The sequence below is a fragment of the Drosophila guanche genome, unplaced genomic scaffold, assembly GCF_900245975.1.
Source record: "Drosophila guanche unplaced genomic scaffold, DGUA_6, whole genome shotgun sequence".
NCBI lineage: Eukaryota > Metazoa > Arthropoda > Insecta > Diptera > Drosophilidae > Drosophila > Drosophila guanche.
The window spans coordinates 2,889,748-2,957,990 of record NW_022995755.1 but is presented as its reverse complement, the minus strand read 5'-3'; the positions used below and the strand labels follow the sequence as shown (position 1 = coordinate 2,957,990).

Here is a 68,243-nt window from a genome sequence, read left to right as displayed (position 1 = left end):
AAATCGATTGAAGTTGTCCTCGTTGCGACCCCGGCCAAGGCGCAGGGGAGCGCCTGGATTTGTGCCCCAGACTCTGGGATGCCTACGCAAAGGCGCTTCGCCGTGCTGGCCCCCACCCAGGTAGCCGAAGACACCGTCCTCGAAGACAGTCTCCAGGTTGTCGCCAATGGCAGTGCCCATGTAGCGATCACCCACTCCGCAGTCGAAGGCGCGCCAGTAGGGATTTTGCTGGATGGGATAGAGTGGTGGAGGAGGCAATTTGTCCTTCTTGCTCGTTTGTGTGCCGTGGTTAAAGGTGCGCTTTTGCGTCCTGGACTGCCTGTGGGTGCCAGCGGGTGGTGTGACATCAAAATCGAACTCCATTTCGCTGTCGCTGGTGTCCGTGAGGATCAGCCGATCGGAACAGGGCTCTATGACGCGGCGGCGGCACTCCTTGTCAATGGCTCGCTCGAGCAGGCGCTTCTCGCGCGGACTTCGACAGGTGCACAGCATCAGTGTCTGGTGGCAGGTGCACTTCTCGAAGCCCTTCGATTTGAGGTGCCGCTTGAGCTCGCTGAGAGCCCGGGCCAGCTCGCTCTTGACGATCCTGAAGGTGATGGGATGCTGCTCCACTCCCAGTGTGCTGAGCGGGCGCAGGGTCACGAAGATCTCGTGGTTCCGCTTGCACACGCTCAGCACTGACTGACTTTGGAGCTCCATCTGCTTGTTCTTCTCTTCCAGCTCCCGGCACACGCTGAACCCACTCCGGTGCGCCTCTTGGTCCATGAAGAACTTCATCACTCTGCTGGTGGATCTAGCAATGACACCGGGACGCCAGCCATGCTTTCGTGCCTCATCGGTGTTCATCCAGCCCCAGCCGTGGCGCCGTGGCACGACTCTATCGCCGGACAGACACTTTTTGTGGCCCGACTTGTGGCGCTCCTTCAAGGCACCCACGGAGACACCTTTGTGCATCGCGGTGGCCGCCTGTTCCTCCACAAACTTTCTCTTGCTGGGCCTGGGCATTGTGGGCATGGACTGAGTGCAGCGCGCCTGCAGCTCCTGGGCCTTCCGAGCATCGTTGATCTGATAGAGATTGATGAGCTCGGAGAAGACTCGTGTGAGATACGGACGACAGTTCTCCGGGGGATCAGTGACTACGGCAAAGTCTTGACCCGTCTGCTGCTTGGGGCACTCCTTTTCGGGTTTTTCCTGTGGCTGGAATAAATCCTCGCAGAGCTTTCGTATGCGACAGCGGACACACTTTTTGACGCTCGTGCAGGTGCAACAACTGGCCCTGCAACCGTCCCCGTGCTGCTCTTTCTTGTCGCAGGGATCGAGGCAGAAATCCTCGTTCCCTGAGTTGCCTTTTCCCTTGCGCAGCTGCTCCTCTATGATCTCGTCCGCTGTCAGCTCCACCGTGTGACGCTGCCCCAGCACTGGCATTGGCTTCGTGCCGCAGCTGTGGCACGCGGCGTACTTGGGCAGCCACGACATGGCATGCAGACACACGGGGCAGAAGCGGATTGGCTTGATGTCCAGCTCCTCCGTGTCACCCAGTGGCACAGGGATCGTGCGTTCCTCTTGGGCATGAACGGACATCCTGCGAGATGGCGAATCCTCTTCGAGTCGCCGCACCATACAGGGTGATGGCTTAAGGTCTTTGACCCTCTCAACCACCGACTGAATGATGCCCCCATACTGTTCTGTCAGCTGGCGCAGGCATCCGAAGTAGGACTTCTCCTGCGGCTCGGGCTCATCGTAGTCGACCCTCGAGTTCACTTTAGAGCTTCTGTAACGCGAAAGATCCAATTGAAGCCGCTTATCCCCTGGCTCAGGCTCCAGCTGGTCGTCGCATGGATCTGAAGGAATTTCACACCTTTCGGGGGAACCAATCATGAACATAATGTCCTGTTGATTGATGGACGGTCCTAAATTGACACAGGTCGCACGCCTCTTGCTGCCTGTGTCGGGTCTAAGGGATGGCTGTGAATAAAATCTCCCTGCAAACCTTTCTCCCCAGAGTACTCACTCTACGGCTGGATCTTCGCACTTGATGGTGAGTCGCAGCATGACTTCCACGGTGCCGACCACCCCTTCACGGCTTCGCAGTTCGCAGGAGCCGCCAAACATCACGTCGCCCATTTGCTCACTGATGCGATCTGTAAAGTCCTGCGGGAGCTCAACCTTGCCACTGCCCAGGGTGCTGGCAGCCAGTCGCACAGTGATGGGCAGCCCATTGGCCTCCAGGGTTTCCCTCAACGCTTTGGCACTATCCTTGAACTCGGTCTGACTGGTGGGCGTGAACTCCCGCACGTTGATGCAGCTGGCGGTGAGGCTCAGGGGCACCTTGCCAATCCGCATGGCCACCTGCAGATGCTTCGGCTCGCTGATCTCCGTATGCGGCAGCTCCAAGTGGCAAACGACAATGTCGCACAGGAAGTTGACGGCCATTGCTGCAGTCGGAATTTAAATTAAAGAATGTGGAAAGCTTTTTTCCCTGCAATTTGAATGCAATTCCCGAAATGTGCTCAAGTGTCAAAATGTAAAAAGAAAATTGTAAAAGAATATCGTAAAATTTATTTAATGAATGTTTGACTTTTGTATCGAAGCTGAAAATCAAACTGGAATCAAGCAGCTCCAAATTGAATGCTGAACTTCGATGACCTCTCAGCCAGCCGCTGGCCCCCACAGCGAACCCAAGCGAATGTCGAGGGTGTCTGGCTCTTGGCCAAAGGCAGCAAAAAAATGTTATTCTAATTACTTGAAGCAAACCCCTCACGGACACTCTTTAGCCTGTTGCACCGGCGAGGGAATTACCCCAAGTTCTGCCTCAGTTTTTCACCCTTACGCTGAACCTACAGAAATTTATTACCTCCGCTTGTCACTGCACTGCAAGAAAATGTACTCCTTACAGTCCGACAGTAGCCCACCTTCGTGCGGAGGGTTTGTTTCCCTCAGTGTTTTGGTTTTTGTAAGCGGCTTAGCACGCAAGGCATGCCACGCCCACTAAAGTGTGCCACAATTTATCATATCAGGCCGCGAAGCTCACAAGCTTATCTAAATTAAGTTCAATTTTAATTAAATTTCGCGCATTAAGTCTAACGCCTATCGGTGCCCTGGCAGCCGCTGCACCTCTGCACACTTTCCGCCCCAACGTCCCACGACCTCTTATCGAACTATCCAAAATTTTCAAAATTGTCCAAAAATGCTGAACCGCAAAACGAAAACGATTTTCCGAGGACGGAGAATAGAGTAGAACAGAATAGACTCCACTCCTCCCTGACTAACTAAGCCGATTTAATTGGATACAAATTAGTGCAGCCAAGTGGGTGGGTATCCAGACGGGGGTTGTCCGTTAGGGGGTGGCTCGTGGGGTAGCTTCTGGCCATACAATATCAAATTGGTTCCATGGGCGCGCAGTTCGTTTCTATGTATATGTTTGGTTTGTCGAGTGTTTGGCCGGGCTCTGCTGGCCAAGTGGAAGCCACTCGTGCATAAATTATCCACAACAAGTTGGGACCAAACGATACTCTAACCAAAGGATGAGAGCACATCGATGGATACACCACAAACCCCAAAGTTGAGTTTTCTGCTAGGAATATTAGGCTGCTGAAGTTCTGCGAGAGTTTTGCCCAAAGTTCGTTTGAATATCCGTCTCTTAAATCATTTTGTATGACTATCAGTTCGATTTGCCCTGCAATCGATTATTGAGTGTGTTACTAGTCCCTGTGTGGGAGTCTAACACAGAAAACCACAGGAGAGTATTTCCAATCAAGTCTGAACACATTTGCCCAATATAAATGCAACATTTCCGCACACTTGTTAGGGTATACACTCCTCTAGTTTGCCAGAAAGTGTCACTGCTTTGGTTGCAACAACATTTCAGCCCGAATTTGCATCAATGTGTTCGCTTCGCCCACAAAACGTGTGAAAATGGCGTCGAGAGCGAGTGCTGGACAACATTTTCCTGTGGCAGGCACAATTGGCTTTGCTCTGGTCCGAAATGTTGCATTAATGGCTTCTTAATTAGTTGGCCATTTTGTCATGTAAAGCAATTGCAAAACAATTTTCGACATTGTCAGAGTTTCGATCGAGTATCAATCGAGTGGTGAATAGAGAACTAACTCCACATGAAAATTTGTCTCTGGTCAGACTGTCAAGTACGAATCTCCATCAAGTGTGGTGTACCAAATTGCTGAAGTGTGCAAAGTCCAGCATTAGATTGCATAACTTATTTGCTTTTCGAGTGAGTTTTCCAATGCACTTGTCCAGCCATCTATTTCCATATTTGCATACTCGTATTTATGCCACAGATTCCACATCTTCGTTTTGGGGCAGCAATTTAATTGCTTTGCCAAATTAATGTCTCGACTCAAAACAAATGCCAAGCACTTTGCTAAGCCAAAAAACCAACCAATTAGAATTTCTTACAGGGACACTCACAAAGCTCTCTCTAACTCTCCATCTAAGTCTCTGTCGTTGTCGCTGTCTCTGACTTTTTGTGTGTGTATGGAACATTGTGATATGGCCAGAGGCATGTTGGTCATAAGTAGAGCTTAATAAATCCTTTTGGATAAACAATAAAACAAAAGATATTGCCACAGCAGCAAGCTGGCAAAACTTATTCGCATTCTCTGTCGGCAATGGCCCTGACAGTGGCAGTGGCAATGGCAGGGGGTCTTACAGCCACATTCCATTGCCACAAGTACTTGTAATTGGTAAGAGGGAGAGTGCGAGAGTGCTAGTGCAAGTGTGTGCTTTTTTTTGGTTCTTTTGTTCGGTTTTCGAACGTTACGTATGCGCCGCAAGTACAAGGCACAATCCACATGGCACATGGCACCTCTTCGCCGTCTCGCTTCTGCTCTTTTGGGTGCCTGTGTGCTTGTGGCTGCATCTAACCCACTGATTCTGGGCTAAGAGCATTGCTGATGTGGCTGGCGGTGCTGCCGCTGCTGCTTTTGCTGCTGGTAGACAAATGAGCACTGCCATTAAATGCGTCTGAAATATGCTAGAAAATCCCTCACAGTTGCAGCTGGAGTTGGTACTTGGAGCTTGGAATTTTTCTATTTAATAAATCACCGAATGCTGATGCTGGAAGGGAGCTGATTCAGGTCTTTAAAAGAGTGAGAACTTACTCTTTCCATCCAAAATGTTACATCATGGCGGATGGTAGGCTTTCTGGTTGCCACCAAAGGCCAAAGTGTTGCCTTCGGGATTATAGGGCTTTCTCCGCCTTCTTTTTCTCCGCGTTCTTTTTCTCCGCTGCAGCTTTTCCAGCATCCGAAACTTTAAGCTGCAGTTCAACCCATATTGATTTTTCTCTTGATGTTTTTCTGAGCGTGTATCCTTGTAGGACCTCCTTTGACTAATACTCGTACCTGTCAAGTTTCGCTTTGCCCGATTAGAATTTGACTTCAATTTTGGCATTTTTCTGCCTTTTGGAGATAAGCAAGAGGTTGGGATTTTTATGAGAATTTTTGCTCATTTTAATGTCCTGGATTGAGGGTCCTCCATCGCTTTACTGGCTCGACTGCCTCGAGGATATTTGTCTGCCCCACACACATATACAGTGCCCCCACCCATGCACGTATATATTTATGTGTAAGAGGAACGGCAAGTGAGTTCATCTATTTTTTATTTGCTCTTTGCCAGATGCTTCAATATCCTACAATGTACCTACACATTTGAGGATGTATCTGCATTATGTTCAAGCAAATTTCAATGTTGACTCGACTGTCTGTTTGGTGTCCCTTTTGCTTTGTGCCAAACTCTCTTTTACGCGCTAAAAGTAGAAAAGAAACTCGAATGAATAATTTAATATTTATTTGATTTTTGAACTTCATTTTGCTTAGTCCTCGGCTTTGAGGAGGCTGCCATTGTTAAGGGGCAACAAAATAATTTTCAATTACATCCGCTGCCTGACATAACATGGCATACAAAAGGGTGTAGATAATAACAGCAGCGAAATATGAAATAAACTCTCACAAGGTACATTTTTCAGCGTCGCATACTCTTTGACTCTTTCATTTGGGAGTTTTTTTCAATAGATATTTGAACACATTTAATCATAATGTTTTTTTTCATTGCTAAAAGAACCCAATTGAATAAAAGTACATGGATCACACCCCAACGTTTGCATTGAAAGTTGCATTACACTTTGGATCTGTTGGATGCTCAAAGTATCACAATGCCATTTGTTGCCACGACTGCTATTAGCTGTCGGTGAAAAACTTTTCATTTGACAACAGCTTAACGAAGAGAGAAACGATATTTACTGGATACTATCGATGGCATGTGACTTTGTGCAGACGACCGCCAAAGCGGAAATTAAAACTTCAGGCCCGACAAGGCGAGAATGAACGTGCTTGTGTCTGTGTTTGTGCCCGTCTGTTTGCTCGCCTGTGCATCCTTAGACACAGTCAGACAGTGGGAGAGCATGGCACAACCCCAAACCAAACAAATAATATTCGTTTGTGGTTCGTTTCTCTGCGAGTTTGTGCCATTGAATTCCGGAAAATTCTTTTTTAATGAACTCGAAATTCCTTGCACATGCTGCGCCAGGAATCCCATCACTATTCTCTGCCACACACCGCCAGAAACATGGACACTGACATTTCGATATCTATGCGCTAGGGAGGGGCTGCGGGGGAATTTAATTTTGGAAAAATACTCTAACACTTACCTGGCGCCTAGAGCAGAGACTCTGCTGCGATAATTGAATCAAATTGCAATTTTCCAAAAAAAAAAGCTAGAGGCCATCGATGATGATGGGGGAGGAGGCTGGAAATGCAATTAACTAAAAGCCATATTCATGCTTATCAATATTTTTCAGTATTTATTTAAGTATATTTCTCACTTTGCTAGGTATTTTCTTGGGGAGGGATAAACCTAAATCAGAGCTTAGTAATTTATACAGAACAGGTGATAGCACACAAGGTGTGTCAGGTGCAGGGTCACAAGAGAGGTCACATATGAACTTAGCTAGGTGGATAAACAGAGAAATATAGAGACAGTTCTACTTACAGATTATACACAGACACATTTACGCTAATTCTTTGGAATTATTTGTTTTTGTTTAACCTCTTTAACCCCTTTTAGTTGCGGGGGCTACGTAACGCACACAAATTGAAATACATTTACTGACTTACTGATTTACTGCATTTATTTATAGTTTAATTCATGTACACACATATGTTTCTATTGTATGTATCTTTAGACAGCAACAATGAACTACTATTTTTGACTACAGTTTTGCTTTTCTGATTTACGGCTATGTGTGTGTGTGTGTGTGTGTTTGTGTGTGTGGGCTGAGATTCAATAATTTACAAGTTAATTTGTGTCTATTCGGATTACCAGTATTGCGTGTTATTTTGTTCTTGTTTAAACTATTAAATGCTTTCAGCATAATTGTAGCTTAACTCTTAGATTGTAACACCCACAGAGTAGGAGTGGGAGTAGCAGCAGGAGCAGTATGGAAAGTAGGGTATCTGCTCCCAAAGGGGTTCGTTTAATTTGCTATAAATTCCCATTTATTTATCATAAATATATGTATATTTTTATGTGTAGCTATTTAGTTTGGGTTTAAGTTTACTTAGAGCTAGACAAACGTTCAAGTTTCACTTAGCGCTTTCAAGGGTTCCTCAGTAAATTCGAAAGTGGGAGAGCAAGAGGTACAAAAGAGTGGCCTTACATACATTACATACTCGTACATACTTCTACATTTAGTTTCGTCCTTCGATACAAGACTTTGCCATTTAACTAATATCTATAACATGTTTTTGTGTAGTTTTTGTTTCCGTTTCCGCTTTAATTTGCTTACATTTAAGCTTTGTTTTTGGATAGTTCTTTGGTTGATATTCTTGCAGGTGAGTACACACAATCGCTGCTTGTTATTTACATAATTTAGGTTAAAGTCTATGTCTATGGGAGGGAAGGGAAAGTACAGTATACACAACGCAGTCTGTACAGTAAGGTACAACAGAGTTATAAGAGTATTAAAGTATAGGTACAGAATTCCCATGGCTGAGTATCTTTCAGTTTCAGTTTGTGTTTTCAGTGTTTCAGTGTGCGTGATATGTGTGGGACTGCTCTTTGGGTAAATTGCCTCTGACATTTGATAATTAATAATTCAAAACATAGCTGATATGTTCCACAGAGACTAGACTGTACACTGACAAATGTGGGATATTTGCTAGCTTTCCTATTGGCATTTTCCACTAATGGCAGACACTGATGCTCCCATGTGGGGCACGGCACTGCTACCCCCACATCCCGCTTGACATATAATGCGGAAATGCAGCAGTGAACCCCGTGGGGGATATCCTCTAATGCCACAACGGCATTCCAGCTCAGCTTCGGTTCATTTCAGTTCAGTTCGCTTTAGATGTGGGAATGTGTCAGCTTTTGTGTCAATTGTGTGGCCATTAAACTATTGCACATCGACAGAACGTTGCCACCAACAGATACAGCCGTAGAGGACGTATACAATTCGTTTCCGCTCCGACTGCTCTCATATTGGAGCGTGTCAGCCATTCTTTGACATGTTATCTTGCCGTTGCCAGAGCCAAAGTTTTATTGTTGCCTAAAAAATATTGCCACAAGACCAGCACCCAGAGACAGGAGGAGTAGGAGGAGGAGCAGCAGAAAACTTACACAAAACTTGACAGTTTTTAGCGCTTAATGCAGCAAAGCCAGCTGTCAGCTGCATTGCCAGAGGAACAGAGGACTAAGTGTCTTCCATTCACTTTGCTGAGCAGAAAATAGGAGCAAGAGATAGAGAGAGGCAGGGAGGAAGCTGTGTGGCTGCACAAGGTCCATTAGATAATTTGATGATTGCCAGTCCACTCATCCAGAGTACAAAGGCGGCTCTTGATGAAAATGGAGAGAAAATTCTTAAATATTTCCATATTTAACACACCGAACATTTATAGCACAGCAGCATGGATTTTCACAGTTTTTGCAATCCAATTTGGCCTGTACAAATATGCATTTGTTTTCCACCTATCTCCCAAAAAGAAAAAAAGAAACACTGCTTTTGTTTTCACAGGCAGAATGAACAAAAATGCTGAAGCAAAATATTTTCACCAGCAAATGCATTCGATATATTTTTCTTTGACATCTTGTTTCTACTTACTGAAAGAGCTTAATTGAAACAGATAATTCCATGATTGTCAGCTGAAATAGATGTATCGGAGCAACTCTTGAAGCAATTAAATCTTATTGGACACAATTTAGAGTGCCGTTTGAAGGCCCATCTATGGGGGCCATAAATAAAACGATATTTGATGCACTTCCGGAATTTGCACCATCATGATTCATAGTTTATTCATGTGAATCTTTAAGCCGAACAGTGAAAACAAATTGTGCAGCCATTTGCTGTTGGCCTCTTTGCGCTGTATTTTATTTTTTATATTTTACAGAAAAACATATTTCCCCAGAATTTATTTATGCGTGCAAACAAAAGTGTTGAAAATGGCCCCGAGTCAGGGCGTGGCAGAAGCTATATGTGGATCCATGGATGCAATGGATGGATGGATGGTTGGATGGATCCAACAGGATGAATGAATGGCTGGCATGGAGTATGCTGATGGGGGGCGTGTCAGGGCTGGAATCGCAGCCTGTTTCACGGCAATCACTCAGTGCATTGTTTGCACTGCTTCGCTTTTATTTTCGCTGCAACAACAGAAACTGTACACCAAAGAAAAAAAAGGGGAAACCAAACAAAATGCCCGGCCCAAAAAGGAAAAGGGTGGAGGTAAATATTAAGTAAACAAAAGGGAAATCTGAGGAGCAGCGAATGGGAGTGCTAAACATTCCACCATTTCACTTTTCATTGCGTGCCATCGTTAAATGAAGAGTAGTGCGAAATATTTGAGCGGAATCTATGTCAGCAGTTCCTCCATTTTGCAGCTCCTCAATGCTGACGCTGCTCGTAAAAAGTGTGGAAGCCTCGTATTTTTTATGAGAGCAGCAGTTCGAGTAGAAGGCGAAGGAAAGTGCACAACTGGCTGTCGAAGTGAAGTGGCCCCCGTTCAGCTTCATTTCAGTTGGGAAAGGAAGCCCTTGGCTGCACTCTGGCCGCATTTTCCATTTCGCTGTTGCACCGAAACTGATCTAATTAGGCAGTGGGTGGCTGCACTCAGAACTGCTTGAAAAAACTTCAAAGAAAACTTTTCAATAATGATTATTGGACGCTGCCGGACACACAACAAAGTGGGGAGCAATCACAACGATTTCCCCAAGTTTTTCACAACGAAATAATGCATTGTGGGAAATGCTTCAATAATTCATTTGACGGCGCACAAAACTTCTTCAGAAAATGGCAAATTATTAACTATTTGACAATTGGATTGGCCCTTGGAGATGGCCACAAATGAAGTCTGACAAATGCATGGAACAAGCATCCAGCCATCAAGTAAACCTTCCCCAAGGACCACAACTCCGCTTGATTAATGTGGCATCCTTAAGGAAAGGAAAGCCGAGCAACCATCATGATTGATATCAGTGTCTTGGCAGAGTGAGGGTCCACTCCGCTGACCAGCAGCGGGAGGCATTCCTACACCCCCCCAGAGTCACAGACTAAGCAATTTGTGTGGGTCAAAAGTCACCAGGACTAAGCCCTGGCTAATGAAAATGTGAAGCAGCAGTAAACGTTTTAAAAATTCCACCAGCTTAATAGCCAATTAGCGCTACAAAAGGCACAGAGCAGGAGAGGCCTAGATTTCAATAAAGTGTCTTTTCCGCCAGACAGAGGAGTCCGAGACGCAGTCTCTGTCCCTCCACTAATGGAAAAGAATGGACCTCCTGCTGTTGTGTCTCCTGCTGCTACTTCTGTAGCGCATAAATTACAATTAAGTGTAATTAATCATTGCTGAGTGGCCCGGCGGCATTTCGACATCGACGTCCACATCGCCATCGCCATAGCCATCGGTTGCCCAGCCAAACCAAGATGCCACACACAGCCGTAGGCGGACCAGCCGCCATTTGTTTGGCTGTTGTCTTATCCCTGGACAGGATGAACAGGCTGATGGTACACTCGAGTGGTTAGCCGCACAGCCACTTAGCCGGAACAAGGAACTGGAGAAGCATCAGCTGCAACATCAACGAAGATTTCCCCATGCAGGTGCGTTAGTTTTAACACCCGAGGAATTTCTGAGAAATAGTTATCAAAGGAATGATGCCCTAAGCGATGACAACATCGTCAAACTTGCTGCCACTTTGGCAACTTTTTAGCTTTTCCATCCACTCATTAATCAGGAAACTGTAACCTAATATAATACCAGCCATATCGAGCTCAAGGATTATGCGAAACAAAACAAATTATGCAAAAATATGTGCTCCTGCCACAGTATAACCTTCCTAAGAAAATATAGTAATTACCATAAGTTACCATGATAGGGGCAGGAAGTTTCCCCCTCCCGCTCCATCTCCCCCTCTCCACAAGAACCAAACTTTAGTAAGTATTTAATAAGCAATGTAAATACTTAACATAAGATGGGGCTGGGCATGAGGTTTAAGCTAAAAAAAAGGCAGAGAAAAGGGAAATTTTGCCACAAACTATTTTTATCCTGGGGTCAGTCAATGGCACTTGGCCGCCGGTGGGTTAATGGCGGGTGGAGTGAAGTGGGCCAAAAAGGGGGAAATTGTGAAAATGGCTCATGTCTGCTGGTCGCTGGTCAGGTCGCGCGTTCTGCACTAGTTGTCCAAGGCAAAAGGCAAATCAATGAATGGAATGAAAGAGGATGAAATACACAGGAGAAGCCTCACACAGAGAGCGAGAGAAAGAAATTGAAATGGAGAAAGAGAGGTGGCTAGAGGAAGCACAACGAGAGAGAGAGACGAAGGCAGAGAGAGGTAGAGAGAGAGAGAGAGAGAGCAAAGCGAGTGTGCTCCATCAGCGGCTCGTTCAGTTGGAAAAGTTATTGCGCCAGAAGTAATTCTATAAAGAAAGCTGTCAGCCACTGCTCTGCTCTTTCCATCTCTCTCTTTCTACATATACCGTTCTCTTTCTGTTGATTCTCTCTCTGTCTTTATCGTTCTCTGTGTGGAATTTGCCTATTCAATGGGGAAGTACGAGTATTCCAGCTTTCTAAACGGCTAAACGGAACATTCACGCTATTTTAGGTCTTCAAAAAATCTCTTGAATGGGGTTATGTACGGTATATGGTCTATATATATACCTGAACATATCGGGAATCGATTTTCGGGGGTATGTGTGAAGCAGTTAACAGCTATTTGTGGACTCGGCCAGCGAGTTGAAGAGCTGTTAACGTTGGCAAAAATATTCGATTACCAGCATCGAAAAGGGTTTGAGTTGCTCCCAAAGGAGTTTGGTTTTTTGGGCTGAATGAAACGCTCTTTTATAAATAAACTTAATTTGATTAGTAGGGTTCACTCGGTCACACACACACACAACAACACACACATACACATACAGAAAGATGGAGAACAAGAGACCAGGAGAGAGCGACAGAAAGAGAGAGAGAGAGAGAGAGAGAGAGACAAAGGACAATTCTCAGCCAAAACAGAGCAGAGAGAAATTCCGAAAATTGATTTTACTTCAACAGTTTTATTTGCCAACATAATTTAATAATAAACTTTGGCACTTTTAGCCATGGCCCAGACCCCAGAACAATGTCGGGCGGGATTGCGGATTGAGTGGGGATTGAGGAGGGATTGGAGTGGAATCGAGTGATGTGGAGTGGAGTGGTGTGGAGTGGAGGGGCCCTGCCAGCAGGGCTCATGGCATGATGGGTTGGCAGGGACGTTCACTGAAGCTTGAAATTTATGTTCACGCCTGCATTGTTGCCCCGCAGCTCTGGCAGGACACTTTCCATCAGCATCCCCCAACCGCCTGCAGGAGGCAGAGCCAGCTGTCAGGAGCACACGGAGCAAAGGGCAACCACTGGACAGAGGTTTTAGTTTCGGCTGCAGATACCCGTGCGAGCTCGACTTTAATTGGAAAATCATGGTGCAGCACCAGCAACAGGAGAAAAACAATATTTTAACAAATAAATTATGTTTGAAGTTTGAGTTTGGTTTGGTTTGGGGTCCCTCTTTATTATCGTTCCATTCTGGTTTCCGCCCCAAAAATATATACCAATTAATTAAATGGAAAATATGTGCCGCATGCCAAAGCTAAAGCAAACCAAAAAATCCTCAAAAATCAATTGCCACATTTCGCAACAACGATTTGTTAATTGCTTTATTCTGATCATAATATTAAAATCAAATATTTTTCATGTTTGATTGGGTTTATTCTGTTTAATGCGAGTACAGTTTAATTCGATTTTTGCACACATATTTTGCTGTTTGCTATTTTTGCTGAATTAATATTTTATTGCGTGGAACAATCTGAAAGCCGTTTGTGTTTTGGCAGCTGCTGTGCTTCCCAGTAATATTCATCAAAGCGAAAATAATAGAATCTGACACATATCAGCTCTGGCATAACAATTTGTAGCAGTATTCCCGCACAGCCCTCCGCTTAGCAGCCACTTCCTTGCCTAATCCCTTGCTACACTCCAGTGGAAAATTCTTGGAATACTTAGCATCAATTAACACTCGAGGCTCGACACTACCTTAAGAGGCGACGTTCTTAAAGCCTCATCAGATATGCGGGTTGTCAGGCTTGCCTTTGGGGAACCGCCACCAACGACGACGACGATGGAGTAATTCAATTTGGGTTTAAAATTGCAAACTGCAGGATCTGCAGCCCAAGGCGGGGGCGAGGCCTTGACAAAGATGTGGGTGTGCATGGGCAACAGCCTGCCTCAGGGTCACATTGTGGGCAGTGAGTAGGGTGTGCGGCTGCATGGCTGCCCGGCTCAGGGGTTTCTTTCCTCTTAATTAAAATGCTTTACATGTGAGAGCCGGGCGTATAAAATCGATTGAGTGCAGTTTAAGTTGAGAGCAGGCCGCTTGCCGCTTGCCGCTTGTCAGCCGGGATCGAAGTCAGAAAGTACAAGAAAAACGCGAAAGAGGTGGGTATTAATTAATGATTGTTATATCGAGTGCAGAACGGAATGCAAATGGATGGACTCCGCAGTGGATCGCTTCAGGGACCGCCATCAGCCATCGTTTGTGGAGAAAGTTTCACAGAGAAATTGAATTTGTTTCCCAATTAAATTGCCGCAATTGAAAGAGTCGGCATTAAGCCCAAGTCGAGTGCCTTATGGATCTGCAGCTGGGGCAACTCTTTCGGCGCAACAAAGAGCTGAGTGCGAGTGTGGCACATAATTTTAATTGCAGACTGCCGCGGCAGGTGGGCTGGCTGGAAGGGTGGCAGGGAAATCTATCTAAACTTTTGCTGGCATTTGTTATTGTTGCAGCGGCTGCAGAAAAAGTTTTCGCAACGCACAACTTTTCCCAACGTCAAAAAGGGGAAACTTTCTGCGGGGTGGCTGCAACCAACGCAGAGCAGATGAATACCAAATGCAAGTTGCTGGCCAAAGTCTTAGTGGGCGGCTTTAAGCACTTAAAGTTGCCAAAATGTCAAAGATTGCGTTAAATGTCAAGTTCATTGCATCCACATACACATCGGAAACCATATTCACATCATCCCGCCACATTCGCATCCGTTCTGGGCTTGGAATGCTGCCAAAATAGCACACATTCAAGGTGTAGGTCAAGTCCTCTGCTCTTTGACCTCCAAACATAAAGCAAACACTCGCCGCTATGCGAGAGAGAGAGGTGCCAAATGCTTTGCATCTTGCCAAATGTTTGCTGGTAATTTACCTATGGATGGCAGCCAAAGCCTGAGCAAAATCCACGCGCGTAAGCGAAAAAACAAATTGTGATTAAAATTGTGTTTTTATGATACATTGAGGCGTGACTGGGGCTGAGAGCGGCATTAAATTACGGCCCCGAGTTTGGCCTCGACACTGAACCCCGAACGTATAAATTAGCACGCCAAGCGTTGGTGGCAATAAAACGATTTTCGGGGGCATACATTGCGTATACGCAATGCTGGCCAAGCACAACGGCAGCTAAGACCAAAGAAAGTAGGCTACAAAATGGCACGCGCCAAAAGAGGGAAAGATACTGACAGCACAGACAGTGGAGGGAATTTGCAGAAAGTCGTAAAGAAAAAATAAACACAAGAAGGCGCCAAAGTTATAAAAATGCCAAAATATATATTTAACGAAGAGCCAGTAGATTGGAAGGACAGTGGAAAGGTGGGTGGACACACAACTGTTGATAGTTCTTGGTCCGTGGGAGCCAAGAAGCAGCGTCAATCTCTGCTGAGCACTGACTAAAACCGACCCAGCGGAATTCAATTCGAACAAAGGGCTGAAACCATGCCATACATCCAACCATCCATCAATCAATCAATCAATCAATCACTCTAAGCCAGTCAATGTCAGTGCCAAATGTGTCAAATGGAAAGCGACCGATTTGCGCACTGGCTGGCATTCAACATGCAATTTATGCGAATTGTTGACATTCATCGCCTGACTTTTTTCGACTTAAATATTTACTCAAAAGTTCGGCACCAACTGCAAAGCCAAATAAATTGTGTGCAAACAGATTTTAAAGAGGGCTCAAAGGATTTCCAATTGAATATAAATGTCATATGTACATACATAATGCATACACGTGGGATTAGTCAACAGGCTGGAGAAGTTGAGTTTTGAAAATGCGATGGATATGCGATGGATTGGATATGCTGACGGGATTCTTCTTCGATTATAATATTCATTTTAGCTAGCTTAAAAGTCTTAATCATCCTTTGCCATTCAACATGTTAATCAAAAGTGAAACAATTTCCATTTAATGTGCGAAATAATAGGCATAGGAAATGTTGAAAAACGTCTCGAAGAACGAGTATTCATGCTATATTCCCTTGCCATTAAATTACGATAAGCCAAGTCTAAAAGAAGGGAATAAATTTGCCCTCAATGGAAGATAAAAGAAGGGAAATAATGTAAATATACCTTTAAGCATTGAGTTTCAATTTGATGCAACGACCTCTTTAATGGACAGGGAAGGAATGTGTTTATTTTACATTTAAAATTGAAATTAAATCTACAAATACTCGTATCTAAATATGCTTTAAAATAAAGAAACCTTTAACACATAAATGTTTATATTTGCTAATATGCCAAAACTCCTTTCCATTAAATATGTAAACCTAAGACAAAAGGCAAACAATTCCTTGTCATTAAAACTTTTCGTACAATATTTGATTGGGGTCAAATATTTGTTTAATGCTCATTTGTGTTATTTTTAAATTCGAACAAATTCTGCTTCAAGTTAACTTTTTTTCTGCATTTCCAATTTGTTTGCACAAAAAATCGTAACTGTTTGTTGTTGCTGTTGGCATTGATGGATGTTGTTTGTTTGTTTAAGTGAATTTTCCTACTTTTTTTCGGATTGTTGGTTTTTTGTGTGTGAAGCAAATAATTGCATTTCGAAAGCAATTACCAGAAATCTGTTGATTTAAGCAACAAATAAGCAGCCCAGGCAGCCAGTCGAGCAATTGGTTTAGACAGCAGGGGGGTTCTCGCTTTCGATATATACATCCTACTCTCTATATCTGTGGAGTAGTCTGTGTGTTTTTTTTTGTGCAGCGATTATGGTAATGAAAGGGCAAATTCAGCTTGGCTTCGTTGGCTTTCTTCCTCTTGAAGAAATAAGACAGTTTGGTATGCTTGTCACGTAGACATCCAACATGAATCTGGCTAATACAATTAGAAATAGAAAACACAGGGAAAGCATAGGGAGAGACACAGATGGAACACGACTGCCCTACAATTGGGTTTCAGTCCTACAAATGTTTCAATTAAAATCCGCTCGAAAATCAAATGCTCGAAAAAAGCGCGTGTAACCTTTGAAAGTTCGTTCTCGGCCCAGTCAATGCCAGCAAAAGGGGTTGTCACGATGATGATTGCAGGACAAATGGAACTCGGCAAAGCCGGAAAAGCACCGACAGTCGCAGTGGCAATCATCGCAATGGCATGGCCTCTAGCAAATCGAAGATGGGACAAAAAAGAACAAAAAAAAAGTAAAGCAAAAAAAAAATCAGGAATCCAGAAACAAAAGCAAAAACGAAAGTCTGAGATGCATTGAGGGTATCTTAATTATGCCCCCAAAGCCGAAACTAAATCAGTAACCCATCAGTGCCTAAAAGTTCGGAGAAAGATATTGATTTAAGGAAAATTAGTGAGTTAAAGTTTTTAGAAATATAATCACTAAAGGAGCAGCAACAGTATTATTTTTCAATGCTCTGCTATTGGGGGACAGTGTATTTCCTGATTTAGTTCAATCAATATTGAATCTGCATCATTTCAGGCCCCATGGGTTAAGGCTTAGTGTTGCGTATTTATCATGTAATTCCCCAAATTTTTTGCCCATTCAGGGTTTAGCGTGCCACAAATGCCAAAGTCAAAGTCAATGGCTGTGCTGTGCGCCGCCAAAAAAAAATACGCAAATGGAAAGTGGGGCAGCTGCCACAGACGTGGCATATCGATGGTGCCACTCGTGTGGGGTGCGATACATTTCAAGCCTTTTCCCGGCTAGGTGCTGCGGCATGCGGCATGCCCCTGGAAGACTGTGCGACACGTGCGCGTGGCAGGGCGCCAAAGTCGAATTGATTGCGTGCCAGTTGCGTGGCAGTGGCGCAATTTGGAGGCGGCTCGCGAGGCGGATCAAGGGCGTGCCAGTCGATAACAAATGCCATTTGGCGTATTGTAATTAAAATGACGAAAGCAGGCAGCTTTTAATAAACTGCCAAAATAAATACGAAAATGCGAAAAGGAGCGAGCGAATCAAATAAACAAAGGATGAAAAGTTGTAAGAGGATTACCAGCGTGACTGAGCGAAGAGCTGTATAAGAGGCAAAATAAGTACTTTGTATAATAACAGCAGGCAGGGGCAAGGCAGATATAATGGAAAAGCTCTGTGGCATCCTCAAATAAGTGGTATTGAAACTCGAGTGGCACGAAAGGGAACACAGAAACAGAACCCCCCCAAGCAGATCCCAAAGCCCGAAGCAGAACTCAGACAGCATAATTTTTCATTATGCCGCGAAGAGCAAACTGTTTACATTTGTTTGTACTTCAGCAAAGGCAGAAAACCAGACAAGATACGGCGACTGCCACAGCCTCGGGGCAAGGCAACGAGGCAAGAAGCTCATTCACGGCTGTATCTGTTGCCTGTTTGCAGGTGCGGCTCATTAAATCATTCGGTAATCAGAGCTGAAGCTCCCAAATGCTTCACGGTTAACCTTTCGACTGAGATTGCCACGAGTAATGTACACTACCCGGCGAGGGTCTTGCGATTGATCAGAATAAACAGCCGCTTGGCGGTTCACCCTATACCTGTAAGGGTAGCTGGAGAGCAGCTACCTTTTGTTCCTCCTTTGCGAGTGTCAATCACAGTTGGCTTAATTAATATTGTTGAGCAGAGCGGAGCCATACAGATTCTTACCCGCATAAATTCAAATGAGTCTGGAAACTTTTCAGTGGGGGTGTCCGATAAAAAAGTTGAGGCCAACTAAACATTGCATACTCACGCGGGGATGTATATTTTTACAACAAAGCAACGCAGGAATAGCGATGGGGTTGGAGTGGTAATGCCATTTGGTTTAGCCATAACAATAATCATTTTGGATGATTTACGACTGCAGTTGGCAGCTACGCCCGTTCAATGGCCATAAATTCTCATCAATAAATCAAATGTAAAGCTTTTGCCGCCTCGTCCAACATGAGGGCGCCGCGATGTGTGCAGCGTTCTTTTCTCTTGCTCCTACAGGACACTGTTGTGACAGCCAATGTAAATGTGTATTTGTGTGTTGGTGTGAGTGTTGGTGTGAGTGTGGTAAGTGACATGTGTCACTCTATAATAATCGCATTTGCATGGATCCCAAACGATTGCAAAAACTGCCATGAATAACCAAACAGGAACTTGGACAGAAAGCTCTTTGGAGTGAGGAGTGCGGGGTAAGATCTTAGACCTAATCACGTCTTGGGCGTCGTTTGTGGTTGTATAGGACTCTAATAGGGATGGGGCCTTAATGCTAGATACGATTAAGTATACGCATAGTTTATTGCTTTGTCTCTGCGACGCGCTGATAATACTTACAGGTTTCCATTTTGCTTTCGATTTTTTTAGGGTTGTTGTGGGGTCTGTTACTAATGTTGGTAGGAAGGAGGGACTCGGGATTGCTTTGGTTTCGTGTAAGAGATCCAGTTGGTGGCGAGTAGGAACCCAGTGTTTTGTGGCTTTAGAGCAACTCCGTTTCCATTTGGGCGGCCTCGACGGTCTCCACAATGGTGGCCGTTGGCGCCGTGACCGAATCTCATGGAACATAGCGCGAGGTGAGTGCTCCGTCGTCGTCATCGTCTACCCGGAGGCCGCCACAGCCGCAGCCGTAGCAGCACGGCAGCCAGTTGGCTCCGGTGTAGCCGCCTTTTGGTCAAATCGCAGAGACCTGCTCGAGCTCGGCACTGGAGCGGCCCGAGTTCATCACGACCACATTCTTGGCAGCATAGTCGGTGATGAAGCGGTCGCTGTTCCGCGGATGAATGTTGCCCACGTCCTGGGCACAGCACCAGGGATTGCGCATGGTCAGGATGCGCTTGAAGGCGTCCCGGAATTCCTTGTTGAAGATCGAGTAGATGATTGGATTGAACGCAGAATTCGAGTAGCCCAGCCATGTGAGGATCTTGAAGGTCTGTCCGCCGATGCAGGTCTTGCAGAATGCCGCCGTAATATTCACACAGAAGAAGGGCACCCAGCAGATGAGGAACACGCCCATAATCACGCCCACAGTCACCGCCGCCTTGTGGTCCGAGACGTGGTACGGCGAGCTGTGGTGCAGATTGCGCACCTTGAACTTCTTGGGCGTCATCTTGGGGCGACGAATGCTCTTGTAGCGCTGCTTCTCGGCCACCTCGCCGGGTCGGGTCACTGCCTTGATGGACTTGACATGCTTCTGAGCATAGCAATACAAACTAAAAGAGACACAGAGCGAGAGAGAGAGAGAGGGAAATGGCAATTATTTGTCACTTAATGAATGTCCTTGAGCTTGTGGGCGTAACCGAACAAAATGATTGCTCTACTTCTGGATGTTTTGTCACTGGTTAGTAGTTACTGTTTCATGTAATTGATATGATAATTATTCACTTGGGCCACTTGCCATGTCAATTGCGGCACAGTGGCCAAGGGAAACATATTGCGTACGCTATCATTTCCAATCTTCCACTTCAGCTGCTCTCAATGCGGCCCCATTCTCACCCCTTATCCAGCTATAGTGCTGCTGGACAGAAAATAAACAAGCATATGTGTCCATCAGGGTGTCCGGGTACGTGTCCGTGGGTGAGTGTTTATTTGGATATTCCCACATAAAAAGGATAACACGACCAGGCACAAATTATGACGATAAAAGTACATATATTTATTTTGTTATTTAACCGAAATTTGATAGAAAATTCCAATGCCAAGCAGCAAGGGATCCATTTGATGAAGCGGACAACACTCCCACACCACACTCCGCCCATTGGTTGCAAATCTCGTTAAGCTAAAATGGCAACGTGCCGCTGGCCGTAACGTTGATGAGCAGCCATGCCATATCGCTGTCCTGTTGCTGTGGGTCCTTGTCCTAGTCCTTCGCTACACGCCCAAGTCTTTTGGCTGTACTGTTGGGAGGCGGGCACTGGTCGGTGGGGTCAGCATGGGGATTACTTAGACGGACACTAATGCGTGCGCTTATTTGCTCAGACCCCACAACCCCTTGCCAACCCCACAGCCAACAGCCAACAGAAGCTCTCGTGCCTGGCGGCCATCAGGGGAGAGCGCTTTCTCCTTGTGGCATTTTTCTGATATATTCAGCATTGCGATAGCAGCAAACTTCCTCTGTTTTTACAACATTTTATTATATACTTTTTACTACTTCTGGAATGGCTCGACTTCGCTTTCTCTTTGTGTGTTTTTGGCATAACTGGAAAATATTTGAGTTGCCGTTTTGTTTCCATTAAAAGCCAAAAAACTTTCCTCAACTCCGAGATATAGAAGTGCTCGTATCTGTGTGTGTATCTATCCGTGTATCTACATAATTGCAGCTGGAGGCGTCGGGTAAGGAAATCAGTTTCTTTATGCATTTCATGTTTTATGCAGTGGCCCAAAGTTTGCCCTCAAATCTGAATCTGAAACCCCATCTCCCATCTCTGTGTAACCCCAAATCGCATTTGACTTACCGACAGTAGATGCCAATCATGACCACACAGGGCAAGTAGAAACTGATACAGCTGGAGACGACGGCATATGTGGGCGTGAGATCCAGGGCGCATGTCGGATACTTCTTGCCATTATCCTCGAATATCATCGGCTGGTCGGGCCGATGGATGCCCAGGGAGATTGGCACAAACGAGACGAATGCGGCCAACAGCCAAATGGCGGCAATGGTAATAACAGCCACGCGTCGTGTCACCCAGCGGCCATATCTGTGAAACAGAAACAGAGAACAAAAATGAAAGCCACTGCGGTGAGAAAAGGGTTGCATCAATTTGGGACAACGGAAGTGGAAATACACGCGCCATGCTTGCTGCTGTTCATCCACATGGTGGATGGTGTTGGTGCTGCCTGCTGGCTCTTGTCTTTTTGTCCTTTTTTCCTTGTGGTCTCCAGCAAAGGGTAAATAAAACACACAAAGAGGGAGCGCAGCAGGACCAGCTCCAGGACCAGAAATATCACATGCAGGAGTAACATCTGAGGCGGTACAGAGAACAAGAACACGCTGCCATGTTGTGATTGTGGCTTTGCATGTGTCGCCGGCATTCCCTCAGCGACCGGCAGTGGCCATTAGCCAGCACACAACATCATTTTCGGGGGGGGGGGGAAGGGCGCGACATGTATGTGGGGCCCCAGATCAGGGATCAGGATCAGGTGTATAGCCGCCTCGCGCTGCATGTCATTAGTTACCCAACATGGCCGTGCGACAAATCGGCCTAACCCGAAACCAAACCGCAGCCGCATATCCCACACAGACCCTGCCACCATGCCACATGGCGCACATGCAAATCAGACTGGTTTTGGCTCTACCTTTTTTCAAGCACTTCGATTTCGACTCTGCAGCAGGAAATGAGCAGGCTGAGAATTAGGGTACCGAAAACCCACAACCCACAGTCCATAGCCCAGACCCAGGACCCACCTCAATCGAAATACCCAAGGCTGAGTGGGGACCACAAGAGCGGTGCCATATGCCGCATCATTCTGGCTTGTGAAGGAAATCAAACAGAATAATTCAATTTCAATACAAAGACGCACTCAGACGATGACGGTAACGAGGATGTGGGATGTGGGATGGGAGGAGAATGTGGCATGGGGGAATGAGGACACAGATGCAGACGACAAAGCGGAACCGGAAGTTTATGTAATTGTATTCACATACAAATTCAATTTCGTTTTCGGCACGAAAATTGATTTCCATGTGACGAGAGCCCCTAGCTCTTGGGGTTCGCCAATCCCCCTCCAGCTGTCAGACTTTCGCCGCTCTCTCTATGAAAGTTTCCCCAAATTCTATTTCTTGCCTGCACTAATTCGAACCTCCTTGCCAGGAGGTTGAGGTAACGCTTTGATATATGCACATACTCGTAAAGCTGCAGCCATTAGGCGACACACGATTGCCCTGCCCTGCCATGCCGTGGAGCAGGCAGCCAATCAGCGTCGAAGCATCGATGAGCTAATTGAAATCGTGTGTGAGAGTTCACAAATTGTGTGCTTGTGTGTTTGTAAGTGTGTGAGTGGCAGAAGCAAAGGACATTTGCATTTAACGCTCGAGTTCTGGCTTTGGCTTTGACTCTGGCGTCGCCGTGGCTCCGTGGCTCATGCGGCGGCATCGGCTTTATGTGTTTGTCCCACATGCACTCAAGAAATTACCGCAAGGCACGCACAATGCCTGCCCCATAGTCTCCGGCTGCTTCCCTGTAGGTTCTCTGTGTTGTACTGGGGCACATTTGCATAGTTTGGATACTGATACTTTTCCAACATCAGCTTGTCGGGGATGCCTTTTGCTTTCTGCTTTTGTTTTCAACATGGTAAATATGTTGACTCTTTACTGTCAGTGCTGGCACTCACAGCAGGTACAATGGAGCAAATGGCTGAAGGAACTTTAAGGAAATGAAATAAAGCAACTTCCCTTAAAATCGTTTGTCATTCGCCAATCAACTTTCAATCAATTTTCGTATTCGTGCCATTCCTATCTGCGGTCCTACCCTGTAGTTTCCCAGGCACAACTTTTTACCGACAACCCTACAAAAAAGAAACAATTACAAAATGCTCCCAAGTGCGTCATTGTAGGTGGGACATGTTTTTGTGGTGTCTGTTTAAGTGTTGCGCCTTCGGTGTTTGTCCCCACGCAACCACCCACAGCGCCATTACTTCTACATTACGTCTTTCTTCACCCACAACACCACTCACCAGCAGCATGCTCCCCAACACACAGAAGCTCCCCTTTCCTGCGGCAAAGTTTCATTGTTCTTTCACTTTTTATTGCAGTTTAAAATGAATTTTACATATGCGTCTGACAGTTAAGATGATGACAGGCGCCAAAGTCAACGACAACCAAGTTCGGGGAACGACAACGACGCAACGATGGCATCAACTTGTCACATAAAATACAAAATTTACACATATCGTTATTCTACTTTCTTGGGCTCGAGAGGCCGGGCCCAGCAGCGTCATCTTCACTTAAGCAGGGCCTGCTAATAATTAAATTTGCACGCGCTTCTCATCCAAATTGTTTTGTGTGCGAAATCCTGGCTAGCACAATTAAATTAAACGCCTGCAATTATTCTAAAACGCTAAGAAAATTTACAGATTCAGCAGTTCCTACTGGTTGGGGATGAGTCGGGGATGGCGCTGGGATGGATGTGCCCTAATGAGACTGAACTTTGCTGGAAGGCCCAGCAATGTGGGCCACAAAGAAATGCGTTGCTGCCTCCACTTTGACATGCAAATAAATCAGATTTGCATAAAGAGCAGAACGGTGACGAGCGGGGGAGTGCGGAGTACTGCTCTAAGGATAGCAATATTAATGCTAGACACATCCCAGAGATCCCAGCCACCATCAACCATTTCTCAGACACAAAAGGTGGCGACTCTGCAGACGCGCTGCGTTGAGTTTTTCTGCAATTTAGCAGCTGCCAGCTGACGGCATCCAGTCGCTCGTTTGGCCTGGGTGTGGCTGTGCTCTGCTCCTTCAGATTGAGTGGTGCTGGCGACGTCTTGACATTTGAAGTGTAAAACATCTCGGGGCTCATCCCAGCATAGTGGGAGAGGCACTCCTGGGGGGGAGATTGGAGACTGCAAACGAATTCAGGTGGCCAAACTCAATTTCAAATCGCTGTCGGCGCTTGCCCATCGGCCACTGTTTTCTGAATGGCTCTTCAAATGTCATTAACCCAGCGGCTCAAATTAATATTGGACCATAGAAAGCTGGCTCAATCAGTGTCTCAACGGCATTTAGTTGAAAGCCATAAATAAATTCAATTACAACTGAAAACTACTTTAAAGTGAATAATTGTCAGAGTCAGTTTGCCATTTAATATTTCTGAATAGTTGGGTGAATTGTGATTTTAATGTTCCCAAATATAATCCACAAATAAATTCAACGAAGATCAACAAATGCAGACCATGCAGCTCATCCATGATTAACCAATCGATTCCGTGCTCTTTATGATGACTGCAGCTCACTCTTTGGTGGAAAATCAATCCCATCTCTTGCTTAATTTCACTTTCAATTCCATCCATCCATCCATCCATCCACCATCCAACTACCTCTCTGTTCTCCTCTATCTACGAGGATGTCTGATTCTCCTCGAGGACAAACGGAATTCAAAATCAGGAAAAATGTTGCATGAAAATTGTCATTTGCTTTCCCCTAGTCAGTCGCTCCGCTTCGTAGCTTCCCCCAACCTCAGCCGACTGGGTCCCGCCAGAGCTCATTTAAATCCTTTGCCGGGGCATTAAAAATTTTCAATCTGAATTTTGTAGCCTCGCTCCGGCAGCAGCTTGCCACATCAATGAAGCGTTATGTGCTCCCCAACTCGTTACGGGTAACCCGGCCATACAAAAGACCAACAGAGCAGACAGATATACACAGTGCACACTCCTCCACAGAGTGGTGGCAGGACTAGAAGCAGAGGCAGAGATGGATGCTGCCACACACCAACACAACTGTCGTGCAACATTTTTCACAAACGAATAAGCTACCCCAGGTGGCAACAAGCAGGGGTCGTACGTAGGGTGGCGGCGGCAGACTGCTGCAGGGGTCTTAGAGGGGATGGAAGAAAAATATTTTTCTACTTTTGGCTTTTGGCTGAAAATAGCATCAAAGGATTTATTATGGCTCCTTTATGACGCGGGGGTTTGTGGGCTAGTGCTGCGGCATGGAGGGGTTGGCAACTGTCTCGATTTGCTATAGTTGCCCCCAAGCCAGTTGTTGCGCCACCAAACAGCTTGCCCCCTCCTGCGGCAAAGTGTTCGTTGTACAATCATTTTTTTGGTAGGTTTCTACGTACCACTGGGTCTGACCAACATCATTTTTAACAAAGCACACAGATAGGAAGCACACACACACACACATATAGACAGATGTACTTACACCCACACATGGAGAGATTCCACTCTGTTGCTGCCGACACATAATAAATTCTAGCGTTTGACTTTGCCAGAAACTGTTATATTTCTGTGCCGATTCCTGTGGCTCACACATTTTTGTTGGCTTAAACTTTTGGCCAGGGCAGGCCCAGTCCCTAGTTGGGGGCATTGTTGAAAGTTTAATTAACACACAATTGTTGTGGTCCAGCCCGGAATATGGCAGTATGTAGAGTTTTGAGAACAGCAGGGCGAGGCCTAATAAACTTGTTTCAAGTTTTGGGGGGCTGGTGTGGTTGACTGCTTTTGTTAGAATTGCTTGGCTCTGGAAATCAATTTCAAATGCTGACTACAAAGCATACTAACATGGCTGACTGGCAGCATTTTGGCCACGACTGTGGGACAAGCAGGAAAAGCAGGACAGGCCGGACTGCCAAGCTCATTGTCATTGTCATAGTCGGAGGCGCACTCACTGAGAGAGAAAGACACACACACAGACAAACTGGCAGCCACCTGAGGCAGCAGAATTTGATTGTCTCTTAGACTTCCTTTGCCGCCCACTGCTTCCCAATCTCCGCTTGGCAGGAGAGGACAGCACAGGATAGAACTGAGCCGCACAGCTGGAGAGACAGACGCGCCGGATGTATGTACACAAGCTAGATTGAACCGTGATAATGGAACATTTGCGCAACGTTTTATCCACCTGATAGATGAAGTCATTTCGATCGGCTGTGACAAATGTCAAATGTAGCCAAAAGTAAATAAAGTTAAACGAAATTTTAAAGGTAAAGCCGAACAATTTAAAGACGGACAAATGGTTCACTTCCTTCAATAACTTACCTTGAGCTGATGTTGTATTTTTTTCTTCAACATTAATCAGCGTCTTTGCTGACGATAAGCTAACAATTTCTCAGTTCTCTTTTCAACAAGTGACCAGCTGCTAATGAAAGCTCTTTTGTTCGCTTTATTTGCTTTGGTTCTGCCACATGACTTGCAGGAAACGATTTCCAGCCCCAACTATTACTCATAAAAAGAAGCCACAAACACAAGGAAAAATTCAACCGCCCCCTAAGCTGCAGCTCAGGCAACTTCATCTTCAATAAAGTCTTACCCTATAAGCGAAAACATTTCTGGTAATGCCCAATAAATCTGTTACTAATGAAACAATTATGTGGAGCGATTAATGGGCCACACTACCATAAACAACTCGAGTGGCAGTGGTGCAAAAATAGGGCGAGAGCAGAGAGAGCGAGCCACTGGCACGAGTACAAAAACGTGACAGGCATGACAACGCGGCGTATGAGTAATGTGCATACAAAGCACCTGCAATGGCGCCCGGCTTTGGGGCTGACGTTAATGAATCGATATAGACGAGGGCGCAGGCTGTCAGTGGGACATCAATAAGGGAGGAAGGGGTACTTTCACCTGTCCCTTACAGGGAGCGGAGAGTACAATTAGTTTCTATGGCGGGGATATATGGATGGAATAATTTATGCATGTGACAGGACGCTGACATCACTCACCTGAGCGGATCCTTGATGTGAATGTAGCGGTCCATTGATATTGCGCACAGATTCAGAATTGACGCCGTCGAGCACATGACATCAAAGGCCACCCAAGTGTCACAAAATTGCGCTCCAAAGATCCAATATCCTGCATGTAAAATATCGAGAAATAAAAACAGATAGAGTGGTGGAAGGTTAAATGGCTCTTTGATTGACCTGACGGTCTGATTGCTCGCTTAAAATGCTTAATAAGTACTTGGCAATGCGCCTGGCCATTGGTTTTTGGTTCGGAATAGGGCTCTCTGCTCTGTGTGTCTATCTGTGACTGTGTGTGTGGTACGGAAATTGCCATGTTGCGGCCGTCGCACGACGGTGGGGATAAAAAAGTTGTTTCATTTGCTTGCTGCAGGCCAAACAACAACAACCATTAACGGAGAACGAAAACGGAAACCGAAGCTTTGGTACCCTCTAGACGAGCTAAAGTCAACGAATTGTTCTCTAAATGTTATAGTTTTTAGAGAAATAAACGAGGTTTATTTTTGTGTTCGAAAATGCATTTCTTACAGAGTGAAAACCCATCAGAACAAATCCTAGTACCCTCCTTTCCTAAAGGATAACCCCAACAGTAGCTGCAACCGGGGATAGCCACCAAAAAGGCAACGACTGAAAATGGTGTCACAGCCATCAGAGTCTTGTTTCGTTTTATTCATGACGTAAATTGAGTTTAAATGATTTCATAAATTCATTTCCGTTTCCTCTGCTTCCCTTTTACTTTCCTGCCACAGAAACACACGCACACACACATCCACACGCTGTCCTTTGCGCCATTTAAATTTCATTTTGTCCGGAGTAAAAACAAATATTTCTTGTGTATTTTTTTTGGGTGCCAGGCAATTTTATAAGTGCGCTGCAATTATGGACAGACTCGATTGATGTACGGTGCGTGACCAGAAGCGGAAGCAGAAGGCATGGCCACACGGAAATAAATTACACACAGATACAGCGCACAGACACGAGTGCGGTCCATGTGTGCGTGTGGAATTCAATAACAGATTTTGATACACAAAAAGGTTATTTTTTTGTGGTATGGCTTTTGCATGATGATTCGATAAGAAAGCGCACATCATGCTGGCAAACGGCAGGGCTTTCATGCCGTTCAATCAGCCATGCCACAGGATATGGGCTCTTAAGTGCCACAGGATGTGCCGAAGCAACTGGTCAAATCAGATCGGATCCCAACCCTCCCCTCTTTTCCTGCTTCTGTGCAACATCAAAAGTTATCCTGTCAAGTCAGCCATAATGACATTCAGTTTTCAATGCCTCAAATATTGATTTAAATATGGGAATAAAATATACAAATTGTGCTGGTTAATGGCAACTCGTAGCACAGTTTCGACTGGCATTTCGAACCATACATATTTCAGCTGTCAGTGTCCATTGGCCTATTTCATAACTCTATTTGGTTACCCAAAGGCTTGCTTTAAGCATTGCATTAGATTTGCAAATGGCTTCGTTTTTTCGATTTTCACTCCACAAGTTTGAGGCACGGCCCCAGTGCACCCAAACTCCAATCCCCCAAAGCAGCTTTGGCACAAAAATATGCACAGCATTTGCCTCCATGCTCAAGGCCTCGACCAAAAAGCAATTCCAGAAGGAGAGCGAGGCTGGGGATCTGTACAAGTCAGCATATAATTCCCACAGCTTTCAATACCCAAATACGAATACACATGCCAATTGCTTATGGCCAAAAAATGTGTTATATGTTTCTCTCTGTGGCAACATCTGTCTGTTTTCTCTTAACGTGTCTGCATGTGAGTCTGAGAGTGGGTCTGGGTCTTCCGGGTCTGGTGTGGCGTCTCTTGTTGTTTGAATTTGTCCAATTGCGTACGATGTTTATTTGCTGATTTGCCTGTCTTGAAGCGTGCTAAATGTTGCCTTGGCGAAAATAATTTCCATCTGTATGGGTGTGTATGTATCTCTGTGTGCGTCTGCGTGTGTGTGTGTGGGTGTTGAAGGCCCCCTGAGGCATGTGTTTGTCTTGAGAGCAGCTGAGCATTTTTGTATATTTTTTCACACTTTTGCTTACGCGGCAGCCTTCAACCACTCCACCGATTCACTGCCTCAACGCTCGTCTCCCCTCTCATTCGAGTAGCAAAGTCGTTTATTATTTTCGCACACACCCAAGGAAAACCCCAGGAAAACTCTTGGGTGCTGGGTGCTGGGTGTGGGCCTGACAAACGCGTGTCACCTGAACGCATCGCATCGCATTCCACTCGCCGGCTTTTGCTCACATTTTCCAACTCATATGACAAGCTCACATTCGCTTTCCTTTCCTTTGTTTGTGGGGGAGGAGACTCCTGAACGAGTATTCTTATTTTTTTGCCAGTGTTTGTGTCGAGTCCCAACACATTGATGTCAGCTGCATGTTTCCTGAACCGGAACACGTTGTTAGCTCTCGCTGCTCCCCGGCTGCTTCGAACCCCTATTCAGCTCTTAGGAAAAGTTTTGCCGGCTCTCAAAGCCGCCGTTCGCCTAATTTGCCTCTTATTTACTTAGCCAATGTTCGCGCTGCCGCTGCCACAGCCACTCGTCAAGTCCTCCCAGGATTCAGGACACTGACAGGGCCATCGCAGTTGTGGAATTAATAAAATGCACTCATAAACGGCACTGGGTGGGAGCTTCTCCTCTCCAATGGCATCCGGACCGGCAAAAACTTGCAGTTGCAAAACTTTATCAACGTCAACGCTGAGAGGATACGAAGGAGGAAAGGTTTCATAATGGAATGGTTTCCATAGTGGCAGCAACAAGAGGAGGAAGGAGGAGGAGGAATGCGGCTCTTGGAATGGCTAATGGAAAATAATCAGAATGTGTGGTTGCACTTGGGATCTGCATGTTAGTCTTCGCATCAGACATGCAGCTGGAATAAAGTGAAATTCCTGTATGGCTCACAATAACCATTTGTCCAACTATGCTTGGCAGAGGGTTCAACGAAGAGTTTGCAAGAAAGTTGAACAGAAAATGGAGCTCTAACATAAGAAGGATGTGCCAAGAAATATTTTGAACTGAAATCTATCATAAATTAAGCCAAAAGTAAGCTCATTCTTTGATCCCAACTATTTCTAAGTTTATTCTCTAGTTTCTCCCATATTTCAATACCAAAGGCAACCCTCGCTTCTGTACATCATGCCGCCACCTACCACGAAAGTCTTTTGCAATCACAATGGACCACTCGAAGTACTGGGTGGCATCGGCATACCCTGGGTACTCGTGCGGCGACTCCACTCCCAGTGCAGCTGGCACTTTAAAAGGCATTGACAAAGCCACATAAAATCCGGCTTTAAGCGCTGCCAGGCATGTCAAATGGGAACCCCACTACCACACACACACACACACCAGTGGAGGAGGGCAGGGCACTCCTACGTCGACTCGTTTCGACACTCTTCGGTTCCTCTCGAGGGGCGGACCTCGACGCTTTTTGCTCTGAAACAGCCTGCAGCATTTTACATAAATTTCCGCGATAGCAACAAAAATTTCAATTGCAATTTTCCATTACCCACACACACAGAGAGAGAGAGAGAGAGAGAGAGGGAAAGATACGATACGGATAAAGACTCAATAGAGGGCGATGCTATTGGTGTTTGTTGGCGGGAAAAAAGAACGTTGTCATTTGTATACTTACCCAGCAAATCGTTGACGCCTGCGAATGTCATCACCAGGGAGGCCACAAACAGATCCGCAATCGCTAATGAGGCCAGGAACAGGTTGCCGATGCGTCGCAGGCTGCGCTCCGTGTAGATGGCCAGACAGACGAGAATATTCCCGGCCACGGATAGGAATATCAGCACCGATAGGAAGATGCCTGCGGCGATTCCGAGAAACATATTTGTACACCCATAATCGCACCATATATCCCGATGATGGCCATTAACGCCGCACAATGATCAGACAAAGCATACTCATGGGATGTGGGGGACGTGGACGTGACACCTTATGTGTGCTGTGTGCTGATGTGCCTTTGATGGTGTGTTGTTTGCCGCATGCAACATGCAATTTTACAGATAATTGCTGGGATTGTGGAGAGAGTGTGACGACTGTTTGTGTGGGTGTGTGTGCTTGGAGAAGTGTGGCATGGCTGTATGTATGTGTTTACGTCTTCCATTCAACGACATTTACTTTACCAACAACAACAATTGACACAAGGGACAGCGGCTCCGGTTCCTCACCAACTATTGTATCCATTTCGGAGGCATTTGTCCAGCTGCTCTCATTGTAGAACGATGTCAGCTGCAATGAAGAGGAAACAAGTTCTTAAAATTGTTTTCATATAAGTTGTTAACTTAGTTCGAGGACTCTTACAGCTCCTTTGATGTTAAACCTAATTAAATTTGTGAAATGTTTTTGGCAAATTTAATTAGACTTTTCTTTGATTTCATTAGACTTTTGCCTTCGTGTGGCATGCGTGTCTTGTCTGTGGTATCTAGAGTCAACGTTGCCTCCGCCGCTCAAAAAAAAAACTATCAATCATGTGTGGCAGCTGTGGCAGGACCCGAAGAGGCCAACGTCTCTGGCATTATTCATAATTAAAATTGACAAAATTTCAAGAAAATTGTTGAGCGAAGCTCTAATGAAATTAATTTGTTTGGCTAGGCGTTGCCGTTGCTGTGTCCCACCCCTCCACAGTCTGCTATCTCTCTTCCGTTTATGTGGCTGTCTGTGGCAACTTTGAGTGAGAATTTGTCTTGAGGTTTCTTCAGTCGTTAGTGTCAGTCGTTCAGTCTCAGTCTCAGTCTCTGTGTGTGTGTGGCAGACATGTTGGCATTCTCGTGGTTGGTTTGCCTTTGCTGTAGACTCACCATCACCCACTATCCCCAGGCTGTTTGGCACGCACTCACACAAACACAATTGAGCTGTGTAAATGAATTTATTAATTAATACAGCCAGGCACATGCTCATCCTCGTACTCGTATGAGTGCTGGGAAATGCAATTACTCCGAGGGTGGAAGTTGTCGTGGGGATCTGGCTGGGTTCCGAACCCGAAAAATGATTCAAAGTGACTGGCCTGCAGCTGGTGCGTGCCTTTTACACCGCACTCCAATCCCCCACTCTAGCCACAGCAAATAATAATAACAATAACAATAATTATAATAATGAAAGCAATAATAAAATGCTCAAACGCAGACCTGAAAACCGCTGACAAATGCAATTAATTAATTCAAACATTAAACTGCCGACGCAGTATAAATATTTTCCCTGCTGCCGTTCGGAGTCCGTTCCACTCCTCAGCCGAACTTCAGTTCATATCCGTTCCGGGCTTCCCATCGATGGAACTTTATTTAATTACATTTTTTGTAGCGGTTTATGCGTGTGGATGTGTTTATCCCATAAGCGGCTTATTAACTTTAAAGTTGCGAATTGTTTGAAATGGAAACTGAAGTTTAATGAGCCCCCAAATGCTGCGGCTGTGGCTCAGAAATGGCGCAGGCCACAAATGGAGAAGCGCTACACACATGGCGTATGCGCAATTTAGCGAAATAGTTTAATGAACATGCCTAGGATTTTGCCACACGATTGTGTATTTCAGCATGGTAACATTTATATTATTGTTATCGCATGTTTAGCAAGAGAAATGGGTTTGAATGGAACTATTACTGGGAATGTCCTTGCTGTGAATGCAAGTCAATTAACAGTTCTTCTGTTCTGCTTGAGCATCCCCAATGGTGTTTCATAAACAATTTAAATGCTTTTTAATGGAAGTAAAACATCTTCATTTTGCGTCGATTGCCTGCTGCTCCAGAGACTTCAAGTAAATTGCATAAATATTTCACCTGTTCCCAGAAACCACATTAAAATTGTGCTCTGGCCCTACCCCAGCCGTGCGTTTATTCATTCACAACTTGGCCAGAGCGAGTGCCGGAACGAGTAATATTGATTGGCCAAGGGCCTGGCCTGGGATCTGGGCTAACTTTGCATAGATGGCTGCCCCCCGAGGCACTGGCTGGGCTGTGCTGATTGGGTTAAGGATTACGTGTAATGGACCATGAATTAACAATAAACAAAATTAATTGCCGCTACAACATTACGACCGCCCCTCGGCAATGGACAATAAAAGACACTTAAGATTATAAAAATTACATGAAATGTTTTCTGGCGTGTCAACTGAATTTTCATTAAACTTTCCAGCAGCAGCTGCTGCTCCGGCACAGATTTTGTAATACTGCCAGACATTGCCCCTATGTTGATGGGGAAGTTCATGTTGATGTTCTTTTGGTGGCATCGTTAAAAAGCCGTTTACTGCTCAGAAGTGCCAGGAGGCAGGGACTCGAGCACCGTGAGTCAGCCATAATGGATGGCCATTGGAAGTAACTGGGATACAAACGTGACCATTTGGCTAAAGAAACAAACATAAGTTCGTATAAATTATTTGATTTACTCGAAGTCAAGCGTTCGCGTCAATAAAAATGTGCAGAAGAGTCGAAGTGGAAAGATCTTCAGTTGGCTGTGGCCTTAGACAATATTATTCCATCTTTATTCCATATCTTTCTTTGGCCTGCAGTCACCTATAGTAAATCTCTTGATCCAGCATTCTCACATCCTCTTTTGCGTTGTGGCCTCTCTTCCACTGGCTTTTTCATTCCATCTCAAGAACAATAATCCACAATTTAGGGACTTAAATGGAAGAATTCGCTAAGAGAAAGCATAAACCAAGCAAAGCATCTGCCAAGTGTGTGAGAAAAGAATTTAAAGTCTCTCAAAGCACAGCAGAAGTTGGATATGGAGGCGACCAGCAACAGTGACAGCAGCTGCTGCATTTAATTGGCAATAAAAGTGGACAACAAATGTATCTGGGAAAACGCTTTGATGCCGAAGGCCGCGTCAAGTAAACACAAAGCAAAAAGCAGGGGACGCAGTAGAAAAGGCTGAAGGAGAGGAGGAAAAGCGGACACGGGCCGCACTTAGGCGCTTTGGCTCTGTTTGCAGAGTTAAATGGCACAATGCGTTGATTAAACGTCAACAGACACACACACAAACAAACAGTTATACACCCACTCACACACGCACTTGTATCTAACAACAAACACAGATACACAGAGGCTGGCAACAATAATAAGGCTTGAAACGGTAAAAGCGAACACAGACCTGTTGGAAAAACATCCACAGAACACGTAGCAAAGTCCAGCAGTGAGACATGAGCCTGCAGATACCCTAACAGTCTTCCTATTGAGAATATATTTATTGGTACCAGAGGAACTTCCATGAAGAATCCTCTTACCCTCTGTAAGGGTATTAAAAAGGTAAAGTAACTGCCATGCCACACAACCCTTGTACCAGCAGCAGCAACCTGACCAGCGTCCTGTGTCTCCTGCTAGTCTGTGTGTATGTCTGTGCCTGTCTGGCTGTCCAGGAAGTAGTGTGATTTACAAGGAACAGGCAGAACAACAGAACAGGCACAATAATAAGCGAGCCGCACAATAGAAGGACACTGGACCGAGTCCACACTTTCCACACTGTGTCATTCGAGAACTTCCGCCTGACGGCTGTGGAGTAACATGAACCATCTGGCCAAAGGCATAGTTTTGTTAGTTAAACGTTATAAACCATAAACTCAAAGAGAAATTCTGTTGGAAAATAAAATTGCCATGAGTGGAAACGTTAAGTTTTAGGAATGCACCATAATAAATTTCCCATTTTCCAGCACTTTGAACTTTTCGCACATGGTTCCTCTCACACCACCAAAAAGTCTAGAGTAGAACGACCTGAAGTTTAAGAGCCAAACCACAAGAAATACTGTGGTCAGCGGTGCTCTCTGGTGCTCGACCTGGTGCCCCCTGATTAGCATGCATTTAAATTTCTCATAATAAACAAGCGAAAATGCACGGAATGAGCGTTTGAGGTGGAAAGGATAATAGCCGGGCCTAGACAGCTGATTTATGCGTTGAGCAAATATTTATTGTTTACTTTAAGCTGAACTTTCCTAAAGGACTTCAAGTTTTTGGAGTGCTGTGTGTCTGCTATTGTTATTGTTATTCAATGCAAAAACAGGAGGAACTTCCATGGCGTGGCAGTCGGCAGTCGGCACTCACTTGAGCAGATGCTAACTGCACTAACAATTGCGAAAGTCTTTCTTCCGCATCTCGCCTTGGAGCCATTGTCAGAGCTGTCAATGGATATTGACAATTGCAGGCGGGGCAGGAGTTGCTCTGACAGGAGTCTGCTACTGCAGACAGCAGTCTGTTAATGGCTCTAACCCCTCTACTCCCTGTCAGTCCGCCAACATTGCTGCTTGCTGCTTCTGAATGTGTGTGGGGGGGGGCTCATTGTTTGAATTTCGGCTTAATTAAGCAAAGCTTAAAAGTCAAGAAGTTGCCAGAGTGAGGAGCACACACATGTGTCTCCGGCTGTCAAATTTGCCAAAACTGTCATAATTGAAGCCCAAGCCCATCTACATATGAGAATTACAGCAGGGACTTATATGCATGCAAATGGCGCGGAAAACCAGGACTTATGCTTGAACGGCGGGCTGAAGGATGAACCGACAGCAGCCCTTGCCTCAATTATGAATGAACTAATTAGATTCATATCGTCCCAAGCTGATGGATAACAAGTTTTTCTCTGCTTCACCCGTGGGGGATTCACTGCGGTGTGCGACCAGACCTTGGACCTCAAGCTCGTGTAGAATTTTTTCTTTACACATAAATTATTAAAATATAGCCCACAACTGGACGTTTGATGGCTGGGGCTTTGTGCGTGCTAAAATCTGATTAAAGTTTCATTATTTGTTGGTCGTGTGTAACATTAAAGCAAAACACTTTTTGTGGACTGTTGGAGGTTCATAGTGATTGAATCTAACTGCCATCTAAGCCTGTACTCAATACATATAGATAAATATGTGATGTAAAGTAGAATAAGCTGCCTGCACGGCTATGCTAATTACCCCCTTACCCATGCGTGTTTAAGGTTCTGTTTGTCTCCGTTGCGTCTTCCTGTGTGGGCAAAACAAATGTTTGGGATGTGTTTACCCTGTCGCTGCTCTATTGCCTGCCAATTTTCACAGGGGGGTCTCTCGCTGGGTCTTGGGCCTGCCGTTGGGGTCTGTTTGTATTTGCTGCTAGCCTTTAGATTGCCTTGCTGATTGGCCTCGGGGCAGATTGTCAACGACAGGATAATTAGCTGCAACAGGAGATGACGATGACTGCTGGCTGTGGATGCTGGTTCTGCTGTTGCTGCTGTTGCTGCTTTTGCTGCTGTCGATGTGTATCTGCTTCCACTCTTAAGCTGATTGTATAAGCAGCGGCATGCCCCCATCCCACTCAACCAGTGACACTCGCAGCTCTGCGCATCGATTTTATAGTTTTCCTTTGGCTTTCCTTCATTTTTCCCCGGATTTGCACTGAATTTGAGTGGAAAACTCGCCAAGTGAACGTCAGTCAGTCAGTCAGTCAGTCGTGGGATCTCCTTTCGTCAGTGCTACGAGTGTGTGGTGTACGTGTGCATGTGTGTGTGCGTGTGTGCTTAACACAAACGTCCCGTTAACTCGCACAAGTGTCGTCTTCGCAGCTACACTGGCATTGGCACCCGCACACACACTCGAGTGGAAATACACGAATGCAACTGCACTTGTCTTTATTGAAGGTGGAGAGCGAGAATTGAGAATGCGAATGCGAAACCGAATGGGTAAAAGAATGACAGAGGAAACTCCATCTCATGGATTTTGCTAAACAATTGCATCCTTGCAAATCCATAAAAATGCGAAAAGCATATACAATCTAGAAGCTGCAATAAGATTTCTCGCACTTATGTGCCAGCAACGACATCAATATCCGATTGCACAAAAAGAATCATTAAATGTTTAGCTGAATAGCATGTACGGTTTTCTTTGGATTTTCCTACACAATTGTGACAGGAAAAATAGTTGTATTTTCTATAAACTGCGCCAAGATAACCCCAGAGTACTCCGCATGCCTTGGCCAAGCATTTAAATCAGTTCTATAAGGAATACTCTTAGTCCATTTTGGCAATGCCCCAATAATTTACGGGCTGCACGGCAGACATACAAATGATTGACATGAACATGGTTGGACATGCCCATGGCCCTGTTAAATTGACTTGTAATCGTTTGCACTCCTATGTCATTGTCGGAGTCATCGATGCCAGAGGCTCTAGTTGCGGCCCCAACAATCGCACACACACACACACACACATGGGGAAAACCATAAAAAATGGCAGTAGCAAAAAGGGCAAAACAAAAAGGGCACACAGACTCGTATAAGCAGGGTTTATGGTCAATAAGGAGAGGGCCTTTTTGGGTTGGCGGAATCCTTTTGACTGCCCCATTGAAAATCCTTAGCCTCATTCACCTGGCCCTAAAAAAAGGGGACGAGGTGAATGAAATGCAGGACAACATAAAAATCAGGAATATCCAACCATTTTCATTTACCTTTTGAGCAGATAGGAGAGAGGAGAGCGGTACAGGGGATGTGCAATTAAACGGCAACACCTAGCCAAACACATTGTGGCTCTTGTGGCCAAGATTAATGTGGAATGGCAGGGCTCTGTGTCTGTCTTCAGCAGCTGCATGCTACCTCTGTTGATTGTGGGGTAGAGAGTCCTGCCGGATATGTGAGTGTGTGTGTGTCTGTATTTATGCGGTTTCTATTTATCCGTGACCCGATTCACGGAGGAGCGCACAGCATTTTTGCTCATTTATTTTGTGGCCAGCCCCGTGATTATGGCAGGCGCTGTCACACACATTTAATTAGGCAAAATTGCCGACATTTATCTCTCTCTACTTTTCTTTTTAGTCCATTTTGTGGTCTGTGATCCCCGCAAGTCTAATTGAAAGTCCCCAGAGTACATAAGAGAAGCATTTCCTGCGGTTAGCAAAAAATTAAGCTACGAAATGTGGATGAGGATAAGAGATATTTATGGCTCAGAGATTCACCGAAATGTGCCTGAGTGTTGCCGAAAGCTGAGCGATTTATGATTGAAATAGTTTGGGAAATCTTGAACATTTTAATTAAATGTTTGCGGAGAAGCACCTCTACATTCCACTGCCACCAAAGTGGCAAAGTTACAAGCCTGGAAACACACACACACACACACACACACAAACGTTTATCCTTGATGTTTGTGAGGCATACAGCAAACACAGAACATAAATTACTGGTTAGCTCGTTTGGTAAACAGTTACAGTAGCGGCGGCCTGATAGCCCCCATTTCAATTGGCCATCGATACCCATTTCAGTACGCCCCCTTTACGCCCCAATGTCCAATGATTTCGACAAATGGCTGGCGGAAATTTGCACAAATTCCAAAGGATTTCGCCACAACAATAGAGGCGCTTGTTGAATGGAAAGAGAGAGAGAGAGAGAGAGAGACGGATGAGTGGGAGGCAATAACAAATAATGCTATTAATATTTTATTATTATTACTATGCAAAGCCAGCGAACAATAGCTACAGCCAAATTTTTTCCATGCGACAGCTTACGGGCAATAGAAAATGCGGAATTCAATCCAAGAACATACACAATGGACACAATGGATTGGCTGGGCTTAGGAACGGGGGAGTGAAGTATACATAGTACTATTTTCCATATAAGCATTTTCTGTGCAAAAGAATCGTCGAGAGCAGATTAATAATTCAATTAGATTGCACAGCGCGGCTGCCGTATGCATGATGCATTATGCAAATGGCACAAGAATCGCGACAGACGACGGCAATTTGGTGGCTGACACATGATGAGGACAAATGTCAGTGTCACCAATTGAGAGCAAGACTCGGGGAATTGCTCGGAGGTGCATGTAAGGTGGAACTATCTCCATCCTCCGCTTTGGTAAATCGAGCCACTCCCAGTTAGATCAACTAGATTGCTGGTCGCAAAGTGACCCAATTGAGTGACGATTTATCGTTAGCTGAATCAAAGTGTTTCCTAGCAACAGTTTAAAAATTAGTTAAAAATCTACTTGTGTGGAAAATTGTCCCTCCAGCAGGCTGTGCAGGCCGTTCCCATGTGTATCCTGCCTGCCCATCCCAAGGGAGTCGTCTCGTTTGGCAGAGTTTACGTGATACTCATTATTTACATTCGATTGAAAGTTAAACGTGCGAACAGATGAGCAGAACTTTGTCGTTCGGCACAACATGTATTTAGATTTCTATCTACGAGTGAGCGTGTGTGTGTGTGCCTGCCTCGCATCCTTTAATGCTGCCACGTCAAGCACGTAAATTGCTTGCCAGGAAAAAAAAAACGAAAAAGGATAAACTCTGGTTTTTGTATATACATCCTGGCCTTACTTATACTGAGCGAATGGAGGAGTTCCTTTTGAAAACTGGATTAAGCATCGATGAAGGTGCACACTTGACTGTGGGAGTATCTGTGGCTGTGTGTCCTTTGGGTTGGTTTGGGAAAAAGGAAAAGTTTCACATGTGCGAAGGCTGCTAATGAGACTCGCATTCGTTTTCATTTAGCAGTTGGCTGACTAGAAGTGAAATAAATTAAAAGCAAGGAGTGGAATCGAGCGAAAGGAGCAACTTTTGTCGTGATTTATACATTTTATTAAATAATATAAATGCGTGTTTGATGTGTGATAATTGTCTAGCACAGCTAAGAGGATGTGTGTCTCTCCTTTGCTCTGCTCCCCATAGCGTGGATTTATGGCGTTTTCCCTTTTGTCTTGACAAATCATCAAATGTGAGCTGCGAGCAGAGTGTCAGTGTAAATATTGATGGCACATACGCTCCATAAACCAGCACAGAACAAGGGAAACCACACAAAAACTATACGACAATGTTCGCCGAAATATGCGAGCTCGTAATAAAAATTAAATGTTCATAAAAGTTCATGTCTGATGGCTCTCACCCATCTCCCCTGATCGAACAAAGAGACATTGTAAATTATAGTAGCAATACCTGAATACCAAAAGCAGCCTTTTTTTACGAGCCAGCACACATAAATACCCAAACAGGAGAGTCAGAGGCAGAGTCAGATTTAAAGCCCAATGAATGGCAGCCACATGCGTGACCTTTCCCCCTTGGCATCGAAATCACTCACCGTTGTGCCATCATAGCCATTGGTCAGCAGTTGTATGTCGATTTCAAAGTCCATGTCCACCTTGGCGGTTGTCAACTGCAGCGGCAGGTGATCGGCCTCCAGCAGCGTGCCATTCCGACTGATTCCGCTGCCGCTGATGCTGCTACTGTTGCTGATGGCCATGCCGATGCTGCTGCTGATGGACCCGGCGGCGGCGCTGGCGGTGCTGTGGCTGGCGTTGCTGTTGGTCAGGAAGGGACTGCTGTGGTTGCTCCTGCCGCCGGCCGCAGATGCAGCCACTGCCGCTGCCCCGGCCGCTGTTAGAGCGAGCGCTGCAAGAGCACTCATTGCATTTGTCATTTGGATGGCAGGTAGGCTGTCTGGCTGCTGATTAGGAAGGAGGGCAGGAGGCGGGGATTTTGGTCTGGTAAAGGGAGGGGCACGGCCCAGGCCCTCTGCGGTGCGTTCGCTGTGTACCTCAGTTGCAGGATTGGCGGCAGAAAGAGCCCGTTGCCCGGATACGGCAATGCAGTTGCAGCATTTCGCTAATAGACTTTGATTGATTTGCAATTTGTCCACACTCCAGCCACACAATTTTGCAGATCTTCACTTGGGATTCGTTTGAAATTTTCCGAACTGTTTGTTCTGTTTATTCATAGTTGTAGCAGCAGCAGCAGCCAGAGGCCAGCAGCACTGCCCTGAACACGGACCCTGGGACCGGAAATTGCTCAGGTCCGTGCATCAATCAGGCAAATTACGAAAATTGAAGTCAATTCGGGGGCCAGGCTTGAATGATTAATTGGCCCAATGGTCACCCACCCACACACGCACACTTGGAGAAGACGCGCGCGTCCGACAAGAATTCTCGATCGGCACAGACACTGACACCGACAGCGATACCGTTACCGTTACCGACACCCACACAGACACAGACACAGACGCCGAAAGAGACACCGACACAGACACACACCTTATGGCACTTTGATATGGTAGGTCGGCTCCTATGCTTCAGCTTCAGCTTCAGTTTTAGCTGCTGTTTCTGCTGCTGCCTTGCCGCGTGCCGAACCGTGCGAACTGAAGTCTGAACGTCGACTGTCCGGACACGCACGACTGGCCGTGTCGGAGCAGAGACGAACACGAGCGTCGTGCATTCTTCTCCTTGGCCAATGCCGCCAAGTATCCAACAACTTTCGAATCGTTTTCATACGCGACTAACTACGCCAGCACAGGCCACAAGGGGGGGAGCCTGAATCGGAGCCGGAGCCGCAGCCGACAGTTTCCATTCAACAGGATGTGCCATAACACGGGCGAAATATCTGCGCAGCGCAGCCATGAGAGAGCTGTGCTCCAGAGAGCCAAAGAGAGAGTGATTGAGTTGGAGGGGGGGGGTGAGAGCGCAACAATCACCTGTTGTGCCACAGAAGCGTTATAGGCGCGACTTGTGCGCGTTTTCTGCTGTGCGACTTGCGCGCGTTTTTGACAGCGCAACTTTCAGGCGCGACTTTCAGCGTCTTGCGTTTTGCCAGCGGCTGCCTCCATTAGGTCTCATTAGCAGAGTACAGACACAAACCGCATCCAAATGGGACAATCCGACAATTTTGCAGCTTTTCGACAAATTGCCGCTGGGGCCCAGAGCCACAACTCGAGGAGGCAATCTTTCAATTTTAATGTATAAAAAAACTAAGCTAGCGTTTATTTTGGCACTGGATTCATATACAAGCTATCAACTAATCTGCTAGGGTTCTCGAACCCCTCTCAGTACCAAATGACCGTATGCAGCCATTCGATGTGCCTGGCCAGATCCGTGTATATCACGGGCTGCGACAGATCGCAGCGATTGCTCAGCCGCTGTCCCGCGGACACGACTCCACGCAGCAGCCAAATGTCCGACTCCTGCAGCATCAGTCCACCGCCAGAGTCTCCATTGCAGGGACCAGCACCCTCACGATTACTGGCACAAACGGTGCGCGAGGTGACGAATCGCACATTCTCGGATGTGAGATTTCCCCGGCACTCTGGCAGCGTGATGATGTCCGTGTCCGTCATCTTGGCAATGCGGGAGTTTCTGTTGCCGCGCTCATCCTCGCCCCAGCCAGCCACGTAGGACTTGTGGCCCGACGGCAGATCGAGCAGATAGTTTTCGTTCCACAGGCAAATGGGTCGGATGTAGTCGCTGAAACTGTAAGAGATTTCCACTATTAAGATTACTTCTAGGGGTTCTCTCTGGCAAAACTTACTCCACTGGCTCTGCAAGCTTCAGCATGGCCAGATCCGCGTCCGTATAGATACTCGGATTGTATTGCTCGTGTATGACCAGCTCGGCCACTGCTCGCAGGGCACCCGGTGTCAGCAGATCCAGCGAGTTGCGTCCCAGCGACACGGCCGTGCGAGTCGAGGGCAGATTGCGGCTGCCGAAGCGGAAGCAATGGGCCGCCGAGAGCACGGTGGAGGCCGAGATGAGGGTGCCACCGCATAGGAAGTTGTACTCGTTGCCCACCCGCTCGTACAGGGCCACCATCCAGGGCAGCTGTCCCCGCTCCACCACCTGCCCGAAGTGGATTAGGGGCGTGCTGACGGGCTTCTCCCTGCCACAGACGCCATTCAATTGTCCCAGGGTCCGGGGTCTGTTTCCAGAGGGTCGCTGTCGAGCTGACGATGGAGCTGTGGGTCGCTGTGTGGTGGTTGTCAGCGGTTCTGGGATAAATTGTGGTGCTGGCGTTGGCCCAGGCCGTGGTCGGAATGGTTCTTGCTGCTGCTGGGGCTGAGGCTGAGGCTGGGGTCGTGCTCTCACTGGCTCCTCCGGCTGTTGTGGGTATTGTGGGTATTGCGGCTGTTGTGAAAATTGTGGCTGCTTAGGTATTTGTTGAGGCTGCTGTGGCAGTAGATTCAGCAAAGGACCAGTGGAGCGCAGCGTGTGCGATAACGAAAGTTTTGTACTGGGCGGACCATCTGCAAAGGCGTCAAATAAACTATTGATATAATTATGTAGAAAACAAGCTGATTTGTCACTTACATGCCATAGAACGGCACACAATCTGGCCATTGAGGGAGATCATGGTTAGTTTTGGGACCACACCCGGCGTGGGAAAGTCAACACGATAGTTGATTGGTTCATTGTTGCGCAGTCGATATCTAACCGATTCCTCATTCTCCAGTAGATTTAGATCTCCCGGATAGCTCTGAAAGAGATGCAAAGAAAGCGCCTCATAATGAGTCTTTCCTTTTATGGATATGGATTGTAATCGACGTCAGCTTCGCTTCCCCATCTACGTAAACAAAACTCAACGGGTAAAAACCAGCAGCTGAGAACCCACAAGATATTAATACAAGTCTGTAGTAGAAACCGGTCGCACAACTTTGCTTGAGAGAGAGAGGAGAACATAACAGATCAGAAGAACGGAAGAGAATCGTGTGGCGGCAGGGGAATGGTGGGTAGAGGGTTTCCCCTCTCAGGCCTTATCAGGCATGCAATTCCCATCGAAAAGCATGTAAAACATTGAGTTTGCAATTGTAATGGGGGAAAATCACGCTCATCTGAGAGTAAGGTCAATGCATGATAAGGGAGAGCAAAACAAACAACAAACAGCTGGAAAATGGAAAACTAAAAGTGAGAAATGTGTAGACTTACAGAGGTATGTCGACCTGGCTGTGACAGCTCCACACGCAGTGTATTTTCCACAATGGACGAGTCCAACTTCAGGTTTATGTGTCCTATGTGCTCCTGGTTGTAGCCCAAGTACTCAAACAACTCGGGACAGGCAATGTATGGCAGGTTTTGCCCCCAGCCCAGAGAGATCTGCAGCAGTGTCAGCAGGAAGCTTAGTCGTAGCTGGCACATAACTTATGCGATTCAAAAATATTTATAGGGGAAACAAATAGATAATGCACACGCGGGCTTACAAGTGGCAAGTTCAAGCGGCGAACTGAGAGCTACAATGATACCGATACCGAAACCGCACTCTATAAGCGTCGAGCGATGAATGATTACTGAGCTCAGTTGGGGGCACGATCTAGCTGGAAGATCATCTAGCCGAATGTATCGATAATGAGATGCGATTGGAGTCAACACACAGCTTGTTGGCGCTCTCTCTCTCTCTCTCTCTTTCTCTCTCTCTCTGTGGTGCTCTGTCATAAACCACTTGGATAGGTCCACTTAATTATGCGACTACTCTACCTTAAGGCTTGTGTGAGTTCCCAAACTGTGTGATGAATGAGAAAATCCACTGGACAATCCTCAGAGAGGAGTTTCCCTTCACTTCAAGAATATGTTTAAGGAACTCAAAGAATCCAGCCCGAAGATTTCCCAGACAATCTTGCTCCAATGTTGACAGACATTTAGTTGCAGTGTATACACACTTAGTGGGTTTGTTTATTTATTTACTTCCCTCCATGATTAATGGATGCGAGACTTGAATTACCCGTGGTAGAAGCCAGTTTAAAATCCATAAATCAAACTACAAATCGGTTAGGCTTGGATCTTCCAACAATTTGTCTGTTGTCACTGCATTCACAAATGGCAGAAAAGAGTAATAATTAACGGCTTGAATTTCAGTTATTTGACGTTCAGGTCCACATGTTCCGGCGCACCCAGTCAATGTGCTTGGCCACGTCCGTGAAGACGGAGGGCTTGGACAGGTCGCAGGTGTTCTCCTTGGCATTGATCCTGCCGCCAGAGATGACGCCGCGCAGCAGCCAGACATCGCCTTCGCGCAGCATCAGAGGGCCGCCGCCATCACTGCCACAGGGGCCGGCGCCCACCTTCTTGGCGCACAGGGTACTCGGCTGGACAAGCACATGGGGCAGCTCCAGGGTGCAGTTCGAGTCGGAAATAATGCTGAGATCAGTCACCTTGGCCACGTCCGTGTTGGCGTTGCCCTCTCCATCGGCTCCCCAGCCGGCCACATACGAGCGGACTCCCTGTGGCAGATCCATGCGGTTCCTCGTGCTCCACAGACAAATGGGCACGATGTAGTCGCTGAACGTGACGGGCTCATCCAGCCTGGCCAGTGCCAGATCCGCCTCCGTGTACTGCTTGAACTGGTAGTTCTCGTGGATGAGCAGCTCGGAGACACCTCGGAACTCTCCATCCGTGAGGATGTCCAGGCTACTGCGTCCCAGTGAGATGGCCGTGCGACTGGCTGGCAGATCGCGGCCAGGAAATCGGAAACAGTGCGCCGCCGAGAGCACCGTGGAGGCGGATATGAGCGTGCCACCACAGAAGAAGATGGGGCCGTTGCTCTCACGCCGCTCGAACAGTCCCACCAGCCAGGGCAGCTGTCCGCGTTCCAGCCGCTGGCCCTGGAAGATCAAAGGCGTGGTCACGGTCCTCTCACGTCCGCAAACAATGTTGCTGGAGGATGAAGTTTGCGGAGGAGTTCTGGGTGCACTCTGTGTAATGGTCTGCGGGCTGACCCTGCCCTGTCCAGGATTCACTGGTGGCCGCTGTGTGCTGCTTTGTTCGCTGGTCCATATTTGATTATTGTTGAAGCCACTCTGAGGTTCAACTGCGGGACGTACTGACATAGAGGGTCGAACAGATGGACGAACTGAAGGCCGCACTTGTGGCCGGAATGGCTGGGAACCAAAAACTTGCACTGCACTTGAAGAATTACTCGTGCGGCGCTCGTTGAACGTAGAAAGTGGCGATATCGAAGTGGTGACCGTGTGCGACAGGGAAATGGCTGTTCGCGGTGGTGGATCTGTAATTAGAGCATATTTTCCATATCAGAATTGTTTTTGTGGCATCACAGAGTGGGTTTTACCCACATTGATTGCCACCACAAAGCTCCACATCGTCCACTCTGATGCTGGTGACCTTGGGTGGCTGACTGGGCAGGGGAAAGTCCACTCGATATTGGATTGGCCAGCCCTGGCGCAGATTATTCTTGATTGTCTCTTCGTCCGTTACTAGGATAACGTTGCCCACGTATTCCTAAGTAAGTAAAGAAAGAGAGAGAGAGTATGAAAATAAGTGCTCGCTCTCTGTCAGATCTTGTTTACAACGATCGCTGTATGCGATCAGTGTTGACATTGGGGAAAAAACACAACCGCAAACGCATTGCATTGAATGATAAGACAAGCAATAAAGTTGTGGCTGAGCCCGAGATTCGAAATGGAATATTTCATCCTACCCAGTTATAGAATCCAGGCTGCGAGAACTCCAGGAAGAGCGTGTGATTGTTCACCAGCGGGTTGTGGCGCACTGTGACCAATCCAATGTATTGTCCATTGTAGCTCTGATAACCGAAAAACTGCGAGCAGGCGTTGGCCGGCAGCTGTCCAAGACTGGACCCGAGGCACATGGCAATGATGAGTCCAGAGACCAGCGGATGCATCATCATTTCCGCTGCGATTTGTATTTATTTTGCGATCACAATCGAACCTCACTCAATGAACGCTGCCTACCAAATGATCACATAGAGCGATCCACTTGTCTAGGTATACTTTGAGTATTTGTAGTTACTCGCAGCTACTCGAATCTATTACGCTCTACTATAAGTCTGAGTCTGAGTCTTAGCATTTAGCTGGGAATTATGCCAGCGCGTGGAATTCCTTTTTCCGAATTGGCAATGAATAACTCCATTGAGATCTGTGTGTTTACGAAATACTCTATAATAGTCATAAGAAATGTATATTCCCATTACAGCCGAAGTAGCTGCTGCTGATTCTCCAGTTGTGTCTCTGGAGAGACTCGTGGTCTTTCCTCGTACTGCTCGATGATGTCCTGCAGCTGACACTCCCCAGTAACCCTCTCCCTGGCGCATTCCTCCAATCTCTGCTACAAGCACTGATTACTCTCTTCACGAAGAGCCAGCAAGTGTTCGGCCTGGTCCCGAAATCGGTTGAGCTCCTCAGGCACTTTTCTGAGTCCCTTCAGAACTATTCTTACGGCATTGTAGCACTCATTCCTGAAAATCTGAAAAGTCATCGTTGCTTGGATCAGGACTTCGGTAGAGTTTTGGTAGATCTCCAGAGCCTTCTGCAATTCAAAATGATATCGAGTCTGGAGCCAGCTGTATTCCTCCTGGCAGGCATGTAGCCGGAGACCGCTTCGTGTGTTGAGTTCATGGGTGAGGTGCGTGGCCTCAGAGGTGCCCTTGCCCTCTGTAGATTGTCTCACATTTTCCACTAATACTTCCGCACAGAGCCTCCACTCCTCCGCTGTCTACAGCTCCCACTGATCGCTGTTCGCCTGCTGATCGTTGATGCGCTCCAGACTAGCCTCCAGATCGAGGATAGCGGCATTGAGTTTGGTAAACATCGCCATTGCATCCAGCACTGACTGGCTCTTGTATATATTTCCATCCTTGTACAGAAAAGGCTGCCATCTCATGCCGAAAGATATTCTGTACTTGTCTGCCCAACGCAGACAGATCCTCCCACTGACCAGCCAGCGGATTCCTGGCACAGATGCTGGCACACAGAGCGACCAGCAAAAACAACGAACTGCTCCAACTCATTGCGTCAACTGAATTGCCGGAGGTAAAACATACAGCACGATCGAACTCCAAATATTTAAGCAACTGCAGTTAATCAATGGACAGTCTACAGTCTGGTAATATAAATAATATTTAGCTAAGAACACTTCCTCAAATGAGTTTCCATTAGACATGCGATTACCCACAACATATTCAATTCGAATGTTCAATTTTTCATACTTTATCATACCTCCAGCATACCTTTAGAATTACCTCTGTCATCGTCGGGACTAGGTACGAAGATCGGACAAGCGATGGACGCAAATGGAAGCAACCAACGATGCGCTGATTGGAGGCCATTGGTAGATGATCAGTCTCTTCCCGCATCAAAATGACTTCCAGCTGCAGCTTCCAAGTTTCATTCTTTGCCAGTGGCCTGATGATTCTGTACAATGTCGTCTCCACCAGAGATATGGTCTCATTGAGACCTTTCAGTGCTTCTTGTGTATTGCTTTGGTCACGGTTTGTTAAATGTATAATACCCTCAACCATTCCAACAATTGTCTCAGCTATTTTCATCGAGAAACAAGGTTGTGAAGTATATAAAGAATCATCGTAAAATACAGCCTCCGGCAGTCTGTTGTACAGTGCGCATAAAGCGATCAAAAGCAACACCGAGTCACTCCACAACATGACGGCAAATGAGACTACGGATGGATGGATGCCAAGTGACAAACGGCAGTTGATCAACTGACACACACTGGTACCGCATAAACAGTGTGAGAGTAAGGGTTCGTTTGAAAACTCGTTCTGCCAGCTGATTGGCAGCATTACTTAATACTAAATATAATTCCCAAACCAAACAAAAATAAACTGCCAGCCAGAGAAAAATATGGCAAACGTGTTTGGCCAGACTTGTGTCCGGGCCACACAATTGGATTGTGTTGTGTCTTAGGGTTCTTTAATCTATGGTATACAAATCGTTTGCTTCTTCGCAGATCTAGCGTAGGTTCTCGTTGATCCAAGTGAGATGCTTGGACAGGTCGCAGTAGAGCACATACTGGCTGAGCTGACAACGGCCGGAGGTTCCACGTTCGCCCAGCGAGACAATGCCACGCAGCACCCAGTGTGTGTCCCGGCGGATCATCAGGCCTCCGCCCGAGTCACCGAGGCAGGGCCCGGAGCCGTCCCGATTGCCGGCGCAGAGAGTGCGCTCGGTGACGGCCGAGGCCTTCCAGGTGCTGATGCAGTCCGTGGCGCTGGCTATCTCGGCCTCGACAACCCGCGGATATTGGGTCTTGGAGTTGCCAAACTCGTCCGTGCCCCAGCCCGCTATGAAGCCAGACTTGGTGACCGTTTCACTCTCCTGCTCCGTCCACAGGCAGATGGGCCCAATGACGTCATTAAAGCTGCAAAGAGGCAAAATATAGAGAAAGTATGGAAAGAAAATCGAATGGAACCTACGTTACGGGGCGCTGCAAGCTGACCAGAGCAATGTCTGCATCGGAGACCACTCGTGTGGAGAACTCTGGATGCCACAACAATCGCCGCACATTGTGCATCTCGGCCCCATCCTCGTTGTAGTCGTCCAGGTCGTAGCGACCCAATCCGATGAGCACTCGATCCTCCTGCATCTTGTACACGCAGTGGGCAGCCGTGATCACCATGCTGGTTGATATCAGCGAACCGCCGCACTTGAAGGCCAGCGACAGGGATTCCTTGTGGTAGACTGCCGACAGCCAGGGATACTGTCCGCGCGGGAACTCCTTGCCGCGGTGTATGAAGGGAGAGAGTCTGCCCTCGCGGCCACACTCCACTGGTGTCGATGCGGACTGGGGATTGAATCGATTCCATGCGCGGGTTGGCTGTGTAGCTATGGTTGTGGTGGTGGTTGCCTGTGGTGTGGCTGGTGGCTGCCAGAACACAGTCGATGAAGTGGGCGCTGCAGTGGCAGGTGGACGTCGAGCTGGAACTGGCACAGGGGCTGGTGCAGGGGCAGGCGCTGGGGCTACAGTCTGCCAATTTTGCCGCCAGACGGGAGACACAGCGCCGCCTGGCGACACCGATGTCCAGGAGGGAAACGAATTTTGCGCGGGATTGCCATAGTACAGCGTTTTCACCTCCAAATCGGACTGTTCCCCGGGAAACAGATCGAACACGGAGGACGGACGAAGTGGCCGCTGAGGCCTCAGCGATTGTCCACTCACATGAATCTCGTAGAATCGATTGAAGAAGCTATTGGGGGGCCCATCTAAAAAGCAATGATTGGGTGAGTCACACAGCCAGATCCCAGCCACCGAAATGCAGAATACTCACATTCGCTGGCCGAACAAAGCAAAAGATCGTTGTAGGAGAGACGCGACAGCTTGGGCAGTAGACCAGTGGAGGGGTCGGGCCGGAGGCTGATGCGAAATTTCGCTGGTCCGCCAGATGAGCGGGCAGCCTCCTCATCCGGATAGGGCCGCAGGGTGCCAACGGAGGCGGGCTGTGGAAGGGCGAAGGAGGCAAAGCAATCAGTGGGGGTTTCAGCTGGAGACGGCTATAGCAATCCATCATACATCTTGATCGCCCCGCTGGGTGAGGCGCACGTCGATGCGGTTGCGGCCCCGCACCACGCTTGGGAGGGTCACCTCCCCCTGCAGGCCCTCGTAGCCATCGTTCACGTACTGGAAGTAGTCGGAGCACGCGTTCTCCGGCAGAAGCTGACACCTGGCCAATGCTATTAACGTCACAATTATGGCTAATTTCAGCCCCATACCTTGCCGGAATATGTTCGGATGGATCCGTTTGCTCACTGCGCACGCGACAAGCGTCGATGGGTAAATAAAACAGCCCCGGACCAGCCCCAGCTTCAGCTGACTCTCAGCAGCATGTCTACCGCTCTCGGGACGGGTTGTTGACTCACTGAGTAAACTGGAAATTCCGCATCGTGCGGTGCCAATAAGACGCACAACAAGCGATCAGTTGGAACGTAACCAGTACCCGGATACCGACTGAATGATTCCCGCTATTTCAGACAGCAAAAATATTGCTAAAAGTTGAACAAAAGTGTGGAAGTTTTGTAATCAAAACTAACCAATTCATGCAGAAAGAGATCTTCAGACACATTCTAATTGTTATACGTATACACAGAACTATTCTTTGTCCAGTTGTTACAAGTCCTATCGGTAACCTAGCGACTCCTGGCTACCCTTACCCTTAAGCCATTCTGATCGACTGCTCTTGAGTAAAAAACCCCCGCGCATACATAATAAACGTGGGAATTGCTATGCAAACAAAAGCTAAAGCCGATTGAGTATTGTTTATTGGACGAAACGCATCACATCTCTCCGCTTAACCGATCTAACCATATTTTTACTACACTTTGGGGCGGAAAATTCACTCACTCATTCATCTCTCACCTCTCACTCATCACTCATCAGTCAATCCACTGCCGCTCTAGTACACTATGTTGCTCTCGATCCATGTGAGATGCTTGGCAATGTCACAGTAGATTACATATTTGCGCAGATCACATATCAGTCCCTTTCGCGGCGCCAGAGCGACGATGCCCCTGAGTGTCCAGTGGCCGTTGCGCATGATCATCAGACCACCACCAGAGTCGCCCAGGCAGGGGCCATGGGCATTGCTGTTGCCGGCGCACAGAGTGTTGGGCGTGATGAAGTCCTCCGCTCGCTTCATGTCCGTCAGGCACTGCTCCCGGGTGACTACGCGCACATTGACGGCTTTGGGGTAGCGCGTCTCCACGGCATTTTCGTCCAGGCCCCAACCGGCGACGGCGCCCACATCGCCCTCATTGGCCGGCAGTGATGTGCGGGATGTCCACAGGCAGATGGGTCGAATGTAGTTGGTGTAGACAACCTCAGTGTCGAGCACAACGATGCCCACATCCGAGTCGGGCACTGGATTGCCGTCGTACTGCGACGGTGTGCGAGTGCTCGAAGCTCGAATAAGTGTGGCTCCGCTCTCGGGATGGGTGTTGCGGTCATGCCGTCCCACATAGACCCAAATGTCCAGCGCTTTCTTTCCGTGGATGCAGTGAGCCGCCGTTATCACCGTACGCTTGGAAACCAACGACACCACGCAGCTGTACTTGAGCGTTGGGCCGTTGTCCTCATAGAGAGCGCCCAGCCAGGGGAATCGTCCTCGGGTTATGGTCTCGCCTCCGGCCTGGGCAGCCGCAAACCCTTCCACCCCGCACTCTGACAGATCGGGATCGATTCGTGGAGCAACTGTCAACTGTGTGCCCGTTCTGATTCTGTTCAGGAAGGGATTGGTGCCCGTGTAGAAGTGTGGTGGCATCGTCGCAGGAGTCCTTGAGCGGTTGCGCGTTGGCATCGTCGCAGGAGTCCTCGGCACGCTGCTGCCCGAGACAGATGCCTGCCAGCCGCGTGTCATTGTACTGGAGGGTGCATCATCTGTGTAGCAGAAAGAGAAAGAGAAACTCATCAGCATGTACAGAGAGGAGCAGCCCACAGATGCTACTTACAATCCGAGGTACTGCAGTAGACGTGACCATTGAGCTCCGCCCTGATCAGCTTTGGCAGCTCGTTGCCGTAGTCCTGGAATCTCACAAAGGCCTGCCCCCGCCCGCCACTTCGCATCTTTTCGAACGCGCTCTCTTTGTCGGGATAGCCCCCCATGCTGCTCACAGTGTGCGCCTACGAAATGAAATAATCATTCAGCTGATGTTGGAATATCTCTTGATCGATCTCTGCTTACCTGATTGGAGCCATGTGCCGTGAACGTCACAGACCAAGCGAGGCTGGTGAGTCCATCCTGGAGGGGTGTAAACACTCCGATGAGTGAACCATCCGGTCGACGCATATAGCTGAACAGATCCCCGCAATTATGTGACGGCACAGTCTGTGACAAGGCCGATTCCAGACACACAAACAGCCAAAGACATATAATCAGCAGGGGTAGCGATGCGATTGCCATTACGAGAACCGATGTGGATTAGCGTACAGCGAGTACTGACTCTGAAACTGTTGACTGCACTTACAAATCGACTAAAGCGACTAACACTTAAACTAGCTAGGCTGCACTCTCCATTGCTCTCTCCAACAGATGATCCATCAGATAGCGAAGCCTACGTACATAGTCTCAGTCTCTCTCCCTGGCGACTATTAGCTCTCTAGAGGTTGTAGAACGGCCCGCCATCTGCCGTTTTGCCCGGTTCGCTGCGGGCTTTGCCCACTGCTAGGAACTCAAATTCTCCCGTACTCAAACACTCAAATACTCAAATACCAGCGAGGGGTCAACTTATTTATATATTCTTATTCAGTCAGCTTATCAGGAAAGCTCCGGGTGGGTGAATCGGTTATATGCTTGAGCTCTGGATCCACAACTGGTTACCCCTCGAAAACGAATTCGAAATGGGTCACATTACGCTCTGGGAATACCACTCTGGAACAGGGCCAACTCAAATTCAAAGTTTAATAATACAATTATAAAGCCCTGCCTGCTGATTTGCATTGGCAAAAACTAACCTTACCATTCAAAGCGTAATAAATGCAGTGGCCAATATGCAATTGCAACATCAAATAAAATTGAATTCCTGGTTTCTGATTTCTATGAACATTTTTGAAAATTTCTTCTCCATTCCGCATTCAGAACTAAGCGGTATTGAAAAGTAAATATTTAAAAGGAGATTAAAGTAATTTTAAAGTGCATTTTAAACTCGTATAATTATTGAAAATGTCTCTAACAAGCACCGAAATTAAACTGGGCGCCAGGTTGCTTCATTTCTGGAAGCTCTTCTAAGTAAATGCAAAAAAATGAAAACCAGTTTTATATATCCAAATAAATGAGCAGCAAACATATACATTAAAATTTGTTTATTAGTGTTATGTGTGCCACTGTCATTCTGTATTTCTCTCTTTAAAGCACGTCCCTTTCCACGCACATCTCTATTTTTCGGGGACTTTTTAGCATAAAACTTGGAGCTCTTATCAGGCATGGCTGGGGGGCAACTTTTAATAACATAATGCAAGGTGGTTTATGCGAATGTCTATTGAAAATGATTTCTGTGTACTTCTGTAAGTAGCGACAACGCATTTGCCAGAAACTTTTCCAAGCGATACAAAGCAAAAAAAAAAAAAAAAACAGAAGGAAAAGCGCCATCGATCCGTGTGGCCACATCCGCCTCATGCACACTCTCCCGCACACTCTAAAACACAATTTTCAGCTGCGGGGTTTTCCCGCTTCACCCTCTTGTTGTTCGCAACTTTTATAATCAGTTCCAAGTTTTGCAAAGCTTTGTAATAATTTGTTGAGATTTGGCGCGAAATGTTCGCTGCTTTTTTGTTGGCAAATAAAATTATAAATGGCTGGTCCCACGCGGGGACTCAACTTTGGCAGTTTGACGGAGGCATTTTGACACCACTCGACATGGCTGACTGGCACATTCCCGGCAACATTGAGGTGTGCAGTGCTTCCGGGCTCTGACTGGTTCTGGGACTTGGGCTGGTGCTGGTGCTGGTGCTGGAAGTGCGTCCAACTGCACTCGATGTGGGCCGCCTAATTGGAGCGAACGCTCCGTCAGGCAGCAATGGCACTTCAAATCAGTGTCGATTCAAATTAGCCATCCAAGAATCCCCCCACCCCGCCGTGTGTGCGTTTGTGTATGGCTCTAGAGACGGCGGAGCACACCGTAGGTATCGCAGGTGCAAATTCCACGGAACCGCGAAAACACGAACAGAAAAGGCTCGCCACAAGCCCTGAGGATGTGCAGCCGCTTGGCCTGCTTCAGTCCACTGCGCAGCGAGGCCTCCAGCTCATCGTGCCAGCTGTTCCCGGCACTCTCCTCCACCACCAGAGTGTGCAAGACGCCCAGCAGCTGAAGACAACGCTCCATCTGAGCGGTTCGCACTAGCGCCAGCATTTGAATGTAAGGCCGAAACTTTATCCAACGCTGGCAATCTTTCAATTCCACATCCTTGCCCACATCGATGATCATCAGTTTGCATTCGTGGTCGAGCAGGTCGTCGAGGATTTTCTTCTCCATGGGCTGCACAAAGCAGACTCGCTGCTCGGTGGTCACCTCGAAGCTCAGCTCGTGCTTGGGCGTCTGCATGGTCCAGGGATACTTGCGGTTGGCGAACTCGTAGGCCAACTTCTGGCGACGCTCCTGCTCTGCCCGCAGTTGGTTCACCATCTTGTCCACGCTTTGGATGGCCGGATGGGAGCTGCATCTCTCGGTATCGACACTGGCAGCGTCCTGTCTTGCCTTCGTCTCTGCATTGGCCGCCAGTTGTGCCTCCTCCTCGGCGGCTTCCTGCCGCTTGGCAGCCTCGCAGCAGCGCATATCGTGGGGCAGCACGTAGTCCGGATATCCCGCCTCTGCCAGGTAGGAGTGGAAGTGGAGCGCACTGAAGGGTTGGCGTGGCACATAAAAGGCGACTGACTTGCTCTCAATGTGGCACTTATTCTCCTCCAACAGCTGGGGCCACAGGTCCTCCCAGAAGGAGCTGCCCATTGTTTGCTTCGAGGCATCTTTATGGTTTGTTTCCATTTCGGGCACTTGGAATTTCTATTGTAATTTCGAGGGATCAAATGTTTACGATTTGCTTGTGTGTTTAGCTCGACAGTGGGATTTCGTTTGACTTTAGTTCTACTTATGGTTGTCAGCTAGCACACAAAAAGTGTCAGTCAGTCAGTTTCCCTTAAGGCAGGTGTACACCGTGAAAAAAACATCACAATGAATGGGAAAAAGAACATACTCTTTTTGGCACACTAAACCAAAAGTCATTGGAAGTATTCAGTTGATTCAGATTTACAAAATTATCCACCATATTGGATGACTTTTTGGGTCCGAAAGAGCACAGGTGCTCTTGTGATTTCTACCCATTTTCATAGATTTATTCATGTGACTTTGACCTTGCTTTTGTATGCTTACTCGCTCAGTGTATGCGCAAAAATTTCTTTTTATTATCAGCGTACAAATCCGTTGCCTGGCCACACGGTTCTTCTGCTTTTACCGTGTTTCCCATACATTTATTTTGTGCTTGCATTTTTGCTCGATTTATGCACACTCGCAGGCAATAACGGTAAGCAAGTAGCTTCAGGCATCTGGCATCTACGTTGACATCGGGCATCAGGCATCGGCATCAGGAAAAACAACAATTTGCGTAAATTTTATGGCATTCACTGTCGCAGATAGCCGTCGATCGCCATCATTTTATGGTCTAAACCAAACTGAAGCAAGCAGGAATGGAATAGTTGATGTTACGACTGTAGGATATCCATTGCTTAGGGACTTATTATTACAAATTTCGAGTGGAAAGGGAAAGGGAAATAAATCTCTTTAGGATGCAAAATATTTTAAATTTATGTAACCAAAAATAATAATTTTATTTGGCAAGGCTAACATCTACATAAGCAATATACACTATGAGTTCTGGGCCACACAGATTGTTTCGTGTTTGATTTGATGAAAGAGTGCAGGCGCATCAAGATGGCCCCGATTTTCATTATGCTCGTTTACATGTATTACATATACATATACGCATTCTGTGGTGAGTGGGGCGAAGGTAAAGGGGAGTGCCTACAGCCTCCAGTGGATGACTGGGACAATGGCGACGAGTTTTCGGGCTCATTAGCTTTTATGGCTTTGATTTTATTGCCGCCTGCCGTGGCAGACTTTAATTTCGCCAACGAAATTGTTGCCTATCGCCGTGCGCCTGCACTAATCAAACGGAAAATTCGTATCTGTGTGTGTGTGAGAGAGAGTGTGGATGTGTGTTTGTGGGTGTGTGTTGTGCTGGTCCTTCCGCATGTGTGCAATAAATATTCATAAATCAATTGTGCGTGCCAGTTGGCAGCACAAAAGAAACGCAACCCGAAAAAAGGTTCAAATTTAGATTTATGCACACACAAAAAATGAGTGACGAATGCTTTTTTTACGCTTCGATGTTTAGCAAGTTATCGTAAATTGTGTTTAGAAAAAAAACTCGTATACCTCAACCTCTGCTGCGGTGTGAAAATTGAAGCAGCAGAGGTACACGTTTTAATTTAATTTCGTGGCGAGAAGAGCCTCTCATGTGGCAGGATGCGGAGGCGGCCTCGAAAATTTATGGCATCAGTGCTACCGGCTGGTCTGCCAGGCCCAGCATTGAGAAATCAAAGTGTAACTTTAAGCTCCCTTCTTGGTAGAATAAAAACTTTAAGTGACCAAAAGCTGAGGGCCTTAAAAATGTTGGCTCTTCTCTTTTGGTCTACTGAAAAGCGACTATAAATTTATACATACATATGTGTACATCCATACATACGTGTGTATACATGATGTATATGCATATTTATTGTATTTTATTGTGGCACTTAAATAACGACACACTCGACAGACTACCACAAAATATCGCGACCACAAGAAACCAAAAGAATGAAAATGTTGAGGGCAAAAAAAAGCGAGGGGAAAAAGCGAAACCAAAATCAAGATAAATTGTATAGAAGCAAGTAAGGGCAACGGAGACGCTTATTGACATAAAAGCCAATCATTTTCAAATGTCTTTAAGCATTCGACAAATGGAGAGCAGCCCCCCAACATCAAACGGAAAAAGTAAACAAAACTGTAGCAAGGAAAATCGGAGAGTCTTTTAGATGGTATTACGACTGGGGAGACACCTGCTATGCAGCAGAGAACCACAACACTTTTTGTTAATTTTAAACGGCTCGTAAAGTCCTCCCCAAAAGTACAGATGAAAGAAAACTCGACAGTGGCACATCAAAAATGTTTATCTGTATATTTATGCTGCATTCACAGGAATCCAATACAACCTGGAACTCAACGAAGAGCAACGGGTTAAGCCCGAACTTTATTCGGTTATGCGTTTGACTTGGCTAACCGCGGGAGCAGCAGCACTAGCAGCGCCAGCAACCAGTGAATGCACTTTGAACTCGTGTCGAGGTTCTTTGCATACATAATCAAAAGCCAGTATTTTTGCATGTAAAATGTTCGCTTCTGAATTTTGGTTGCAACTGAAATGCTTGCCACCGAAACCAACGCCTCATTTCGAATGCACAACCTTCAGGGCATGTCAGAGGGCGACTGGAGCCAGTGCTGTTAGCTGTTAGCTGTTAGTGCTGCTTGTCTATTGAATATCCATCATATTATCGCCTAGGCTGGAGACTCATGATTGATGTACCCAATGCCCTGGCCATCAATCATCAACTCGCGTATATTCGAGTGCAATGTTCTCGTACGTGTATGCTGCTCTCTGTCAGTACATAAATCAGAGCACCACTCAAGTGCACACAATTACACACAGGCACAGTCACAGTCACAGCTCTAAATCATGAACTGCACTGGGAAGAAGTAGGCGTAATATAAAATACAGCTTAAAAATTAGTCGTGAAAGCTTTACTTTTTACTAGAAATATTTATCCGTTTCATATTACTTTTTATTATCCTTTAAGACCATATTCCATTAGTTACTTCTCCATTTTTCAACACAGTTTCTTCTCGCAGTGTATTTTTTGGTAACTGTTGTACTTGTAGCATCTGGTCCGGTCTGCTTTCAGGACTTTAACCATTTTCCAGCTGTCGGAGCTCTGCACAAAATGTCTGGAATTTTTGCAGCACAAAGGATGCAGACGTTTATTTGGAGCTACAAATAATTGTATGTATTTTATACCCAACCAAGGTCGACTTTGTGAGTGACTTGACAGATTGGGAAATTCTCTTTGTATGCAACTCCTGCTGGCAGTTAAAGGTGTAGTCTGAAACGCTTGAAAAAATTCTGCGGTTCTGCGGTTTGAAATTCTTCGGATTTTCAAATTTGTTTTGTGGTTTTGCTAGATTCTGACTATGCTGCTGGTCTTGTACCTTTTCGTTTCTTGTACAAGAAACTTTGATTAATTTATTAAAATATGCCGGAATGGAATTGTGAAGACTTTTGAGTGGACCCATCTGCAGGCAATTTGTCGGAGGGAAATCTTCGCTTCATAAATCATAGTTGGGGTCGAGTCGAGCTACTGGCATTGATAAATAAGTGTAGGCCTAACCATCAGCTTAAATATTCAATTCCTGTTTATTTGGGTCCTAGAATTGGACAACGGGTGTGGGCCATAAAGCATACATGGATGGCCTGGTACATTTGCGTGGGCAGCGAGAAGGCCAAAGGCAAGACACGCATGAAAAGCACTCGTGGAAATGTTCCTGTACCCCCAATCAGAGTGTGTGGGTGGGTGTGATTTCCCTATGAGACACGACACACACACTGAGGAAAACCTGGCATCCTTATCCATGCTTCAAGGCCAGGAATCCATAAGGTAAACAAAGGCAAGGCAACGGACAAAGGGATGGCACACAGGCACCGCCAGAGATGGTCTTGAGGCAGGACCCGCTGCCAGACTGGCCTACAAATGAGCCTGCCACCTTGAATAACAAAGCGAGAGCGGCACGCACCAGGAGCACCACTGATTGTGGGCGTGATGAATTTCTGGCTGGCTTGGCATTAATTCCATTTAATTATTATGACACTCGAGGGCAACGCAAACAACGCACCGTAATAATAATCGAGACCGGAGAACAGATTACCAACACCTCGGGTGTCGAGTGCCAGTCCTAAGCCCCAGACCCATCTCAGTCATACTGCAGCTCTGCTTTATTCTAATGCTACACGTTGGAGAAGGAAACGATTTGCGAATCAGCAGTGGGCACATTTGTCATCCGCCATGTGGGTCGGCCGTGAGTCGAATGTGCAACGTGAGGCGCAAAAACTTTTCCCGCAAGTAAAAAGTAAAGTTGCGTAAAGTTTTCCTGTGGCGTTGGGCAAAAGTCGAGTGTTGGTCCTTCTGCTACCACCCGGACACCCGAACACCCGGACACCCAGACACCAGGAGAACATCGCTTTCACGCTTGCCCTGCCAAGTGAAACCAATTTGCGCATTTTACCTGCCTCTAGACTCCTGGCATTGACTCGCATCGCTTCCTTCATGGTCGAGGTCTTTCTTGCCTTCAGACACGAGCATCTTGCATGCTTGCAGACAATCCCTTCTTGCCCTGCACTTGACATTCAATTTTCGCTTAAAGCCGAAGCCATGGACGCGTAATGTATGCTATCCAAATCGAAATTCATTCACTAAGCTTCCTTTTGATGTTGGACCTGCATCGGTTCTGCAACTGGCCTTGGATACGGCCAGGCAGGACCTCTTTTAATAAGCCTCATTCACATGCGTTCGACTGCTTTGATGGCAGGCAGCATTGGGGGCGCATTTTCGGGCTGTTTGAAGATGCTTTGGTTCCATCTTTCAGTTGAGGCTAAAGCTGGAACAGCATCAAACATTCTGATAATCACCACTTGCCCACTTTTTATACTCAAACTCCTTCAAGCCCCCAGGGGTGGAACATATTGCATATTTAAATAGAAATTCTCGCCTGGTCATAATTTGAAAAACAAATTCCAGTTTGCAGCATTGTTTTGCGGTCGCCCAGGGTCCAAGTATATGCTCTCTTTCTCTTCTCCAACTCCCACACTTCTCTCCCACTGAGGGTGTGCGTGTGTGGTCGTAAATCAATATTTAACCCGTATGGCCCCCGTGCGGGTCCGTTAGGTCCGTGTGCTCTAGAGGCAGCTCTTCCATCAGCCAGCCAGCGTTTAAAAATAAAAACCCAAACTCATTCAACTCGTTCAACGACTCAATAAATGTTGCAAATGCGCTCGCTATGCGCCACAGAGAAACAGAGAGAGAGAGAGAGATAAAGCTAGAGAAAGAGAAAAGGAAAGACAGAGCGGCGACTAGAGATAGATGCTTCCAAGGTATATTAAATGCAAGGTTACACGTTGACCACTTTCACGCACATGCAACAGCATCTGCTCCTGGGCGAAGGGAATTGTTCATTGGTTTTTGGGTAGTCCTTACCTTTTTTTTTTGAACAAATTCTGTTTGCTCCCATGAGCTTCGTCTCGCTCGAGTGTCCAACGTTCTCCATCAGCAAAAGTGAAACATGGAAAACATTTCCAAACACTATTTATCTTTATTTCTCTGTCTCTGGTCGTCGCCATTGCTCCGCTAAATGTTGTTCCTGCTCTGGCTTTGATATTTGTTATTTGCTAAGCGAAATGATATATACCCACACCCCCCGTAACGTACTGCTGGCATGTACATGTCTGACCAAAGTTGTCATTAGTCATGCTTTGCTGAACACAAACACACTCACGCACACACACTTTCTGTCTCTCTTTCTCGGTGTGCCACATTGCGTATACTTGATGTGGCTTATGCCTTTCGTCGAAGGTCCATTCGCAGCCCCATTCAGAGCTCAACTTATCGATTATGGCACGAGTTGGTTCAGTCGGACTAACTTTATTCATAATGTTGGCTTTTCGATGGCAGCCCCCTCGGTTCACTGTTTTGTTTCAAACTTAACTCACAATTTATGCAAAGTCTATTAAAATGCAAACGTTTCAGTTAATTACGGCAAATTTCAGTTTGCTTCAAAGTCCTTGAACGAAATTAGCCAGCAACTTTTCAAATATCGACAGCAACAATAACAACAAAGTTCGCCTGGATTTTGCCCTTTCACTCCTCTCTCTCTCTCTCTCTGGTCTGCAAGTTAAAAGCGTTAAACGTTTTATTACCAGCCAACCAGCGCAGCGTGGAAAACTTCTTATTTTGCTGGGAAAACCCAGGCTGCTGCGGTTGCCATTGCCTGCCTCGTAGCTGAAAATGCACTTGACGTGCGACGCACAGTCTCGTCTTATTTCTGTAATTTTTTGTTTACAAGTTTCAGCGATTTTTGAAAGCTTGCACAGTGGATTGGCCGCTTCTATTGAGTGGGTAAAATGCGAACACAAAGAAGAAAAGAAAAGCAACGAAAATACATGATTTACTTAGAGCACTTTTTTTGACATAAAATAAAAGAATAATAAAAAAGCAAGCAAAAGAAATGCAGCCATTCCAGTTTGCTAGTTTAACCAAAGGATAAATTGGATTGAGTTGCAATAAAGCTACTTTTAGTAAAAGAAAGTTTTTATGACCAATTTAATAAAGTTTCAGCAACTCCGTTAATATGCATCAAAAGAAAGCATAAAATTAGTATATGGATACAGCAGCTTAACAAACTATTTGTCAAGGATTCTATGCTGGCATGATAGCTTGAAACTTGTAGCTAAAACATTTTAACAGACTAAAGTTCGGTATTAGCTCAAACTAATTTTATTATCTACTCGTATTTTAGGATGGATAATCGTAAACGCAGAAGGAGATCATTTTCAGCCAAAGAAATGTTTAACGATTCCACTTACATACTTGGAATTGAATAAAGAGCTTGAAACAACAACTTGTGTAGAAGCATGTGTCTCCTCCGAATATCTTCCCTGCCCATAACCGATTAATACCTCAAATTAAACGATTATCAATTGTAACTCAATGGCAATGGGTTCGAATTCCTTTGAGCCTGTGCCACTGTGCGGCGGCACTTCACAAGCCATTAGGCCCCATCAGCGTCGCGGCGCACTTGACACAAACACGACAAGCGGAATATCCGCGCGCCATCTTGGCCATATTTACGCACCTAATCAATATGGCCGGGGGCGGCCATGAAACGGGCCAACTGTTTGCTTGACACTGTGTTTGTTCAGCCAGCTCCGAAGAGTGCCCCAAAGTCAGTTACAAACATAAATAATAATAAGGCAACTTAATTAGGACCGCTTAAAGGAGCTACTGCTGCTACTCATTCAACTTAAACTTTAAGCTTGCACCTTTAATATGGGACAAACCGCAAGGATCCACCACGGGAAAAAACCACAAAACAAAAATATACCGAAATACAAACAAAATGCGGAAATAGACAAGCGATGGGCAGGCACTCAGGGCGAATGCAAATAAATCGGATTGCCAGGGAAAGCCCCACAACAACAACAGCAGCAAAAGAAGCAGCAGCGGAGTGCGGAAGAAAAGAAAAGGAAAAACAAACAAAGCTCAAAAACTAACCAGAACCAAAAGCAGAACCATGACCAGCAGCAGGAGCAGACGAAGCACCAAGACTGAGAGCAGAACCATGTCCAGGACCAAGACACGCAATCAAAACTGGCCCGCGGGCCCAGGCCCGATTTGTGTTTAATGCGGCATGGAAAAATATACATACAGAAAATAATAATATCAGTATTTTAAAAATTTTCTTAACGGTGTTTCAACACTGAAAAGATTCTGGATAGAGCTTACACTCGATAAATTATACGCCTTAAGAGCTGTAAGTATAAACTATGACCCTGCTTATATTTCTCGCAGTGCATCTATTTGAGTGCTAAAAGCAAGCAAGTCGAGGACAGCACAGCTGCAGCTCTGCCCCTGCTCAAAGCTATAAGCGCTTCACCTCCACTTCACTCCACTCCAGACGGGTCGGGGGTTGCCTTAACAGATTGAAACAATAAACTCAAATTGCCCCAACAGACAGGGAGACAGGCCAAAGGGCGGAGAGAGATCCAGCGGGACAGTGGTCGGGTGGAGTTATCTGCTGTAAGTTGAGCCGATAACTTTATGCGCACAATTCCATTTGATTGATGAGATTTATGCTCGCATCGCCCCCGCACGTATTCTGATTTTATTTTATTTTTATTTAGTTGTCTTATTTCATTTCCCTTTTTTGTTGTGTAGCTACAAAACGTCTGGCTGTTGCTTCTTTTATTTCATTTCCGGCCCAGTCCCCAGTCCCCTGTTTCATCTGAAAGCCGAAAAAGAAATCAGAGACAAACAAAAGAAAAATAAAACATTTAAAGCCGCTCAACATGTGGCAGTCGGTGGGGGAGGCAGTCGAAATTCAGCTCCTCCAGAAATCTTCAGAGCATATGACAAGTAAGTCGAGTGGATTTATTGTCACAGAAATGTAATCTTTATCATTGAGACTGTTTCATTTTTAATTGGCTTCCCAGAGACAAAAGCACTGAGCGGCTTTCATTAGCGGCCAATGCATGAAAATGCCAAAGGACAAAGGACTCATTAGATTGCTCTCTCTAAGAGAATGCAGTGCTCTGGATCATGGGAAAGTGTTATGGCAACATGCCATTAATTATCAATTGGGAAAAGCTTAAGAAACTTGGAGTACTTTTTGGCTAATCCTCACGGAGTATTTGTTGGATGCTTAACAAATTATACTTTGAGTCGTGCTACTTCTTTCGATTGATAAATCCATGGAACGTCTTACCCGTCGCCTCCACTTCGAGATGCCTTTTGTGTGCCTCTCCTTGAGCTGTTTGAGTGCTTCATGTGTAAGCCGTTGCTGCATCCACTTCCGCTGTCATTGCTCCTCCTGATTCATTTCCCGCATTCCGAGGCGCACGAGCACTAGCACTCGCACAAGGAGACGTCGCGGAAATTGCAAGTATCGTTGATTCATTTGATCGTTTTGCAAGTCAAATGGGCCGCATGACGAACGAGTTCAGAGCAGAGCAGGGCTCACAGTCATTAATATGCATGATGATTGGTGTGCAGGAACACAAGCATCCTGAAGAGGAGCAGCCGCAGCAGCACCAGCAGGAGAAAGAGCGACAGCCACAGCCAGTGGCAGCCCAAGGCGCTGCTGATGTCCCGCTGTGCAAATAACAAGCGGCTTACTTACTCTCCCGCGAATGGGTCCTCCCCAGGGGACTGCCTGCCCTCCTCTGCTCGTTGAGGGCACCGATTATGGGAGCCGTTTTTGCGCGAGGGGCAAACAACATTAGCAACGCTGATTGTAGGACACTTACCAGGCGCCGGAAACAGCACAAAAGTTTCACTGCGACGCCATTTAACTTTCTGTCAAATATTTGCATGCAACATCAGACAAGCGGCAGGCACACACAGTTATCTCTGGCTGCATGGATACTGCCCCGCACACGAAGATATATTTTTTTTTTAAAGTACATTTAATTTTCCTGTTCTCATTCGTTGCCTGTCGTCGCCTTTGTCTTCGTTCAAATTACATTTTTCATTTTTCATTTCGCTTTTGCCTGCCGCCTCTTTCCCTCGCATAAATTCTGCATTGTCATGGAAAAAGTGCAGCAAATTAATTTGTTCTACCTATCAACGTCATCATCACAGCAGCAAGAACATTCTGATGATCATTACGCTGCGAAAAGTCTGGCCAAAGTACACAGAAACTTTGCTGGCAAAACTTTTGCACACGCAGTGAAAAGTGAAAGGGAATCCCAAATTAGAAGCGACCCTCCACTGGCCCAAGGATGTGTGCCACTCGGCCAAAAGGGGAAAACTTTAAAATCAGCCAGGCCATAAAAGGGGCCAAATGAAGTCTCTGCTCCAGCACACTTGGCTGACCAAGGCATCCAGGGATAGTTGCCTGCTTGTGCTAGTATGCAAAGATATTTCTGCCTCTTGAAGCGCATTCGGGTGTTGACTGGGCCAATATAACTTATCCACTTGAGGGCCAAACACTTATGGCCAACGACCGACAGTAGCTCTAAGCTACTTTTAATGTTTAGATACAAGCAAACACAACACACACAGAACCCCCCAATCGTCGTAGGAGGGGTGATGGGAATGTGATGCCATGTTTTGGCATGAAGTTAATAAAAGTTCTACGACATTTTGACCTGAAAAATATTGCGAAAAATAAAATGGCTGCCAGGCTGTTGCTTCAAAGGAGCTCTGCTTGCTGCTCTGTTGTGCCTTGCCACTGCCACACTGCCACACTGCCACACACACCGCCTGCAGCTGCTGTGGTTTGCCAGCTGTGCCGACAGCCGCCTCGTCTGAAAGTATGCTTTAAATAGTGGCATAGTAAAATATTTACTTTGGCGCAAAAAAAGGGTTCGGTTCGGTGCAAGGGAGGATTGAAGCAAAATAAACTTTTGCTGCCAAGGCAAAATGAGAAACAGTGAGGCAGGACCCGGAGCCGGAGCAGGACTGGGAGCCGGACGGGTCCCAGAGTCCGGCACAAAAAATTCATTAAAAGGGATAACGACTCACATAGTTGGAGGAGTCCTTCGTCCTCGGCCACGTCACTGTGTGCGAGTGTGTCTGTGTTAAAGGATTACGGATTTGGTGGGGAATTTTTTAGTGCAATTTAATTACAGATTATGCGAAGCAGCAGCATCCACCATCCACAAATGCGGGCCAAGGGTTCGTATACTTAACATATTTCCCAGAAATGTAGCCGCAATGTTCTCAGTTTCATTTTCCGCTAAATTTCATAAAGAGTGAGAGGGCAAAGGTCTGTCCATGTCCACGTCCATTTAGCAGCGATAAAACTCGAGCGAATATTTGTGGAAATTCAAGCCAGAACTCGGCTCTGTATTTGCTCAATTAAATTTTCATATTTAATTGCTATAATTGGGGGGAATTACAACATTTGTTGGGGGTTTGCTCGTTATGCTGGGACAGGCCAGCCATTCGTTTAACACTTTTGAGTTGGCTTAATGAATTAGTTAAACGGAATTTGCACATCTGCCAACATTAATGCATTTACTGGAATTATTTCGCCTATTTGAATTTGCATTAAGTTCCACACAAAATCCGATTACCAAAGTCTGCCCTGACATTTGATATGCTTTTATGCATCAAATGCAGCTTAGAACTCTCCACTTGGCACAGCTGCAGCAGCACGCGATGGGTTTAATCAGGGAAGGGAGATATATCAAATACATTTGTGTGTTTGCTGCTCCTGTGGAATATTAAAGCGGTCTAGGGAGCGGTCTCTAAGCAATCAACACTGCAACGCTGCACACGAATTTGTTGCATCCACACAATCGCAACGCAATCCCACTGCTCATTCATTCTACTCGCGCTTCTTGAAGTACTTTTTGAAATATTGCGAGTACTTTCAGGCTTCCTGGCCAAATAAATTTGGTAACCATCCCATCACTGACACAAGGTGGGGCTTGCTGCGAGTGGATCGGCGGGTATCCATGTCCAGGGCAGGGGCTAATTCATTTACAATATTGTGCCACGTGGCTGCGAGCAAATTAAATTATGCATTGGCAGTGTACGCTGAAGCCCTGCGGCGGACAAAGGGGCGCCAGGGCCAGCAGCCGGCTGCCAGCCATCGAGCAAGTTTGTAATTAATCAAAGTGCAACAGCGTTATCCCTGCCGCCGCAACATTGACGGTTGCCGGGCAGCAGCCTCTATTGCCACTTAAGGTTTTCCTTCAAGTTTAAGCATTTAAACTGAATCATTAACCTTATTACCTGCCGCTGGCTCTGCAGTCCGCCTCAAGGAAAGGATAGGAAGGAAGGAGTCTGCGTGGAAGACCTGCATAATTTCATTTTCAATGCAAACTTTACAACTTTTTTCAAGTCAAGCATGTTAATGCGCTTGTTTATACGCTCTCTGCTCTGCTCTGTTCTGTTCTGTGTCTCATTAACGTCAACTTAATTTGCTTTCCATATAAATTCAATTTCCCACAGGTTTGATATTAAATTGGACGCAGCAAACAAATGGCAGGAGATGAGGCTCCACGGGGGGCCCACCACTAACCTGATCAAAACTTTTCCCTCACTTGCTGCTGACTCCCCCTATTGTTGGCGACTTCTTTTGTATTTGTTTAAGGAAGTTTCATGTACATTTTCTTAAAGGTTTGCTACATATTTAAGCTTCGGTTTGCCCCTCATTATTCTGGCTATTGAAAGCAACTCTCTTGTAAAGTAAAATCCATTTTATTTGGTTTTCCTTTTGTATTGGTTTGAGAGTACATTGACGCCAAGGGTGGCCAAGTTCCTCCTAATTGTTCTACCAACAGCATACTCGAAATAAAACCCTATTTACTACCAGATAGAAGTACATTTGATCCCTTGCCTCCTGCCCATTGTTTGGCTTTCATTTGTGATGCTCTCATATTTAATTTCCTCCCTTGCTTTAATTTGCTCCTCATAATGCAGCACAAAAATTAATTGTCTGCCTGTCTGTTAGTTTTCGCAATGCTTTTCAGGCAAACACGAAAGTGTCTGCATCAACATGGGAAACATCATCATGGACTCTACTGCAGGCCGCACAGCAAATTGCAAGTTAACTGGGCCCAAAGCCCGCACATTTTGGCTGCCTAATTGCCAGACTCCCCACGAGAGATGATGCTCTGCCAGGGGAGTAAGGAGCGTAAAGCTGCGGTCGATCTAGGCGAACATCCAGGTAAATTGCGGTTTACCTGCAGCTGATGGCTACTGGCACATCAGGCCATTAACGCGCAATCAAGTGCACTTTGTGCGCCGTGAAGAAAGCACAACAACTTTTGACTTCTGTGGCTGAAACTTGATTGATGCTTAGTTGCACTTGGCAAACTCTTTCCCGAAGAAAATCCCAATTAAATCGTTTCTCATGGCGTGGGGCAGAAGCTTGCAAAGCTTGCAAAGACAATCTTGAGTCGGCCATTGGCTTACAAGTAATCTAATCAGCTTTGTCTGCTGCCCCGGATAATGGTGCTGGGGCCGCAGCACTTGTCTCTAATGGTTGCACTTGAGTCCTGCTACTGCTGCTCGTCCTTCTATTGCTGCTTCCTTCTACTCGCCCCCCTGCAACATGCATTTCCACTTAGATTGAGAGCAACATTGCCATTTATTTTGATTACACTTTGGCGGGACCTGGACCTGGGCGTGGAACTGAGCCTGGGCTTTTTGCTGTTTTGGCTTTTGTGGAAATTAAAATAAATTAACAAATAAACTTTGGCCCCCGAAAAACTTGAGTGCGAAGTTTGAATGGCAATGGCTATTGCAGGCCATAAATTACGTTCCATACCGGCGGGTATAAAGTGCCACCTGATACTGACTTCAATTCCGTGTAATAAATTATT

The 68,243-nt window shown here is 46.3% G+C and overlaps 8 protein-coding genes across 9 annotated transcripts in view; all 8 read right to left on the bottom strand.

Annotated features, from left to right (window-relative positions):
• Window positions 1-2,524, bottom strand: part of LOC117589794 — a 2,613-nt gene extending 89 nt beyond the window's left edge. Inside the window, exons 1-2 of the mRNA XM_034281994.1 lie at window positions 2,012-2,524; window positions 1-1,954 (exon numbers count right to left, since the gene is read on the bottom strand). The exon at window positions 1-1,954 is cut by the window's left edge and continues 89 nt beyond it. Of these exons, the coding sequence (XP_034137885.1) occupies window positions 1-1,954; window positions 2,012-2,433 (2,376 nt within the window). The 5' untranslated portion in view covers window positions 2,434-2,524. The remainder of the gene's footprint in view (window positions 1,955-2,011) is intronic.
• A 15,589-nt stretch (window positions 2,525-18,113) lies between these two features.
• On the bottom strand, window positions 18,114-40,465 carry LOC117589588 (dopamine receptor 1). 2 transcript variants are annotated; one of them, XM_034281653.1, is made up of 6 exons: window positions 40,127-40,465; window positions 31,259-31,364; window positions 30,760-30,939; window positions 27,099-27,228; window positions 21,177-21,422; window positions 18,114-19,934 (listed from the first exon to the last, which is right to left on the bottom strand). In XM_034281653.1, exons 1-6 carry the CDS (start codon window positions 40,463-40,465, stop codon window positions 19,397-19,399), a joined length of 1,539 nt encoding a protein of 512 aa, XP_034137544.1. In that variant the 3' UTR covers window positions 18,114-19,396. The 2 variants fall into 2 exon arrangements, with proteins under 2 accessions (XP_034137544.1, XP_034137545.1); XM_034281654.1 differs by having other exon boundaries at window positions 19,397-19,934; window positions 31,304-31,364.
• A 1,312-nt stretch (window positions 40,466-41,777) lies between these two features.
• On the bottom strand, window positions 41,778-44,066 carry LOC117589704 (putative serine protease 42). Its single transcript, XM_034281867.1, has 4 exons — window positions 43,734-44,066; window positions 43,119-43,284; window positions 42,343-43,054; window positions 41,778-42,284 (listed from the first exon to the last, which is right to left on the bottom strand). Exons 1-4 carry the CDS (start codon window positions 43,941-43,943, stop codon window positions 41,861-41,863), a joined length of 1,512 nt encoding a protein of 503 aa, XP_034137758.1. The 5' UTR covers window positions 43,944-44,066; the 3' UTR covers window positions 41,778-41,860.
• Window positions 44,067-44,570: 504 nt separating this feature from the next.
• Window positions 44,571-46,492, bottom strand: LOC117589705 (brain-specific serine protease 4-like). The gene is made up of 3 exons (XM_034281868.1): window positions 46,237-46,492; window positions 45,872-46,037; window positions 44,571-45,804 (listed from the first exon to the last, which is right to left on the bottom strand). Exons 1-3 carry the CDS (start codon window positions 46,444-46,446, stop codon window positions 44,669-44,671), a joined length of 1,512 nt encoding a protein of 503 aa, XP_034137759.1. The 5' UTR covers window positions 46,447-46,492; the 3' UTR covers window positions 44,571-44,668.
• A 100-nt stretch (window positions 46,493-46,592) lies between these two features.
• On the bottom strand, window positions 46,593-47,805 carry LOC117589896. Its single transcript, XM_034282167.1, has 2 exons — window positions 47,785-47,805; window positions 46,593-47,270 (listed from the first exon to the last, which is right to left on the bottom strand). Exons 1-2 carry the CDS (start codon window positions 47,803-47,805, stop codon window positions 46,884-46,886), a joined length of 408 nt encoding a protein of 135 aa, XP_034138058.1. The 3' UTR covers window positions 46,593-46,883.
• A 657-nt stretch (window positions 47,806-48,462) lies between these two features.
• On the bottom strand, window positions 48,463-50,352 carry LOC117589779 (proclotting enzyme). The gene is made up of 4 exons (XM_034281976.1): window positions 50,082-50,352; window positions 49,840-50,008; window positions 48,988-49,774; window positions 48,463-48,932 (listed from the first exon to the last, which is right to left on the bottom strand). Exons 1-4 carry the CDS (start codon window positions 50,277-50,279, stop codon window positions 48,524-48,526), a joined length of 1,563 nt encoding a protein of 520 aa, XP_034137867.1. The 5' UTR covers window positions 50,280-50,352; the 3' UTR covers window positions 48,463-48,523.
• Window positions 50,353-50,809: 457 nt separating this feature from the next.
• LOC117589778 (phenoloxidase-activating factor 1) lies at window positions 50,810-52,534 on the bottom strand. The gene is made up of 3 exons (XM_034281975.1): window positions 52,246-52,534; window positions 52,013-52,184; window positions 50,810-51,941 (listed from the first exon to the last, which is right to left on the bottom strand). Exons 1-3 carry the CDS (start codon window positions 52,462-52,464, stop codon window positions 50,962-50,964), a joined length of 1,371 nt encoding a protein of 456 aa, XP_034137866.1. The 5' UTR covers window positions 52,465-52,534; the 3' UTR covers window positions 50,810-50,961.
• A 1,139-nt stretch (window positions 52,535-53,673) lies between these two features.
• Window positions 53,674-55,144, bottom strand: LOC117589828. The gene has a single exon (XM_034282059.1). The coding sequence runs from the start codon at window positions 55,037-55,039 to the stop codon at window positions 54,158-54,160; it is 882 nt and encodes a 293-aa protein (XP_034137950.1). The 5' UTR covers window positions 55,040-55,144; the 3' UTR covers window positions 53,674-54,157.
• Window positions 55,145-68,243: the final 13,099 nt, after the last annotated feature.

What these genes read in the sequence shown, in the direction of transcription:
- LOC117589588 (XM_034281653.1), bottom strand. Translation starts at nt 40,465, where the DNA reads ATGACAAATGCAATGAGTGCTCTTGCAGCGCTCGCTCTAACAGCGGCC. An exon ending in TGTGTCAATTGTTGTTGTTG is followed by an intron (nt 30,940 to 31,258) that starts GTAAAGTAAATG and finishes GAATCGCCGCAG; the next exon opens with GCATCTTCCTATCGGTGCTG. An exon ending in CACATCAAGGATCCGCTCAG is followed by an intron (nt 21,423 to 27,098) that starts GTGAGTGATGTC and finishes TCTGTTTCACAG; the next exon opens with ATATGGCCGCTGGGTGACAC.
- LOC117589828 (XM_034282059.1), bottom strand. Translation starts at nt 55,039, where the DNA reads ATGGAAACAAACCATAAAGATGCCTCGAAGCAAACAATGGGCAGCTCC.
- LOC117589705 (XM_034281868.1), bottom strand. Translation starts at nt 46,446, where the DNA reads ATGATGATGCATCCGCTGGTCTCTGGACTCATCATTGCCATGTGCCTC. An exon ending in AGCCTGGATTCTATAACTGG is followed by an intron (nt 46,038 to 46,236) that starts GTAGGATGAAAT and finishes TTACTTACTTAG; the next exon opens with GAATACGTGGGCAACGTTAT. An exon ending in GCTTTGTGGTGGCAATCAAT is followed by an intron (nt 45,805 to 45,871) that starts GTGGGTAAAACC and finishes CTCTAATTACAG; the next exon opens with ATCCACCACCGCGAACAGCC.
- LOC117589779 (XM_034281976.1), bottom strand. Translation starts at nt 50,279, where the DNA reads ATGGGGCTGAAATTAGCCATAATTGTGACGTTAATAGCATTGGCCAGG. An exon ending in CCCAGCGGGGCGATCAAGAT is followed by an intron (nt 50,009 to 50,081) that starts GTATGATGGATT and finishes GCCCTTCCACAG; the next exon opens with CCCGCCTCCGTTGGCACCCT. An exon ending in AGCTTGCAGCGCCCCGTAAC is followed by an intron (nt 48,933 to 48,987) that starts GTAGGTTCCATT and finishes GCCTCTTTGCAG; the next exon opens with CTTTAATGACGTCATTGGGC.
- LOC117589778 (XM_034281975.1), bottom strand. Translation starts at nt 52,464, where the DNA reads ATGGCAATCGCATCGCTACCCCTGCTGATTATATGTCTTTGGCTGTTT. An exon ending in CGGCACATGGCTCCAATCAG is followed by an intron (nt 52,185 to 52,245) that starts GTAAGCAGAGAT and finishes TTCATTTCGTAG; the next exon opens with GCGCACACTGTGAGCAGCAT. An exon ending in CTACTGCAGTACCTCGGATT is followed by an intron (nt 51,942 to 52,012) that starts GTAAGTAGCATC and finishes TCTGCTACACAG; the next exon opens with ATGATGCACCCTCCAGTACA.
- LOC117589896 (XM_034282167.1), bottom strand. Translation starts at nt 47,805, where the DNA reads ATGACAGAGGTAATTCTAAAG. An exon ending in TGACAGAGGTAATTCTAAAG is followed by an intron (nt 47,271 to 47,784) that starts GTATGCTGGAGG and finishes TGGGAGCTGTAG; the next exon opens with ACAGCGGAGGAGTGGAGGCT.
- LOC117589704 (XM_034281867.1), bottom strand. Translation starts at nt 43,943, where the DNA reads ATGTGCCAGCTACGACTAAGCTTCCTGCTGACACTGCTGCAGATCTCT. An exon ending in AGCCAGGTCGACATACCTCT is followed by an intron (nt 43,285 to 43,733) that starts GTAAGTCTACAC and finishes CATCTCTTTCAG; the next exon opens with AGCTATCCGGGAGATCTAAA. An exon ending in TGTGTGCCGTTCTATGGCAT is followed by an intron (nt 43,055 to 43,118) that starts GTAAGTGACAAA and finishes ACGCCTTTGCAG; the next exon opens with ATGGTCCGCCCAGTACAAAA.